Source organism: Beta vulgaris, chromosome 6 (genome assembly GCF_026745355.1).
Source record: "Beta vulgaris subsp. vulgaris cultivar EL10 chromosome 6, EL10.2, whole genome shotgun sequence".
Taxonomy (NCBI): domain Eukaryota; kingdom Viridiplantae; phylum Streptophyta; class Magnoliopsida; order Caryophyllales; family Amaranthaceae; genus Beta; species Beta vulgaris.
Window position 1 is genome coordinate 59,214,735 of NC_079207.1, and position 72,089 is coordinate 59,286,823.

Genomic DNA, 72,089 nt, shown 5'->3' on the forward strand with positions numbered 1-72,089 from the left:
AATCTAAAAAGTTGAACGAAATTATGTAGAACAAAAAATAAAAAGTAAAAAAATACAAGGGTATCCGATAGAAAAACCCTAAAAAAAATATCTTATCACCAAAAATTATTAGTAGGATTTTTGTAGCCAAACAAATAATTTATAATCTAATAGATAGAATATTTATTAGTAGGTGTAGCCAAAAAAAATCTAGACAAAAAAACAATTTATAATCTAGACAAAAAATATATATCTCAACTATTTGAAATATAAATGAATTCTATAGCATTCATTATCTCTTAATATATATTTATATATTATAGCAATTCAATTATACTTATATTTTACCATTTTAATAGCGTTCACCATTTCTATAGCAATTCATAAATTTGTTTTTACGCAAAAACAAATCTTAGAGATGTCCATCATTCAATTATTCGACATATATGAGATATATGATGTTTAAAACCTTATTTAAAGCGTCATAAAAAAATACAACCTTTTGTATTGCCTTCTTTTGAATATACAATTATTAGAAATTATTATGCATTAACAAAATATTGAATGTACACTTACATCTAATGATGTGATCATAGTCTCAATAAAACATAAGTATGGTTTGATCATAGCAAAAATGCACAAACATTTATATAACAAAATTTATTGAAATGCGAAATTTGCATAAAATCATGATAAAATTCGACTTTTATTAATCAATTTCTAAAATGACACTGTTCAAGTTTGAAGGTGCATCAATAATAACCATTAGATATACATAGAAATGTAATTTCACTGAACTTTTTTTTTTTTATAAAGGTACACAGAGTACATCAAGAAATGGCCTCGAGCAATCTACCATAGAACCGACATTGTGTAAATAGTAAGGATCACTGTCCTCTTCTCTTTTCATTGCAAAAATGGTTAGGACTCTACCTTAGAGGTCTTAAATATAGAACAAAATAACATAAGTATCTTCTTTCTTGGTATCACCGACTATGTCTGGAAAAAATCTTAACATTCATGTAGAATATAATGAGTGAAAAATCAAAGGCCTTTATTCTCAGCGTATTATAAGAATTGTTACTTGATAGTGTTAGAACTTAGAAGAATCTTAATTTCTAGTGAAAGTGAAGTTTCATCTAGAGATGGTAAGGAAATGGCTGAAATTGCATTTGTAGATTTCAGTATATAGTGAATGAAAAGAGAAAAGTGTATTTATTTCATTGATATATCAAGTATATATAGGAATTACAGTAGCATTACACGGCTAGTGCTTAGTAGAAGTTATAATTATGGACTATAATTAAGGAGAATCAAAGGCTAGAATCAAGAAAAATAATTCCTAGAATATATCTACATAATTATTTACAATAAGAGTATCAAAGATTGCCATAATCTTGGATTTCAAAAAAAAAAAGGATTGCCATGATCTTGGTCAACCCTTATCCTAAGCCCGTCCTTTGCGATCTCGAAGATTCTGTTTTGGTGCATGTTGTTGCTACACTACCTCATAGGTCCTGGATATAGAAAGAAACTAAGGTTGATTGGCAATTAACATAAATAATGAATGATTTATAAATTAATTTCATTACCATATTTGAATTAATATAGAAATCCGAAATGTAGTCAATATGGGAGTGAATGATTTTCGATCAAATTTAACTGAGGATTGGAGATCATGATATAACTTGCCATATTTATTCCATAATTTACGCAAATCAATTCCTAAAACAAAAAATTTTCGGATGCACTAAATCACAAATACACGTGGACAATCTATGTGATAACTTTGATTTGGTTGTGCTCTATATTTGCTTGGTGAATATGAGCTTGTCACATAGGATTTAGGATTTTACTTTAGATAATAATAGTATAGATTTAGATTGTATGTGTCAAAAGTATATGATTATGATAGATAGACTTGTTTGAAAGACGAACTCGATTTGATTATCGCATAATTGAATGTGTATAGTTTCAGTTTTATCGTCAATTTTCACGACAAATGATAACTTGAATTTATTCAACAACTTGAAACTTCCTAGATCGATATCAAATATACTCCCAATAACCCTAATTGGCTGGTCCACCAATTACATTCAAATACAATAAACAGACAAACACCAGATGTAATGAGTTATAATAAATGAATTATTATAACTCATTGAAAGAAATAAATAAGCATTATAAATAAAACTCACATGGGTAATATTCATCAAATAAAAAACCAATGAACTTTTTGCATTTCCTATCCTTAGAGTGCACGTAAATGGTAACGGACACTGCCTATGAACTTAGATTTTTCTTGCACATAGTGGTTGTTCTTAAACTTTTAGGTTGAAATTTATTCCATTTACATCCTTTCGAAGGACAATTAGCTAAATTTGAAATATTTTTTTTTGACTTTTTAAATCCAATATAATTCTGGAATCCTTTATCGTATAAAATACATATTCAACCAATTATACCAATTGTCATTATTTAAGTCATCATCCCTTACAACATCTTTGCAAACTTGGTAGAATTTTAAATGACATGAACAGAACAATGTTAACACCATACTTTCTTCATTAAAAAAAAATTGGAGTCTTCCACTTTAAGGTGCCAAATCTTTAAACGTGTAGGTGAAGATGATTCATCTTGAGAAATATATTCATCCTCCATTCAGCCAAAAAAATAAAGTGATCGATTTTAATGGATTGATTTGGTGTGTATGAAATAGGTTCTAGTACAATGAAATATATATAGGGTATTTATAGTGCTAGAATTAGGGTTTTAACAATATATGATTCAATTTCATAACATAATACTAAAAGAATCAATTATTACAATAACTTTTTGCAAGAATCACTCAATTACCTAAAATAAACATATTGTCATATATAACATTTTCCAATTACATAGTAACATGTTGCCATATATATTTAAAAAAAAATAGTCTGAATCCTATGAAAAGAATATTATTTTTTATATTTTAAAAAACGTAAAAGTAGTAACAATTTTTTAGTCGAATAATATATTGGGACAATAATTATATATTATGTCTAAAAGACGAAGAGTAACTAAAAAAATAGTAACAAACATATATTAAACACATATACATAAAAATAAACACACCATAATATATTAATAATAAGATGCACTTCATCAACATCAAAGACTACGAATTTGGAAAAAAGACTACAAAAATAAACAACTTGAACTAATAATAACTCCATCATCATAACCGATGACTAATACTAACGACGAACATAAGATTTTGTTAGCTACTTCTACATTAGAGTTTCCATACACTCAACCGTACTCTTTGCTTTTTTTGTGGCAACTTCAATATGGTTACGAAATTGAATAATCATAACAATGTAACCCATGATTTCCATCCTTTCTTCTAATTTATCTAAACCTTGAAGAGATTTGACAATCTTCTCATCAACCGTGGACCAATGGTCAAGGAATTCGATCATTACCTCATTGACATCTTTGACATGCTTGGCAATTCAATTTGAGGATCCATTAAATTGATTGCTCACTTTTGAGATTCTTAGATTGATAAGTATGGAACTTCAAGAGAGAAACTACTAAGAAGGAAGCCGAAATTTTTTTGTTGTGAACTGGTGGAATGAAAAAAAAAACAAGGAGCTAGACTATATATAAAGAAATGGACGTGTAGGTTAGCGAAAAATTTATTGTCATTTGGTGGGACTTTTGCATTTAATTTGGTAGGTCATTGTTAATATGAATTGATGGTGACAACTTTAAATGGGTCAAACTTGCTCAATATTATTATAAATGCATCATCAAAATCAATATATTGGTGAAAGAATTCATTTAGTAAATAATAATTGATGGTGAGAAAGCAAATAAATTAATAACTTGACAGTGACATGTGAGAAAAAAATAAGTACATTGATAAAAGGAATAAAGTAGTAGCTCAATATTATTTCATTATTCGATTTTATTAGACATTGAATATCCATAGAAATAAATAAATAAGGTGCTAGATAAAAAAAATGGTTATGACAACTACATTATTCGAATTTAAATATCATAAAAAACAATATCATGACTTTAATTACTACGTATCAATCACTTGATAGATATTCAACCAATACTTTGTTGTTAACAACACAATACTCCGTATTGTTTAAATCAATATCTTCAAAATACTCATCATCAATCTTGTAAGCTCTTGGTGGAATGCATTTTAGATCATATAACATCATACTCGAAAAATCAAAATATGGACGAAAATCATGTATTGTTGTCTTAGCGTATTCAACATAAGCCCAAACCTCATTGCTTCTATTGATATGATATGTGAACATAGTGGACACATTGTGGGAATAAAGATGGTCTCCACGAAAAAATGTTAAAACTATAGATTCAACATCTAGAAAATTCGAATATTCAACTTTAGGGGGCCTTTTTTGGTTGGATTATGTGCTTGTGTTATGTTTTGTGGAGAGCTTAATGTTGACTTAGAGATAGGGGTCAGGGGGAAGAAGTTGGCATCACTATGCAAATTGGAAAGACGAAAGTGAGTAGTGATCATCCAAGATAAAACTTCACCATTTACTTAAAAAAATGCTATGTTAAATTCGCATACTTCCTCTGTTTCGTTTTAAATGCAACAAATGAATATCTTATATCTCACAAATAATACCTATTTGTTGCATTTAAAATAAAACGGAGGAAGTATTTAGGTTAATTAGCTAATTAGTACCCAAAATTATGATTGATTAACAATTAACATAATTATTGATTGATTGATAAATTATTTTTTATTGCCATGTTTGAATTCGAAATGTAACCAATATAGGATTGATGAATGTTAAGAATTTCGGTACTATCAATTTAAATTAAATGATTGATTGGGAATTACCATTAACGGAGACAATAATTAAGATTAATTGATAATTTAAATTAATTGTCATTTTTAGTTGGTTATTAAAAATTTCGAACGTAAACAATATGTCAATTATAAATTGCGGCCGAAAGTATATGAATTTGAGATTTTAATTGCGTAATTGTAACCCTAATTAACATATAAATAGGATATGTTTGATTTCCGGAAATCTCATATGAGATAATGATATTAATTGCCTAATTTAAATACCACAGTAACATAAATCATGAATGAGTATCATTTTACAATGAGTTTTCGGCCACAATATATTGACATGTCACGTGGACACCAGATTTGAGAGTCTTTAGTTTGTGACTCTAGAATTGCTTGGTGAACATGAACTTGCCACATAAAATTAAATGATTTTACTTTAGATAATAATGTAGATATTTGATTGTATGTGTCAAAAAAAACCTGTATATACTCGTTTCGATTTCCCATATTATCAAAGAAAAAATGAATAAAAAAAAATCACAATATATTTCCATTTCTATCGAGATATCCAATGAAAACCGTCCTTCGGGTTCATACCATTTCTCCTCTTTGCAAATTCCAACATCATACATGAACATAATACATGCTCCTAACTTCTTTTTGGCTCCTCTTCAGTAATTCAGTAATTGCTCGGAATTCTCAGTTCAATTTTGTCTTCTTTTATTAACTACAAACGTTTACTTCTCTCATAATCACTAATCCCATCCTTTTCTATGCAAAATTGGCACAATCTAAACTCCCTAATTACAGTGTACACTAATGGCTTCTACTCAATTTCTTCACAGTTCAATTCTCTACAACTCTTTCAATTCAACGAAAAGAAGCAATTTTTCTACAATTAGAGTAAATGGGTCTCCTAATTACCAAAAAATTAATCTTGGAAGGCACCCATCTTTCAAACCCATGTCTTCTCTTGACCCACAACAATCTGGGGAAAGAAGAAAAATTGAGGTAATTTTATATTTATTTTTTGAATAATTTAATTTAACAATATTAATTCTCATTTCTAAATTTATTATAGTTTTTGTGGCTGTGTTGTTAGATTGTATATAACCCAGAAGAGAAACTGAACAAATTAGCAGATGAAGTAGATAAGGAAGCTGGTCTTTCTAGGCTCACTCTTTTCTCACCTTGTAAGGTGTAAAAATCTTCTCTTTTTCTTATGCTATAGCAAATTTAATTTATTTGTAATTTTAATTTTATGGTTTTATTGTAGTGGTGTTTAATTGCATATGTTATTCTGCTTTGATACTGTGAATTACAGGTGAATGTCTTTCTGAGAATAACTGGAAAGAGGGAGGATGGGTATCATGATTTGGCATCCCTATTCCATGTAAGTTCATTTATGGAGCTTTACAAATACAAATTCACATCATTACCAAAATTTAGTCACATATGTTACAACTTACAACGTTACTAATTTCATAAAGGACATTTCTAATTTGCTATACATTAGTAATTTTGTATAAAAATTTGTCATATACTTCACATATTTGCAGTATTACTCCTACATGGTATGAACATTGTTCGTTCCTTCTGGGTCGAAATTAGGAATTTCTCCAATTATGTATGGGTTTTAAGTAAAAATTATGCCTAACAAATCGTAGTATGTTGGTAATTTGAGTACATTTCGGACAGATTGTACAAACTTATCCGATATATGCACTATTTGCATATCATATTGTCGTTTTGGCAATTTCTATGAGAGTAACTTCTAGGACACTCCATTTTTGTAAGATACCCAAATTGCTGTGGACATTCTAAACTATTTGCATATATTTATAGGAGTATAAGTTTGTTTGCAAATATGGATTTTCTAGATGATAATTTATTGTTTATTGTGGTTTTTCTTAGGTAATCAGTTTGGGGGATAAAATTAAATTCTCTTTGTCACCTTCAAAGACCAAGGATAGTCTATCAACAAATGTGCCTGGAGTCCCCCTGGATGATAGAAATCTGGTAATTGTTGCAGTATATACTCTATAAAATATGTATGGTGCTACAGATAATTCTTTGACGGACTGGATTTTGAACTGTGGTCTTCAGATAATCAAAGCCCTAAAGTTGTATCGCCAGAAGACAGGCAGCGACAAGTATTTTTGGGTATTCTAGTGTTATCCTTCAGTAGGGAATTCAGATGTTTACTTCAGATAAGTTATCAGTATTTATCACTCTGAATGTCAATGAACAGATTCATCTTGATAAGAAGGTTCCCACAGGAGCCGGGCTTGGAGGAGGAAGTAGCAATGCTGCTACGGCTCTTTGGGCAGCTAATCAATTTAGCGGGGGTATTGCAACGGAGAAAGAACTTCAAGAATGGTCAAGTGAGATAGGGTCTGATATTCCTTTCTTCTTCTCTAATGGAGTAGCATATTGTACTGGCAGGGGTGAGGTATGTTATTAGGAAGAAAAAAGAAAAACAGATTTCATTCAATCCAATTTCTAGTCTGCTTACCAATTTTCTATTATGCGATTTAGGTGGTGCCTGTGAAAAAGTCCATTTTACTGGCTAATTTTGAATATATGACTAAGAGTGTAAAGTAAGAAAATTATAAACAGTCTTTGCAGCTAGGTGCAACAAAAAATGGACCTACAGCCTACTGACTGGTTTTCTTACCAGCATCTTATTTAAAAGTAATCTGAATGTTTGAATTTTGAGATATTAGAGCATCTCTTGGCATAAGTTGGGAGGACATATTTTCCTTCTATAATTTGGTCGGTACATATGTTTTGTCATAAACAAGTCCTTTTTGTAGTGACAACTCTAAGACAATCTATTTTGAAGTTGCTGCTTGGGTAAGTTTAATCCTATTATCTGAGAGAGTTACTTGAGCTATGTAAAGACATAATAATCTAAGATATAAGTGTTAAAAGTGTTAGGTATAAATCTTTTTAAGTTACTAATGAACTTAGCTCACTCTTCTATATATTTTTATGTCTCTGTATGATAATTGAGAATTATGTGTATATATATAGAGAGAAGGGGAGGGGGAGGATGGATGATCTCACTCTTTCGCTCATTCGCTGTTTCTCTTGTTTTAAAACTTAACTTAAAGCTTCATCACATATTATACAGTAATGTATTTGTTCGATATTTTTCTGCTGCTTAATTTGTTTCTATTATTTAGGAAGTTAAAGATGTTCCACCGCCAATACCTTTGGACACTCCAATGGTCCTAATAAAGCCCCCAGAAGCGTGCTCTACTGCCCAAGTTTACAAGGTAGGTAGTATCGGTGTAACACTTGCAGAGTGCTGTATATGCTGTAAGATCTTTTGCTTTTGAGTAATCTGTATCTGTAAGCATCTATTTCATTTTTGCAGTGCCTTCGTTTGGATCAAACTAGCAAGGTCGATCCATTGTCTTTGCTGGAGAAAATCTCAAGAGAGGGGATCTCTCAAGATATTTGTATCAATGATTTGGGTAGGTCTTGTATTCAGTTTATGGGGTCCTAGTGTCTAAAATACTGATATTTTTTCTGCCTGCAAAGTCAGGCAGCTTCAATGAAGAAGGGAACACATAGTTGTGACTTGTGAGAAGAGCCATTTTGATTTCAAAAGTACTAATCATGGTGATGATTATTTTGTAAGAAGAGTTTCTCATAGGATATGAATATATGATTTATTGCATTGGGTTGATGTTACACCTAACATATTGGAGTCCAACAAGATTTGGAAGATAAACATGAGTGTTTTTTTATTATACACAGTGATGGTGGTGATCACTGATCAGTCATTTTTTCTTTTTGCATCAAATATATATAGGATGTCATTACGACATTTTAGTGTCAAGTTAGCTCCATAGATTGCTATGAATCATATTATGGAGAGGGGTACATTGGGTTGTAGAATTTTTGTTATCTCGCTAGTAGCTTGAAGAATAAGATAGGTAGTATGTGAGAAGAGAAGCACTATATATAAGCATATTAGGGAGGGAGAAATCATGTTGAATGTTGATGAGTGTTTTGTTGAGCTTTGAGTTCATTGGGGCAAAAATTAAGCCTCTCACATGCTTGAATATCATTTACATTTGCTGCAATTTTTGTTACTAATCAAATCATCTTCTTCTTCCTTAATAATTTGTCAATTGGTGATGTCTAGATATGTTAATTCATAGCATAGATCTCTTGGATTATATTTTAATCGCAACATTTTCCAGAGCCTCCTGCATTTGAAGTTCTTCCAACTCTGAGAAGATTAAAACAAAGGATAATTGCAGCCAGTCGTGGGCAATATCATGCTGTTTTTATGTCTGGAAGGTAAGATTACAAAGTTTGCTAGTGAATCTAAATGAGGATTCTGCTCATTACCCTCAAAATCCCTATACAGGCAGTAGATTCTGACATTCTTGCGTGTGCGAATGGCTGAATATGTGCACGACCTACAATTGGAATGTAATTTTGACATTCGCCTTGTCACACACGCCATATAATTATGAACGTGAAGCCCCAATATAAGTACTATCTAAGTATCTACACGTTTAGACTATGTAAATGATATAAAACTTCAAAATATTGCTAAATTGTGTTAGTCAAGGAAACGAAATTCTTTCAACAACCCTCCATAGAGTAGATCATAATTTAAAATTGCAATGACTGATAGGATCTTCTATAATGCCTTAACTAATCTTTGGCATTATTTTTAATGCAGCGGGAGCACTATTGTTGGGATTGGTTCTCCAGATCCGCCACAATTTATCTATGATGAGGAAACATACAAGGATGTCTTCATATCTGGTATAGTTGAGACAGTCTGTCTTGTATATGTCTATTCTTAAAGGCTGAAATGAGAATATAATAATTTGCACCATCAAGTTACCTTAAACTCATACCTTCCACACTTCATGCGATCTGGATCTATTTTCGCATATAGCATCATCCTTTTATGCTGCAACTGATAGAGAGTATAATGTTCATGCAGAGGCTACCTTCATCACTCGAGAAGAGAACGAATGGTATTCAGAGCCTACTTCGGGCTGTTCTACTGGCTCAGTTGCTGAATTCTCGCGGCCACTGAGTGACGGAATTGCACAATAAAAATGATGGTAATTTCCGAATGATTCCATTTGCACCCTATTTTGCTGTCAATGCCTTGTAATAGTCTTACAGATAAAAAAATCAAACAAATCATTACCTTAAGTTGTCTGTCATTATTTTTCATTGTTTATTGATTTTGTTTTTGTGTTATTTATTACATAACTGAATAAATTCTGAGACATGCCTTTTTATCTGTCTCTCCTGCTTCAGTGTTGGAAGTACGTAATTTTGCGGTAAACTTTCAGATAGAACTTCATACCGTGTAGAGCAAATTTATCGCTACAACCGCTGAATGAAGGTTAGTATACACATATTGATCTTTCATTTGAGAGATAGTCTAAATTTTTGATGATAAGCTTTATCACTGTGGAACTTGTCGTCCCAGGCTCCCAGGTTCAGGTTACTGTTATAGAGTAGGGGAATTTCAAGGGATCCACTAATCTGAGAAAACCACAGTAGAAATTAGAAGAGGAGCTATGAGATCAAAGAGAAAATAGAATACAAATGGAGAAGATGTTAGGATCTATTGACAGCTTGAATCTAAAGTCACCATATGAAACTACTAGACACTCAAGTGGTCTAGTCCCTCCGTTTTACATTGAGATCATTCAATTTGTTGAATGACATTCTCTTTCCTCTGCTTTAATCTTTCTAGCAAAACTCCAGATTCTCTTTTTAACCCTGCTACTTCTACTTCTACTTCTTCCCGCCTCATCATTGTTTTGTTTTTACTCGGGATTCTTATTGCTGCTTTCCTTCCCCTTCTTACTTGGAGATTGATACACCTACACACTAAAAAAAAATTATTAACTTTGTTCGGCTAGACTCACTAATCATTAATGTCTATCTCTAGGGGGTTGATTGCTTTCATATATGAGCTTAATTGTGGGATCTAATTGGGCACATTTAACTCTTTGGATTATTAACTTGATACTTGTGCGTCAAGGCGACTCAAATTAAAATTAGATGGTCTTTTCAATTACTGGATTTGGATCATCTTACGATTCAAAGTTGCTCAAGCCCAAGTTTGTCACTTATTTTACATGAGAGTATGATTGATGCTTATTTGGAGATGCTTTCTGATCGCTACCTTAGAACATAGACGTCTGATGCATGGAGAAGATGACGTGTGTGTTTGGTAAAACATAAGTTCTATTTGGGCCTCTTTTATTTGCTTAAGTGTGCTTGATAATATTTTGTAATAAGGATTAGAGGAGTTAGTAGCTTCCTCATGATGGCTGTTTGTTTCGTGTGTGACTAGGAGAGTTTTAAGCTCATCTTTTGTTCATCATTTGCTGCACATAGCAGCTCCTTGATGATGCATTTATTAGAGGGCTTGAATTAATGAGATTGTATAACTCTTAAACCGTTACAATATGGACTGTTCTCCCTAGGGTTTTGCTTGCAGTCTTTTCATTATCTCGCAGCTCTCATTCACTATATATAGAGAGCTAATAGTAATAAGAAATCAGCTCTGAGTGATTATAAAAAAACCTTGTGTTTCTAGTTTGTGCTTTGACTCTTATCACTAGCTAGAACCCCAAACCATTGAGTTTGTCACCGTGATTTGGTAAGTATCCTAGTTTCGAGTGTTTCAAGTATTCTTGTGAGTATTCTTTTGTTCTTGAGTTTAGATTCATCATCTAACACTTTGGAGGGCGTCTTTAGACTTACATCATCTGGTATAAGAGCTTTGGCGGAGAGATTCGTCGAGAAAATCGAGTTTTGGAGAAGAATAAAACTGTTATTGGTCCCGACTTTGAAGGGTTTGGGTGATTCTTTTTCTGATTGTGTAACTTTTTGTCTAGAATACACAATATTTTAAAGATTTTTTTGAATTTTTTAGCTATTAAACTGGGCATGTTACTGCACCAAAAAGAAGTGCACTTAACTTCAAAGAAAAATTTCTCTTTCGTCCGGAAAGCTTTTAAGGAGTTTCTTTTTTTGAATCCGCTTATTTTTTCATCAATTTCCGAAAACTATAAGCCTTTGAGAGTCTTAAGGCCGTCCACGTTTTCGTTCTTTTGTTTGAACTTACGGGCATATTCCTCATTGTAACTGTAATAGTCTAGCAAAAAAATGAAATCATGGCGGATACTTAACTTGCTAGGATGTTACAAGTCATAACTCAAAAGTTAGCAGCATCATGCATTTAGGCGACTCAAAACATCAAAATCAGATGATCTTTTTCAATTATTAGATTTGGATCATCTTGATTCAAGGTTGCTCAAGCCCAGGTTTGTCACCTATTTTACGGGAGTATGATTGACGCCCATTTGGAGATGCTTTCTTGTCGCTACCTCAGGATGTTTGAAATAGGGAGAAGATGGCGTGTGTGTTTGTCAAAGCCTAAGTTCTATTTGGGCCTCTTTTTTTTTTTTTTTCTTTTTGCTTAATGTGTGCTTGATAATATTTTGAAATAAGGCTTCGAGGAGTTATTAGCTTCTTATGATGGTCTTTTGTTTTGTGTGTGATTAGGAGAGTTTTAAGCTCATCTTTTGCTGCACATAACAACTCATTGATGTCCGGACGAAGGAGTAATCTTCTTTTCGGGTGGAGTGCGCTGGATTTGCTTCTTTCTGGCGCTAAGTTTGATAGCTATAAATATATAAAAAAATCTGAAAAAAATTCATGAGTAACCTAGACAAAATTTTATCGAGATTCAAAAAAAGAAACACCCAAATTGGACTTCTGTAGCCAAAGAAATCGTCTCCAAAGTCAAGTGAAAAACTGGATGAATTCTAACCGTTTTGTTTTACCACCAAAACGCGATTTTTTCTGATGGATCTCTTCACTAAATCTCCGATACCAAATGATGTAAGTGTAAAAGACACCCTCCAAATTGTTGGATGATGAATCTAAACTCAAGGACCCAAAAGTACTCACAAGAACACTTGAAAACACTCGAAACTAAGATAGTTACCAAATCACAAGGACAAATTTAATGGTCTGGGGTTCTAAGCCAGAGATAAGACTCAAAACATAAACTAGAAACACAAGGTTTTTTTTTATTATAATCACTCAAAGCTGATTTCTTATTACTATTAACTCTCTATATAGTGAATGAGACCAACAAGATAATGAAAAGACTACTAACAAAACCCTAGGGAAAACCGTCCATATTGTAACGGCTTAGGAATTATACATAATCTCCATCTTGTAACGGTTTAGGAGTTATACAATGTCCTTAGTAGCTTTTAAGGAGTTTCTTTTTTGAATCTGCTTATCTTTCCTGAATTTTTATAATCTGTAAGCCTTTGAGAGTGCCAAGGCTGTTTTTACGTTTTCGCTCGGTTGTTTGAAGTTACGCGCAGATTCTTTATTGTAACTGTAATAGTCTAGCAATATAGTAAAATCATGGTGGATGCCGAACTTGCTAGGATGTTACAAGTCATAACTCAAAGGTTAGAGACCATGATACATGTGCATCAAGGCGACTCAAAACCTTAAAATTAGATGATATTTTCAGTTACTGGATTTGGATCATCTTAAGATTTAGGGTTGCTCAAGCCCAAGTTTGTCACTTAGTTTACGTAGGAGTATGATTGACGCCCATTTGGAGATGCTTTCTTGTCGCTACCTTAGAACATGGATGTCTGAAACATGGAGAAGATGGCGTGTGTTTGTTAATGCCTCTTTTATTTGCTAAGTGTGCTTGATAATATTTTGTAACAAGGCTTAGAGGAGTTAGTAGCTTCCTCATGAAGGCCGTTTGTTTTGTATGATTAAGAGAGTTTTAATCTCATATTTCGCTCATCATTTACCGCACATAACAACTTCTTGATGATGCGTTAGAGGGCTTGAATAAGGAGATTGTATAACTCCTTAACCGTTACAATATGGACGGTTTTTCCTAGGGTTTTGGTGACAGTCTTTTCATAATATTAGTGCTCTCATTTACTTTATATAGAGAGCTAATTGTAATAAGAAATCAACTTTGAGTGATTATAAAAAAAACCTTTTATACCCCAAACCATTGAGTTTGTCCTTATTGTTTGGTAACCATCCTAGTTCCGAGTGTTTTCCAGTGTTCTTGTATGTATTCTTGGGTCCTTGAGTTTAGATACATCATCCAACAATTTGGAGGGTGTCTTTAGACTTACATCATCTGGTATCGGAGATAAGATTCATCGTAAAAATCACATTTTGGTGGTAAAACAAAATGGTCAGAATTCATCCAGTTTTTCACCTGACTTTGGAGGAGGATTTCTTTGGCTAAAGGAGTTCAAATCGGGTGTTTCCTTTTTCAAATCTGAAGATTTTTTCTAGGTTACTCATAAATTTTTTCAGATTTTTTTAAATATATTTATAGCTATCAAACTGGGCGCATTTGTTCGGACCGCGACAAAACGGAAGGAAAACAACACACTGGATTTCAGACTAAGATTTGTCCTTCATTCGGACAGCTTTTAAGGAGTTTTTTTTTTCGACTTATTTTTCCCCGAATTCTAATAATATGTAAGCCTTTAAGAGTCTCAATGTTATTTTCAGTTTCGAGAACTTGTTAGAGGTAGACTCGGCATCTTGTTCACCTGCAAATCAGACTTATATTTTCTCGTGCCTCTCCCTGAGAGTCTCTTCTCGATGTGAGCCTTGAAAAAGGTTCTAAGTTTTGTTAGTTTTCATCACTTGTAATTGTAATATTTCTAGCAAAAAGTTGGAAAAAATGGCTGATGGAGGTCTTACTAGGTTATTGGTTATCACACAAAAATTAGAGAACTTGGAGAGAAAATTAGTGGATAATGAGGAGGATAAAAAAGACAAAACAAAAGATGAAATGCCATGGCTGAAATGGCTTTACAAGTACCAAGAAAACTGAATTTTCTAAAAAATGATGACACTCCAATCCGCAGACAATTTGAAGATATTTAATCTACTTTTTGTCAGATAAAAGAAGCCATGAAAACGTGTCAGCACCTAATTTTCAATACTTTCCTAGAACAAAAAATCACACATGAAAGTGTGGAGGATTTCAGATTCTGTAGAGCATCATATGGAAGAGAATATTGTTGTTAATCAAAGCTAAGAAACAACTAAAAACAAGGAGATCAAGGAAAATTTTGTGGTTCTCTCTTTGAGGGAAGATGTTGGTGCGGAGTCCTACAATAACTACTATTCAGGACTTACAAAAGAAGGTAGTTGTGAAACAATTTGATACCATTTTCGAATCCCCTCCAAATTCGTTTAATCATACTTTTGGGGTTGATGAGAGCATTGTTGATCATCACCATGATCACCAAGTCGCGGTTCAAGATGATCTTTCAATAACTTCTTTTATCATGGTTTCGTGGTGCAGCATACACTATTTGATAAGGTTTTTATTTCTTTTGATAAGTTTGTGCTTTTGAGAATCGACAAATTCGTGGTCGAATTTTTTTCAAAGGAAGAGCAATCAATGCATGTGCGCCAAGGCGACTCAAAACATTAAAATTAAATGATATTTTCAATCACTAGCTTTGGATCATTTTACAATTCAAGGTTGCTCAAGCCAAGTTTATCACTTATTTTACATGGGAGTATGATTGACGCCTTTTTGGAGATTCTTTATTGTCGCTACCTTAAAACTTGGACGTCTGAAGCAAGGAGAAGATGGCGTTTGTGTTTGTTAAAGCCTAAGTTCTATTTGGGCATCTTTTATTTGCTTGAATGTGCTTGATAATATTTTGTAATAAGGCTTAGAGGACTTAGTAGCTTTCTCATGATGACAGTTTGTTTTATGTGTGATTAGGAGAGCTTTAAGCTCATCTTTTGCTCATCATTTGCTGCACATAACATCTCCTTGATGGTGCATTTATTAGAGGCTTGAATTAAGGTGATTGTATAACTCCTAAACCATTACAATATGAACGGTTTTCCGTAGGGTTTGCTTGTAGTTTTTTTATTATCTTGCTGCTCTCATTCACTATATATATCATTTGTTTCTGTCTAGAAATTAAGGGTTCTGATTCCTTTGCTTAGGGAGTACCGGGTCAGATTCGAATGTCCTAAGTTCAAAGTCCGTACGCCGGAATCCTGCAAAAGTAACGGTTAGACTGCCCCGGGGTTGTTCCGGGATCGCCTCTCCGACGCTCAAGTCAGTGATCAAGCTTAGAGAGATAAAGTCTAGAGAGAGATGCTCTGGTTTGTTAGGTAAGAATTCAATACCTTCTCATTGATGAGGGGGTTGAGTATTTATAGTGCTGGGGATTTCCCAACTGTAGGCCAGCTGGGGGGCACTGACAGCTGGGATGCACCGTCACAGGTGGGGCCCACTGGAGGTTCTAAGGCCTTTATTGGGCTGGATTATCCTTGGTAAGCTTAAACCAGGAAATAAGCCCAAACAATTAGCCCCACGCCAGGAATGAGAAATATCGAGGCCTTGCTGAAATATTTCCAGTTCGTGGCGGAACCTAGACAGTTTGGAACCCAGGTTGCCCTGCTTCTTAGGCAGAAAAGGAGGGCACGTGCCGACCCAGTCTCCTCAAGGGGGAGGGGTGGCTAGAGTGCCGACCCGGTCTCCTCGAGGAGGAGGGTGGCTTGAGTGCCGACCCGGTCTCCTAAAGGAGAGGGGTGGCTTGAGTGCCGACCCGGTCTCCTAAAGGAGAGGGGTGGCTTGAGTGCCGACCCGGTCTCCTCAAGGAGAGGGGTGGCTTGAGAGCCGACCCGGTCTCCTCGAGGAGAAGGGATGGCCTCAGTGCCGACCCGGTCTCCCTTAGGAAAGGGGTGGCTTGAGTGCCGACCCGGTCTCTTCAAGGAGAGGGGTGTCGTGAGTGCCGACCCGGTCTCCCTTAGGAGAGGGGTGGCTTGAGTGCCGACCCGGTCTCTTCAAGGAGAGGGGTGGCGTGAGTGCCGACCCGGTCTCCCTTAGGAGAGGGGTGGCTTGAGTGCTGACCCGATCTCCTCAAGGAGAGGTGTGTTTGGTGTACGGCTCGGCCTAGGGACCAATGAGCCCCATGGTTGTCCGAGCCGGTATCCTCGTTCGCTTAGTCAGTCAAGGAGGGCCTACTAAGGCCGAGCCGGTTGGACGCGGCTCGGATGATGGGCCAATGAGCCCCATGCTTGTCCGAGCCGGTGCCCGCTCTCGCTAAGTCAATCTGGGACTTAGGAGACTTACTCAACCAAGGAGGAGTGCCTCCAAGGGCTGAGCTAGGTGACGCGGCTCGGATGAGGGGCCAATGAGCCCCATGCTTGTCCGAGCCGGTGCCCGCTCTCGCTAAGTCAATCTGGGACTTAGGAGACTTACTCAACCAAGGAGGAGTGCCTTCAAGGGCTGAGCTAGGTGGACGCGGCTCGGATGAGGGGCCAATGAGCCCCATGCTTGTCCGAGCCGGTGCCTGCTCTCGCTAAGTCAATCTGGGACTTAGGAGACTTACTCAACCAAGGAGGAGTGCCTCCAAGGGCTGAGCTAGGTGGACGCGGCTCGGATGAGGGGCCAATGAGCCCCATGCTTGTCCGAGCCGGTGCCTGCTCTCGCTAAGTCAATCTGGGACTTAGGGGACTTACTCAACCAAGGAGGAGTGCCTCCAAGGGCTGAGCTAGGTGGACGCGGCTCGGATGAGGGGCCAATGAGCCCCATGCTTGTCCGAGCCGGTGCCTGCTCTCGCTAAGTCAATCTGGGACTTAGGAGACTTACTCAACCAAGGAGGAGTGCCTCCAAGGGCTGAGCTAGGTGGACGCGGCTCGGATGAGGGGCCAATGAGCCCCATGCTTGTCCGAGCCGGTGCCTAAGGTTTTGGACCACTGGCTGAGGTGACCGAGTGGGTAACCTTGAGCTGATGAACTGGCAATATTGAGCTGGTGAACTTAATTGTTTCTTGGGAACCCAAATGCCACGTGGCAACGGTGGATTATTGGGGTGCTTGGAAACATGGTGGCGATTCAACTTCTGGTTGTTCATGACTTTTGTGACGATTGATATTCCGAGGGGTTGTGCCTATTGAACAGTTTTGGGCAGTTGGGAGGCCCATTAAGGTGCTGAAGACACAAGGCCCGGTCCAAGTTGTGACGTGGCACGCGGAATCGAGGATTCTGCCTATAAGTAGGAGAGAGGGGAGAGATTTTTGTCACTTTTACAATTCTCTCTCTCTCTAAATTTGAGTTTTCTGCTCTCTCTCTCTCTACTTTAGAGCATTTTCTCTCTCTAAGTCCGAGCCCCATCTTCTTCGTCCGACCAGGTACGCCTTTGTTTTGCTTTTTTACTAAGTTTTTCTTCTCTTTCTTTTAATAAAATCGGCCGACCCCCTTCTGTTGATAAATAATGGGGAGTTCGTCCGAGTCAGTGACACCCCCTCCCTCACCTCCTTATAATTTAGCCGAGGAAGTGAGGGGTATGGGAATGGTTTTGGTGTCAACTTTAATAAGTTGCCCGGATCCCTCGGCAGTGCCTGAGGCGCTTTCCCTCCCAAGTACTCCTTCGCAAGCCGAGGAGGAGGAGGCCGAGGGTACCATCCCCTACCCTGGGAGGTGTCCCTGGCCTATCCTTCTTCGAGGAGTTACTTAGACAAATATTTGTCTGATGGTGTAGTTAGGATAGCTATGCCAGGAGGGAAGGCGAAGCCTCTACATCGGGTCGGCTCGCGTATCCCGAGATCGACCCCAAAGGCGGTCCGGGCGCCAAATTTCCACTTCCATCTTTAATAAAGGCCTTATTGGAGGATGCCCGAGGCCAAGCAGCGAAGTTCCAAATAAAGGACCCCTACATACTGGTCCGTCCCGATGCTAGTCACACTATTCTGAGCCCACCCCCTGGATGTACCGCCTTTTACTACAAGGCCATGGAGATGGGCTTAAGATTCCCGCTGACCCCGTTCGAGAAGGAGATCTTGAATGCTTATAACCTATGCCTGGGTCAGCTTTCTCCAAACTCATGGGGAGGAATCTTGGCGGTTCAGGTAATATGTGACATCATCGGCGTTAGGCCGACCCTTACGCTCTGGCGCCATTTGTACAAGCTTTTTGAAATGCCAGCGGGGGATCACGGACCTGGGTGGTGGTGTTTCCAAGCTCGGCGAGGCTACCGAACCGTTCTTGACTTACCCACTTCTCAAAAGGGGTTTCGCCGGTGCTTTGCCTTCGTCTACTATGGGGGAGAATGGGGCATCCCGATCGTGCCTCCATCTGACGACCCAAATCACTGCCTCAATTTCAAAGTGCCCGAGTTGTCGGAAGACGAAGCCGTGGCTGCTATATACATGCAGTTAGAGGCTAAAATAGTGGACGGCGGCGAAGTTTTTGTAGCGGGGAACTGGCTCCCGAGCTGCAAGTTCTTTAAAGATGAGCACTTCCTGGCCGCGTTTGGTCTGAGCCCGGCTTTTCCCAAGGGTAATTCGGCAACAAGGGGGTCCGGTTGACTTGTTTTTGCTTTATTTGCTATATTTTGCTAACTGTTTGTCTTTTTACAGAGGCTTCTCTTGCTTACATAAAGGAAACAGACCCGGACATGGCCGAACGACTAACCTCCGCCGCTCTGAAGGCTGCTCGGATTAGGGCCGAGATGAAGGCGAATAAAATTTACAAGCCTTCTAAGCCAAAGGTAAGATACTTCTCTATCCGACCCGGTTTGGCTTTAGGTTTTTCAATTTCTCACCAACTTTTAATGTGCTTTGCAGGATCCTTCCAACCCTAAGCCGAGGAAGCGCAAGGAGCGCACTGAAGAGAGGGTGGAAATGACGGAGAAGGCCTTGGCGAAGGCCCGAGCCGAGAAGGAGGCCTCGGCCAAGAAGGCAAGGCAAGAGCCTTCTGTTGAGGTGAACAGCCCCCGCCCGGCTTCGGGGGACGAGGGGACACACATTTCCCTTCACCCAGAGGACTTCGAGCCGGTGCGAAGTCCGAGCCACGTACAGGGGACCTCGCACACCGAGCAGACCTTATCCGAGGCGCCGGTCCCCTTTACTCAAATGTCCAAGACGGACAAGAAAGAACGGATTGCCAGTGCCTTGGAGATACTGGTTACCCAAACCGACCGAGATCATATCAACGCGGTAAATGGGAGAAACGAATCGAGCGAACTTTTTCGCTCTTGGATGGATGTAAGTGCCCTAGCCTTATTCCTCCTTTTACTTTTTCATCTTCATTTTCTAACTTGTCTTTGTTTGGCTGTTTTCCATCCGGATGACCAAGGTAGCCGAGGACCGGCTCACGTTGGTGCAGGAGGTTCAGAGCCTGAAGGAGGCGGCTCGGAAGCACTTCGACGAGGTCTACCAGGCCAAGGAAGCTAAGCGCCTGGCCGAGCTCCGCTTGGAGGAAGCCAACAAAAAAATTGATGATGGCGAGGCGACCTGGAAACAAGAGAGGGAGGATTGGCAGGTCGAAAGGACCAACCTTACTCTTGCCAAGGACAACGCTGAGTCCGCCAAAGCTACGGCCGAGACCAAACAGGCTCAGGCCGAGAAGGACTTGGAAGAGGTCCGGCTCAAACTCTCCTCGGCCGAGGCTCAACTGAAGGAAGCCCAAGCGGCCGTTTCTCGTTCTCAGGCGGAATGGTTCAGCGCCTGGCAGAAGTCGGACGACTGTACCGACTTTTGCGCCGACGTGGGCCAGTCGTCCCATAAGATGGGCGAGGACGAGGCGCTTGCTAGGCTTAAGGTAGCCTTTGCTGATTCCTGTCCCGAGGCCGACTGGAATTCAGTCTGGTCTCGCTACCAGGAGTTGGCCGAGGCCGATGCAGCTGAGATCAAGGCCAAGATGGCTGAAGAGATGAGCTCGGATAGCGACTCCGATGGTGAAGAAGAAGAAGACGCTGGCAGCACCGAGCCACCTCCCCCAGAGCAACCTGCCGTCGGTCCCTCTGCTTAGCTTTCTTAGGATTTTCTTAGCTTTGGCCTTGTCGGCCTTTTAGCTTTTCTGCTTTCGACCCTATGCTTTTGTAAACTTTTGGTTGTATTTTACAACTTTTGATCAATTGGAATACAACTACTATTTTGCAACTTGTCATTTGTCGCATATTTTTCGTTATTTGCAATATTACAGCATTCGATAGACAATAAACTGGTTAAGTTTTGCTTGCCTTTTTGTTCAAAATAATTAGACTGGTTAGGTCTCTTTCATTTCTGGGGTATAAGACCGACTTGATACATGGACTGGTTAAGTCCGAGTTACAATTTGATTTGCTTGCTGACCCGACCAGGTACTGCTGGCCTTACATCATGCCCCTAGTGCAAGTAACGAAAAAAGGTTACACATAGAATCTTTTGAGATTATCTAGGTTCCAAGGGCGAGCCAGGGGGACCCCTTCGGGAGATTCGAGTCGGAATGTCCCTGGCTTGATGATTTCTGTAACCTTGTAAGGGCCGTCCCAATTTGCCCCCAACTTTCCTTTGAGATGGGAAAGTCCAGTGGCTTCGACCTTTCGGACGACCCAGTCGCCTAGACTGATTGGCCGAGGCTTTACTCGCCGGTTAAAATGCCTTGTGATTCTTTGCTTGTACCGGATGGCTTGTAGCAAAGCATTGCCTCGGGTTTCTGGCAATAGGTCTAAGTTGATGGGCTTTTCTTCTTCATTTTGGTCGAACTCGTAGAACGTCATCCGAGGGGAGGGGATTCCCACCTCGACCGGAAGGACAGCCTCGCTTCCATAGACCAAGCCGAAAGGAGAATGCCCCGTGGCTTCTTTAACCGTTGTTCGAGCCGACCAGAGTACTCCAGGAAGGTCGTCTACCCATGCCCCTTTAGCGGCATCAAGGGACTTCTTGATACCTTTCAAGACAATTTTATTAGCCGACTCGGCTTGCCCATTGGTCTGAGGGCGGGAGACCGCTGAAAACCTTGTTTGAATGCCGAACCGGGCACAATATTCTCGAGTCGGCCCACTGTTGAACTGTCGGCCATTGTCTGATACCAAGGCTCTCGGAATTCCGAACCGGGTAATGATGTTCCTCCATATGAACAACTGAACCTGCTTGTCAGTAATTGACGCCAGTGGCTCGGCTTCGGTCCACTTGGTGAAATAATCAATTGCCACAATTAGGAACTTCCTTTGCCCAGAAGCTGGGGGAAAAGGTCCGAGCAGGTCCATGCCCCACTTGTCGAAAGGCAGGACTGCTTGAATGGTGGTGAGGGGAGTGGCCGGCGCCCTCGGAATGTCCGAGTGGATCTGGCAGGAGGGACACCGTCGGACTAAATCCGATGCATCAGCCTTTAAGGTAGGCCAATAGTACCCTGCTCTTAGCGCCTTTCCGGCTATAGTCCGACCCCTTGATGGCTTCCGCAGGCTCCTTGGTGTATTTCCGGAGGACATAATTTCCTTCCTCGGGAGTTATACATTTGAGGAGGGGATGAGTGAAAGACTTTTTATAGAGCTGCCTTTCATGCCAAAGGAACCAACCAGACTTATGCTTAATCCGGTCGGCTTCTTTAGGATCACTGGGTAAGGTCCCGTCTCGCAAGTACTCCACAATTTCACCCATCCAGTTTGAGGATCGATTGAGTACGAGCTGCTCCTTAGCATTTATGCTAGGTTCCTTCAACACTTCCCAAGTAATGGTTCTGGGGGCCGACCCCTCAGCAGAACTAGCCATCCGAGCCAGTGCATCAGCCTGCTGATTTTCCGAGCGAGGAATGTGGGTGATCCGGAATCCGGACAACCTTGCAATGACAGCTCGGGCTTTGGCCAAGTACATCCTCATGTTATCCTCCTTGGCCTCATAGTCCCAAATCTGACCCACTATGAGTTGTGAGTCGGACTTGGCTAGGATTGAGGTTGCCCCAGCTAGGATGCATAGCTGATTCCGAGGATGAGAGCCTCATATCGGCTTCATTGTTAGATCCGAGAAATTCGAATTAACAGCATATTCAATTTTTTCTCCGACCGGGGTTTGATGACCAACCGGCTCCACAACCACTCTTTGTGGATGACCTCACAAGCAATTCCCACTCCTCTTGCGATCCGACCGGGGGTCGAGTTGCGCATTCAGTGATGAAGTCAGCGAGTGCTTGGGCCTTGATGGCTCTTCGGGGCTCGAACTCGAGCCCAAAATCTGCTAACTGGTCTGCCCAATCACTCATCCGACTCGAGTGATATTCTATAATAAGCTTCCGGAGCGGTTGTCCGGTTAGGACTTTGATGGGATGTGCTTGAAAATAGGGCTTGAGCTTCCGGCTCGCCATCACCAAGGCAAAGACCATTTTCTCAACATCGCTGTACTTCGCCTCGGCCCCCCTATAGGCGTGGCTGATGAAGTACACCGGATGTTGCTTTCCTTCTCGCTCGGCTATCAGGACGGCGCTAAGAGCGTAGTCCGAGACAGCCAAGTAGATAAACAGGGGTTCCCCCGGCAAGGGGGAGATCATTTGGGCAAAGATGCCAAGTGATTCTTGAGGTCGCGAAGGCTTGCTCGGCTTCGTCCCCATGCGAACTCTTTTCGCTTCAGGGCCTTGAAGAACAACAAGCTTTTATCGGCCGACCGGGAGAGGAACCGACCGAGTGCCGCTAAGCAGCCGGTTAGGCGCTGTACTTCCCGAACATTCCGAGGCGATTTCATTTCTAAGACCGCTTTGATTTTGTCCGGGTTGGCCTCTATACCTCTCTCATCCACCAGAAATCCGAGGCACTTTCCCCCTTTAACCCGAAGACGCATTTCTTAGGGTTGAGCATCATTCGGTACTTCCTTAGGGTGCTCAGCGTTTCTTTCAGATCTTCAGGATGATCCGACTGGGCCTTGCTTTTGACTATCATATCGTCAACGTATACCTCAATGTTCCGACCCAATTGGTCGCTGAAGATTTTGTTGACGGTACGCTGATATGTTGCCCCGGCATTTTTGAGGCCGAACGGCATCATTTTGTAGCAGTAGACACCCTGAGATGATGAAGCTGTATGAACCCTATCCTTCTCGGCCATGGAATTTGATGATAGCCGGCATTTGCATCCATGAAGCTGAGAAGGGCGTGCCCTGCCGTTGAATCGACCAGCCTATCGATCTTTGGCAGAGGGTGATTGTCTTTTGGGCAGGCTTTGTTAAGGTCGGTGAAGTCGACACACATTCGCCATGCCCCACTCGGCTTTTTGACCAAGACCACGTTGGCTAGCCATTCCGAGTATTGACACTCTTCTATGAAACCCGCCTCGAGCAGCTTCTTGACTTCTGCTGCTGCCGCGGCATTCTTTCGGGACCTTGGTGCCTGAGCTTCTGCTTGATAGGTCTGAACCCCTCTTTGATGTTAAGCTCATGGCACATGATTTTCGGGTCGAGCCCCGGCATTTCTGTGGCCTCATAGGCAAAGACATCTTGGTACTCCTGAGCACTTGGATGATATCTTGCCTTGTTTGCGGGTCCATGGCCTTGCCTACCCTGACAGTCCGACCGGGGTCCTGGCCGATCGCGACTTCTTCGTCCTCTTCGGCTGGTTGAGGACGTTCATAGCTTGGGGTTTTCAGTTATGTACACCCCGAGGCTCGTTGAGGGCTGACCCCCTTCATACTTTTCTTTTTTTCGAGTCCTTTTGGACGTCGTTGTCCGAGTCCTTTTGGACGTCGGTATTTTTGAGGCTATTCACATAGCACTCTCTTGCGGCCTGTTGGTCGCCTTGAATTTTTCCTACCTTCCCGTCATCAGTCTCAAACTGCAAGAGGAGCTGGTAGGTGGAGATGGCGGCCTTGGCCTTGTTTAGCATGGGCCTCCCCATTATTATGTTGTAAGGCAAAGGGATGTCTACCACCAAGAAGTCGATCGGTAGGCTTCTCCCCTTACCCTTTTCACCCATCCGAGTGGGTAATTTTATTGATCCGACCGGGTGAACAGAGTTGCCCCCGAAGCCTATGAGTGGCTGAGCCATGGGGGTAACATCCCGTTCGGTGTACTTCAGCTTTTTGAGCAGTCAAGGGTGATTATATCAGCGATGAGCCGCTATCCACCAATACCCTCTTTACCTTTGTATTCGCCACCTTGAGCTCGATGACAAGGGGGTCGTCGTGCGGAACATGCAACGTCCGACTAGGTTCCCCAAATGTCATGACGGGGCAGCTTGCTCGGGGGAGCTGAACATCAAGCACCTGATGTTTAAGGTTCTGGAGGTGAGCCTTGCGCGCTCGGCCGTTAGGCCTCCCGACGCAAATCCTCCAGCGATGACACCAATGAAGCCTTCGGTGTCCCACTGTTCGACTGACCCACCTTTGCTTCCCTTTTCCTCGCTCGAACGCTTGAGGTAGTGGTTGAGCTTGCCCTGGTCGGCCAGACCGTTCAAGGATTTCTTGAGCTCCCGACAGTCATTGGTGGTGTGACCACAGTCTTTGTGGTAGTCACACCACAAACTTTTGTCCCTCCGAGACGATGACGTCCGGATGGGCGTTGGCCTGGGAAGCCAATTTTTGTCCCGGATGCCAAAGTAGATTTCCTTCCGGTTTTTATTGAATCGGGGGTCGTTGCCATTGTCAGTGAGCCGTTCCCCTCGGCCCCCTGTTCTTTGATGCTTAGGCTGACCCCAGACTCCCTTCATCCTTCCTTTTTGCCACCTCGTCAAGTAACGGCAGATATCCGTTGCTTGGATGAACCTCTGGGCCCGAGCCATGGCTTCCGAGTAGGTCTTGACTTCATTCTCGGCCAATGACCATCTGAGCCGACCCGGTTGGAGGCCGGACATGAGGGCGGCGAAGGCTACAGCGTCCTGTAGGTCGGTTATTTTGAGAGACTCTTCGTTGAACCTCTTGATAGAGTCCGACAAGGATTCATTCTTGTCTTGCTTCACCCCCATGAGGTGAAGGCTGGTTTTTCTTTGTCTCTTTCCCGCTACGAATTGATGGATGAAGAGGTGCTCCAATATGGCGAAGTCAGTGATGACTCCCGCCGGCAGCTCTTGGAACCAATTCAGAGCCAACCCTCTGAGGGTGGTAGGGAAGAAGCGGCACCAAGTTGCCTCGCAGCTTGTCTGCACGCTCATTTGAGCCTTGTAACTAGCCATATGATCATCTGGGTCGGTTAGGCCCTTGAATGGCTCGATCAGGGGAGTTTTAATTTTACCCGTAGGCTGAGTCCCTAGGATTTCCTGACTGAAGGGGATCAGGAACTTGAGCCCTCCTCCAGCTAGCTTAGGAGGCTGAAAATGAGCCGAGTCTCCTTGACCCTCTCGGTCGTTTGCCTTCTTCCTGAGGAAGTCCCGAGCGTCATAGCCTTGGCTGAGGCGCTTCTTGTTGTTGAGGAAATCTCGAGCGTCTTGGGGTTTCCGACCCGCTCCCCCCCTTGGGGATTTAGATACGTGAGTCTCTGCATGCTGACGGGCCGACCCCTGTCGCGCGGACTTTTCCCTTTCCCGGTGGCTCGGGTCTCTCGCATCGGACCGTGGCCGGCTAGGCTGCGGGTCTCGATTAGAACGAGAGTTGTCCCTCTGAGAGCGGACGACCGTGCGCTCCCTGGGTTCATGCTGGTTGAGCGGGACGACTTGTTGTGGTTGCCTCTGCTGAAGCATGGCCATCATGTCCATCATACCCTTTTGGAATGTCTCCTGGAGCTGAGCCGTGATGAGGGCCAGGTCAGACGCGAAGAGCGGCTGAGGCTCCACGTGCTGGATGTGCTGGGACACTGACCGAGGGTCCAGAGTTTGGACGGTAGGTGACCTCCGAGCTGGTGAGGGAGTCCGCTCGGCCTCTCGGTTATGCGCAGGCGAATGGCCTCGCTCCGGTCGGGGGATTGGGGGATCCCGATTATGTGCGGGCGAGTGGCCCCTCTCTGGCCGAGAGACCTGCTCGGAGGCTGGCTTGCCGCGAGTGTTTTTGGTTGGTGCCATGGTCAATTGGCGTTCTGAGCTGAGTAGCTGGATGAATAAATCTGAGTGAGTGGTGGCGAAGTAACTTTTTGTACTATCCCCACAGACGGCGCCAAACTGTTTCTGTCTAGAAATTAAGGGTTCTGATTCCTTTGCTTAGGGAGTACCGGGTCAGATTCGAATGTCCTGAGTTCAAATCCGTACGCCGGAATCCTGCAAAAGTAACGGTTAGACTGCCCCGGGGGTTGTTCCGGGATCGCCTCTCCGACGCTCAAGTCAGTGATCAAGCTTAGAGAGATAAAGTCTAGAGAGAGATGCTCTGGTTTGTTAGGTAAGAATTCAATACCTTCTCATTGATGAGGGGGTTGAGTATTTATAGTGCTGGGGATTTCCCAACTGTAGGCCAGCTGGGGGGCACTGACAGCTGGGATGCACCGTCACAGGTGGGGCCCACTGGAGGTTCTAAGGCCTTTATTGGGCTGGATTATCCTTGGTAAGCTTAAACCAGGAAATAAGCCCAAACATCATTCACTATATATAGAGAGCTAGTAGTAATAATAAACTAGCTTTGAGTGATTATAAAAAAAACCTTGTATTTCTAGTTTATGCATTGAGTTTTATCTTTGGCGTGTAAATTTATTCTTGTGATTTGGTAACTATCCTAGTTTCGAGTGTTTTCAAGTGTTCTAGTGAGTATTCTTGGATTCTTGAGTTTAGATTTATCATCCAACACTTTGGAGGGTGTCGTTACACTTACATCATAATTATTATGGCTTCTATAAGTTACCTATCAAATTATTGGTTATTATGGCCTCTACATTTTATTAGTAGAGAAATAAATATTTATCTGTCTGGCTTTGAAGTTTGATAGATTCTATGTAATTTTGCAGACACTATATATTGTGTGCTAGAATACATGCTATGAGCTTTGGAGATTTACTTGAAACTTTATGAAGAATGTTTATTAAGTATACATCTCCAAATGATTACATACACGGTGCACTTGAAGCTAACCAAATAAGTGTGCTAAGCTAACAGAACATGCCTCTCTCAGAGAAGACAATAAAAGAAAGAGATGACAAACAAATATAACAGGCATTATTATGTATTATTGTAGTTACTGTGCATGCGTTGCGTACCACTTGTTTTAAGATACTGGCATCATCCATATTCATGGACATCCATTTGCTAAGTTCAAATTTTAGGTGCTCGTGCTCAATGAAATCCTCAGCTTCAGCGTCGACATCCTCTTGATTCTCTTGAGCACCAATCTCATGTTTTCTCTGTATGAACTTTTCAGCTTCAGCATCGATTTGGTCTCCATATGTATGGTGCCCACTTTTCCGCTCTTTACTTGGATCATCTGGATGGTCTTTGTGCTTCTTGGACATTGAGAACAGATGAGAGAAATATAAATCATTTTCATTCCAGATACTCATTTTGGTACGTATTGAGATCCTGCCTTTTCTATTTTAAGGCTCTGATTGTAGATGAATATTTGAGCCACAAAACTTGTAGTTATATAGAATTATGATTGGCAAATTCGCACCGGAATAGAATCCGTCGTATGCGACTTTTGACATCTCTTTCAAAATGATAAAAAGAGGGAATCTTATTCCTCTCTACCCTTTTTCTTTTGGGATGTACATCCGAGCTTGAATGCTGAAAGCATCTCTGATACAGGTGTTACTTGGGAAGTTCAAAGAATTGATTGTTATATGAGGAATCTTTAGTGTAAACCTTAATGTGTAATTTTTCTAAATGAGGAATGTAAAGAATATTTTGCTTTTTCTTTGTTCCTTATTGATCAACGTTTGTACAACCAGTTGACGTATTTGAAATATTAGAGGTGATCACGGGCAGGATCGGGTCTCAAAAAATCTGCTTGAGGCATCTGGTTTGTGATCTAGCATTCGCTTCAGCCCAAAATTAGGTCAGACGTACAATAGAATGTGAGGTTCTGGATACGGCATCTTTCCTTAAAGATAGACCCCGAACATATGGATTGGGCATTTGTCACATGTTGAGGTTTGAACAGCTCATAAGTTGAATTCATTCATCAATCTGCTAATCGTATCTAGGTGGATGATCAATCTTTCATGTTTACTCATCCTTTTTGTTTTTGTTTTGATTTGACTTTTACGTATTCCAAGTTCCAACGTAGCTGTGGTCATTAATATTTTCTAAGTCTAAGTAAAGTCACAAGTTTATATTTTGAAACGTACTTTGCCGCATTTGATTTAGTTGCATTATGGAGGGAGATACATTAATTAGATGAGGACAAAAATAAAATTGAGATAAAATGTGATCCTATGTGAAGAGGAGAAAGATAGAGATAAAGGATATTCAGAATATATAATGTTGCATTTGTGTAAATTGAAACACCTAAAGATAAGAAGTGTTGCCCCCTTAAAAAAAGAGTGTTGTAATTAATATAAAAGGAAGTAAATTGAGATAAATCCAATAGTATTTCACATAATAATTCAGTGACTTGCTAGAATAATTAATAGAGTAGTCAGAGTAATACTTGTAAGGAACGAAGAAGTAATTGTTCTTGGTTGTTTACAAGAATTAATCACACTAGTATTTGTGTTTTTGCTTGGTCTAAAGAACAAGAAATTAATGCAAAAACCTGATTCTCATACATATGGCACAAAGTCTAAACGTATGCTGTTTTGCATTAATGCAAAACTGTGGTCTTGTTTGGTAAAGAAAGAGTTGGAGTAAAATTAGAGGTTTAAACAGATATTAGAGGATTTGACTAGTCAATCATCTAATTAAAGTGTTTGATAAAGAGAGGTTTCAATTCGCTGATTGTGCTTAAATTTTTTTTGAAACAGATAAAGGGAAGAGCTTTTGAACATTAGAGGTTTGGGATAAATGGGCCGATTACATTTATGTCCTAAAGTTAATGAAAATTACATTAGTAAACAATAAAAGACACAACAATAGATTATCCACATGTCCTTACTGGTCATTTTCGACAATTATATAACAATAAGCTATCAGCTACTTACCACACACTTTTATACAAACAATTAGTCACATCAACTTCAACTAAGGGCCTGTTCTCTTCGGCATAAAACAACTGAACTGAATTAAATTGAACTAAATTGAACTAAATTGAATTGAATTAAATTGAATGTAATAAATATACAAATAATATTTAAACAATAATAATATGAAAATTAAACAATTGTTATAATGATAAGTAATAATAATGATAATTAATAATGAATAATAATAGTAATAATAATAGTATTTTGGATATTTTTAAATGATAGTTATAAATAAATAATATTAGTATAATAAATTAATAATAATAATTAATGATATTAATGATAATTAATAATTATTATTTTATATTATTTGTATTAATATATTAATACTTGATTGATTATAGAATAACAATAATATCTAAGAAGTAAATTAATATTACTATTTTAATAATTAGATTTAATAATATAATAATATTTAGTAATAAAATAATGATTGGGTCGGACCACGCAGAATTGCATCATAAACCGTTTTGATGCGATTTGTTTGGTTTATGGGCTAAAAAACGTGGGTTTATTGGTGCTTTTGACCTAAACCATGTTCCTCCTAATAATAATAGTAATAATAACGAGTAAAGCTATAGTAAACAAAATAATATATAGAAATAATAATAATAGTTAATAATGATGATATAAAAATAAATCATAATAATAATAATAATAATAATAATAATAATAATAATAATAATAATAATAATAATAAGAGTAATTAATAAAATAAATTAGACCAACATAATAATAATATTTAACAAAATGGTTGTAAAAGAATGGAGCTGAACTGGACTAAAAATAAACTGGGGAAAACAGGCCCTAATACAATAGGCTATTAGCTAATATAATCAATTAATAATTAACACTAATAACTATCCGTTAATTGCAAACAGGGCCTTGATCTTATAAAGAAATGCTATGTAGAGGATTGATATATATATCAACAATCAGAAAACATGTTGCATAGGAAAGGGCAAGAAAAAATAAGCAAAAAATACGTTGTTTCGTAATTTGCCCTTCTGGGTGCGGCATATCACAAGAATATGATAAAAATTAAAGTTTCAAGTTTCCAACTTAGCCGTGCAAGCTAAGCAAATGCTCAAAGCAAACTGAAATTGGGCAATTACCAAATTTGCAAGCTAAGCAGATTTAGCATTTGCCAGGGTAAATCTGCCTGATTGGGTAATTACCGATCTCACATTATATGCTCATACATGGTCCTCAACACTAAAGGAATCTCATAACCGCTCTGTAATTTTTTTATCTTTCCTATTTTGACTTTGTATGTTTTCGAATGTACTTATTCTACATTAAATGTCTTTCATTACATATTAGTAAAAATTATAATAATTGAACATTAATAAAGTATTCATTGAGACGAATCAAACATGACCCCACGTGACTATATTTTTTTCTTATATTTTGAGAAAAATCTAAAAAATTCTCTCTAATTGTGAATAGTGACAAGATTCTAAGTGAAAAAAATAAAAAAAAATACAGGGGAAGTACTATGCATAACAAAGGCATTTAACCATATATTCCAATGAATGATCGCATCCAGTTTGAAGTAATAAAAACTAAAAAGGTACAATTATTTACGTTAATAAGTGTACATAAATTATACATGTAACATATGTAAACAATAATAATAAGGTTTCATCCATAATAGGTGTCTTCGTTCAAAGTTGATTTCAATGCGCTTAGCTCAAACTTCTGATGTTTCTTCTTTATGAACTTCTCTGCTTCAGCATCAACATTTGCATACTCTTTCTCATTGTTTTTCCTTACACCATTCTGTTGGTGGTGCGGCTTTGCCACGCTCGTAGACTCAGCAATCGGCTTCTTCACCTTCTTGAAAGGCGATAACACATGAGAGAAATAGATGTTATATTCATCTAACAAACTCTCTGTGCGTACTGCCTTGCTCCATTTTGCAGACGACATTTTAAGTGATTTTGAGTGAGTTGTAGTTACTATTATTGCAAGTTTTGTGAAGGATGAGAAAATAAGAAGATTTCTAAGGCATATTTATAAGTGTGTTTTTGGTTAAATATTTACTCAATTTTTGTTCAACACGTTTTCTTTTTCTAGATTGTTTATAATGAATTCTAAAACAATTAACTCAGTCCCTTTTTGACATCTACCAATTTCTAAGACATATAGGCACTTTTATATGTATATACTCTTCAGAATCTTTAAAAGCATATGCATTGTTAATGGTTATATACATTTCAATTCTAGTTCAACCGAATTCCAATAACATAGCTTCTTTTGTAAACTAGATGAGGCATTGGAAGCTAGTCTTGGGAAAATACTAGAAAATGTAAAAGCACCGGCCGTTTTCTCTGAATTTTGCTCTGAGAAGATGCTTTGTTGAAGTTTTAGCGGCAGCTAACAGTTCCACTTTGTTGGCTAATTTCCAACTGGTTTGTCAACGTAACCATAATACACTTATCGAAATAATGTACAAAGCATTTGATACAGTAGGAGTTCCAAGATAATCCGTTGAGGGGGTTAGCAGTGATATCGCTTTACTTCTCATATCCCTAAGTTATAGTCCTAACTCCTAAGTATAGGGATCACACTTTATAAAACTCATTTGAGGAATTCTTCTTATTCCCCTCAAGTAAGCCCCATTTACATTACCTTTTTTCTTTTAAAAAAAATTCCAAGATAATCCTTGTAGCTAACCCCTATGCAATCGTTGTATATCGCATGCGGTGCAACCGAATAAGCTATTAATATCAATCAAAAGATTTAGAATCAATTTAAGTCAATTCCTCTAATAATATCTTCATTTTTCGGACGTTGTGTGATGGTTCGATTGCCACATGGCTTAACTTGCAATCTCTTACTTCCTCCATCTATACTAATATATTAAAAAGTGTTCCCAAACAAAAAAATGTGCCATGTGGCATTTTCCCTTATAGTGTTTGCTTTATGTACACCGTAAATAATAAAAAATTAGAAAATGCATAGGATAAGATTTGATCCAATGCATGATTTCAAGCTTGTACACTAAAATTTTTTAACCACTAAAACAAGTGAATTGTTTGGTGTTATAATTTTAAAGTAAAACATTAATATATGAAAATTATAATTACCCGGTGCATATTTTCGGCCTAAAAACTAGTTCTTTTTCAAAATCCGTCTTAGATGTCACATGTTAAACCACAAATTATTGTATAACAAGAGCTAACATGTACACAAAAATTATGCTACAATTTCGGGATTAGGATCCTACTTTAGATCATAGGGGTTGGTAGGATCGAATTGATGGGAACGGGATCGTAAGATCCTACAATTTCGTAAAATAGAGATAATTATGCTAGAATATGGTGAGAAACTTAGGTTAAAAATTTACACAAATTAATAATGACTCATGGAGAAAAAATGCCTCCCCTTGGAAATTTTAAGGGTGCTTCTCTAATAAAATTACATGTTAAAATTCATTTCCATACCGCAATTTATTAACGACTACCAAACGGGCCGTGAGTGTTGTGAGTACTACAACAACTTATAACAGTGTAATACTGTATGAGTAGAATGTGAGTAAGGTTGCAGAACAAAAACTCCAGAGTATTGCTATACTATGTTTTTTTTATGGGTGATAAAGAGTATTTACTTTCCATCTACATATATTTTATGTTAATCCTTCTACATAAATATATCCCGAAATATCTTACATATGGTTCCTCCCCACTATTTATTATATTCTTTATCCATCCATTTTATAATTTCAATCAAACATGCACAATACATACAAGTTTCCTGTATGAGATGCATTAACGGAAGTTGAAGGCCGTACACGTAAGGGAGAGTGAAGGTGGTGGAAGTGAAGTATGAGCGACTCCCTATTTTCTGCTTTGCGTGTGTTCGAATTGGGCATATGGAGAGGGATTGTGAGTATTCAGTCGAAGATGACAGAGAAGGAGAGAAGCAGTGGGGCACTTGGCTTAAAGCGTCGCCACGTAAGGGAGGCTTGAAAAGTTGGAGGAAGCGAAACATTTTCTATCCTGCTGAAGGGCCCTGAATTTTTCTCGACACGGAAGCAGTGGGGTTTCGACGAGTTTGGAGGCGGAGGTGTTAGGGGCTAGACAAGGTGAGGTGCGGAAGAGGACTGGAGGGCAAGCTTGGGAGGTGATGTCGACATGGACAGGAGGTTTGAAGGAGGGGGGACAGAGTGTCTCGCAGACAGTGGGGGGTGAGTTTCACTTTATCGATACAAGCTTCACATGTGTGGAGGGCTGTGGGGAAGGAAAAGGAAATGAAAGGGAGGTATGCAAGTCTGGTTGTGAGCACGAGTTGCTGAGGTCAGAGGAGGGGCCGGTGGAAGAAAAGGAGAAGGAGGCTGAAGTGGATGCAGGTGAGAAGAACAATATGGGAACTGGGGGAGAATTCCCCACCTTTTCACTTGGGAGCAATGTGAGTGTGGCTCGAAAGCTCGACAAAGGGGGGTGAAAATCAAACGGCTAAGGCGTAAAAACTGGTAAAGAGGAGGGGGGGGGGAGTATGGCGAAGGATCCTACAGAGATTTTAATGCCTATTTATGATACTTCAAAATATAGTAGCATGCATGGAGGAAAACGAAAGTGTACAATGGGAGACGAGAAGGGTATGGATGGGGATGATGTGGATATGCGGGAAGTGTACGATGCTGGAAAGCGTTTGAAAACAAGTAATGGTGATGATGGGGGATTGTAATTCCTTGACAGTAGCAGAGGTTTGTAGAGTCCAACCCTGCGAAGGACAATGAAAATTTTAAGCTGGAACCGACATGGTTTAGGCAACCCTAGGACATTTAAGGCTCTCCAGTCATGGTGCTGGAGAGAAAGGCCTAATCTAGTCTTCGTAATAAAGACTATGGTTACGTTGACACAAAAAAACTTCAGTTGGTTAGAGATAAGTGTGGGTTTAATAAGGGTGTTTGTTTTAATAGCATGGGTTTGTTAAGTGGGCTAGGATTGTGGTGGCAGGATCTTAATGTTCATGTGGCATCTTACTCACCTCATCATATAATAGCAGAGGTTCGTTGGAAGGATGAGACTACCAAGTGGGTGGCGGTGGGAATTTATGGTTGGCCAGGTGGGTGTAATAAGCATCTAAACGTGGGCTCTGAAGAAGGATATTAGGGGAGTTCATACATGTCCGGTGGTGTTTTTTGGTGACTTTAATGAGATCCTCAGTGTTTCAGAGAAGGATGGTGGTGCGGTGCGCAAAGAACGTTTTATTGATGACTTTAAAGCAACAGTAGAGTTATGTGGGGTGTATGATTTAGGTTTCAAGGGGAGCAGGTTCACGTGGAAGAGGGGGAATGATGAGATCACTGTGATTAGAGAAAGACTTGACCGATTTCTCGCAAGTGATGATTAGAGCTCGTTGTTTCCGCATGCATGGGTGAGAAATTTTCCAATTTATAAAAGTGATCATGCCCCAATATTATTAAGCACGAATGCAGGTTTGCATGGAAGAGGTGGACGCAAACACTTTCACTTTGAAGCGATGTGGCTCTCAAACTCCGAATTCCAAGAAGTTATCAAGGAGGCGTGAGGAGCGGAGGCAGGGTGAGATGTATCAGTGAAAGTGGGAAGTTGTGCGGCAGCTTTAAGTAGGTGGGGGAAAGTAACTTTTGGTGATGTGAAGAAGAGGGTAAAGTTGAAGGAGGAAGAATTGCAAGTGTGGCAGGACAAAGCCCCTGATGGGTTGATGATTGCAAGATGCAAAGAGATAGCTGCGGAGTTAGATGACTTACAGCGGCTTCACGAGTCTTATTGGCACGCGAGGGCTCGCGCTAATGAATTGAGAGATGGCGATAAGAATACGAGATATTTCCACCATAAAGCAAGCCAAAGAAAAATCCAGAACACTACCATACACAAGCTTCGAAACAAGGATGTGGAGTGGCCCGTCGAAACTGATGAAATGACGCAGATAATCTCGGAATATTTCTCTGATATATTTGTGTATTCTCTACCATCGGAGTTGGATGCGGCAGTGGCTGGTATTGAGGTAAAATTGCCGGAGTCTGCAAATGCAACGCTAATAGCCGAGCCTTCAGCTGATGAAATTTGAGAAGCATTATTTCAGATGCACCCGAACAAAGCCCCAGGGCTTGGTGGTATGCATGCTTTATTTTATCAAAATTTTTGGCATATTGGGGCTGATGATATTGTGGTATACATTAAAGATTGGTGGAAGGCGGTACTGGTATGATGATTTGAACAGAACAAAGCCTCCCCTCTTCGTTTCAGACCAATAAGCCTGTGTAATGTGTTATATAAGATCTTGACCAAGATGATGGCTAATAGACTCAAGTTATTTCTTTCGGAACTTATTTCCAAAGAACAAAGTGCTTTTGTGCCGGAAAGACTTATTACAGACAATGCTATGGTGGCTTTTGAGATTTTTCATGGACTGAAACGAAGAGGGGAGGGGAGATTTAGGTCTATGGCTCTTAAAATGGACGTGAGTAAGGTTTATGATAGGGTGAAATGGTCTTTTTTGGCGAAGGTAATGTCAAAGATGGGTTTCTGTGATGCTTGGATTGACAAGATTATGCTCTGCTTATCTACTGTGTCTTATGCTTTTAAGCTGAATGGTAGTGTGAAGGGGAATATTATACCATCGAGGTGGCTTCGGCAGGGAGATCCGTTGTCCCCTTATCTCTTTCTCCTATGTTCTGAAGCTTTCTCAATGTTGCTGTCAAAAGCGCCAAATAGTGGACTAATTCATGGGGCCCGGGTATGTCGTCCAGCTCCCCGTATCTCTCATTTATTTTTTGCTGATGATAGCCTATTATTTACTCGAGCGATAATTCAAGAATGTTATGTGGTGGCTGATATTCTCAGTACATATGAAAGGTCATCTGGTCAGAAAATCAATTTCAATAAATTTGAAGTGTCATATAGTAAAAATGTGGATGGGATGCGAAGGGAGGATTATACGAGCTATGTTTGGAGTTAGGGAGGTTGTTAGACATGAGAAATATTTGGGGATCCCTACAGTTATCAAAAGATTAAAGAAAATGGTGTTTACAGTGTTGAAAGAGCGAGTATGGAAAAAGTTACAAGGGTGGAAGGAGAAGCTGTTATCTCGCGCAGGTAAAGAGGTCCTACTAAAAGCTATTGTTCAATATATCCGTACATATATGATGAGTCTTTTTGGGATTCCTTCGGGTTTACTTGATGAAATTAATGCTTTGTGTGCTCGATTCTGGTGGGGGGTGAGAGGTAAGGACCGTAAGATGCATTGGATTAGTTGGGAGAAAATGTATCGCGCTAAATCACATGGAGGGTTGGGCTTTCGAGATCTTAAGGTGTTCAATCAAGCGTTCCTCACAAAGCAAGGATGGCGCCTACTCTGCAACCAAGACTCACTTGTTCATCAGGTAATGAGCGCAAAGTATTATGTGAGGTCGTCTTTTTTGGAGGCTGGAAGGGGTTTGGATCCTAGTTTCATCTGGAGAAGTATATGGGGGGAAAAAGCTCTATTGCTTGAAGGACTTAAATGGAGAATGGGTGATGGGACACAGATTAGTGTGGAGGATGCTTGGCTCCTGGGGGATTCCGCGGTTGTGGTTCCAACGCCAAATTTAGAATGCTCGGCCAATCTTTGAGTGTCGGACTTATTAATGGATGAAGGGGGTGGAATGAAAATGCTCTCATGGGTCACCTACCGAGTAGGATGCACGGTTGGTGCGCGAAATCCCTATTAGCTCGAGGCGTCCGCATGATCTACTGTATTGGTGGCCCAGTTTTGATGGGGTGTTCACCACAACGTCCGGATATTGGTTGGGCCGTCTCAGCCATGTTAGAGGCTGGGCTGCTCGTTTTGGTGGTAAAAGGGGCTGACTTGTGGAAGACGGTGTGGAACTTGGGGGAGGGGGCCCTCCGAAGCTTAGTCGTTTTATTTAGAGGGCGGCTACGGGTTCCCTTGCTACCAAAGACCGCCTTCGAGAGCGACACATTGTGGAAGACGGGGGCTGTGAACGGTGCCATGGGATCCAAGAGACAATCCTTCATTCACTCTTTCATTGTGCTTTGGTTCTACCCATCTGGGAACATTCTCCTTTCTTTCAACACATAGCTGATGGCTCTAATTCTTCTTTCATGGAGATGTTGGTATGGCTGAAGTCGAAGCTGGATAGGCAAGGTTTATTGGCGTGTTTGACTCTCGTGTAGGCTGCATGATCTTTTCGTGTAACTCGGTCGCGCATGGCGAACTGTGGAATAATATCGAGGTTGGGGCTGCGGGGTTTTTGAAACTGGCCCATGACTATACGGGTTATATCGCAAAGGTCCGCGCTAGGGAGGCGCTAGGTCTGGTACTATCGAGATCGAGCTGGGAGTGTCCGGTGTCATGGAGCTTCAAGGTGAATTCTGATGCAGCTATGATAGGTGAGAATATGGTGGGGGTGGGGGCTGTCATTCGTGATTCACTAGCGAAGGTGCTCGCGGCGGTGGGGCGTTATAAGGCTCGTTGGTCCGTGGCTTTAGCTTAAGCTATGGCAGCAAGATTTGGTGTGGGATTGGCATTGCAACAAGGATATACTCAAGTGGAGCTTGAATGCGATGATTATAATCTTGCAAAGGCTCTCTCTCTCTCAAGAAGGTGGGGCACTCCCGTCTTGATTTGGTGGTAGAAGATATTAGTGGTTTAAGGTTTTGTTTTTCTGATTTTTATGTCTCTCATGTTAAGCGGGGAGGGAACACGGTAGCTCATTTACTTGCTAGACAATACCCCTTCAATGGGATGGAACAATTGTACGTGGATGATGTCCCGCAAAGTATCCTAATAACCTTGACGGAGTTTGATGTTGCTTAATAATATTGATTGCTACTTCTCCTCAAAAAAAAAAAAAAAAAGTTCAAGGCCGTACATCGGTACATGAGCATTGAACTCAGTTTTATAAAGATCGTAGTCTCATAATTTTAGGCAAGCATTTCATTTAGAAGGAATTCATAATATTCGGCAAGCTACAAGATCGCCAAAGTCGCCTACCATGTAAGAAAAAGGTTTTATTTTAAATTAGTTAGAAGTCACATCGGATATACTCTAGTTAGTATCATGGGAGAATTCAAAGAAAGAATATAGCCTATTCGCTCTTTTTTGCCTAAAATTTGTTCCTTGTTCTTCAAGAGATTCATTCAACTACTTAGTTTACCTTCAATATCAACAATTTTTCCTCGTCAAAAAAAAAATATCAACAACTTTTCCAATGGCCTTCTTTCGGCCTGAAATTTTATCAATTCCCATGTAGAAACGAAAGGTGAAAGTGCATCAGATTCCCTCTTATCATTCATCAACTCCTCCAGAACCACATAGCCATACTACAAATATATGCCATAATGTTAGTTACTCTTTCCGGTCTTTATTAGTTTATCCGTATTTCTTTTTGGGATGTTCCTTATTCGTTTACCCCTTTCTTTTGTTTCTATTTTTGAAATGAGACCACTAACTTTTCATCATACAAACATTCAACTTTAATATAAAATAATAGTTTCTCTTTTTTTTCCATGACCCACTTTATTATTTCTCCTAAAACTCTATACAAAAGAAAGAGGTAAACTAATAAAGACCGGAGGGAGTACTTCATACTTCTTTCCTCGTTTTATAGATGCTACATTTCCTTCAAATGAAAATATCATAATAGAGGCTACACACTATAAATGATCTCTTTTTACCATAAAAATCTTAAAATACTATTAAAAAATTGGTAGTCCCCATCATTTTCTTTAAAATACCCATATTTTTTCCTTAACAGATTTTTTTTTATTCAAATTCTCTCTCACCTTTCTTTAAAAAACTTCCACTTTCTCCATGTAATATAGAAAAACAGAGGAAGTATCTTTGTGAAACTTTTGAGCGTTTAAACACAACGGAGAAACAAAAAGAAAGATCGTATTGATTGATCGAGTGAGGGCGAGCGAGCAGAGTGAAATAGCGCAGCCAAAATCCAGCATCAACATCAACAATAATATTTATAGCCTAGATGAACGTCAGAGTTACTTCTGTTACATATTATCGCCTTACAGAAACCACCACCACACACAAAAAATCACCCAACCGCAAGGTGGATAACGTAATGAAGTATGGTGATTATAAGAAATGCGAAAGAGACAAACTGTGACTCTGTGAGGCCAATATCTTTGTTCGACAGAAGCTCAGGAAGCTGGAGCATAGCAAAGTACTTGATTATTGAATAATAGTATCGCACATAATCATCTACATATGATGTGCATTACCACTATGATACGTGTGTTATAGAGGCTATATGTGACTCGAGATGTCTTAATTAGGCACCTTTTTTGTTCAAGAAATTGAAGCTTACTTAATTTGCTTCTTATGCTACTATAGTAAGGGCCTATTCTATTCGGCATAGAATAACTGAACTGAATTGAACTGAACTGAATTGAACTGAAATGGACTGAACTGAATTGAACTGAAATGAATAGTGATATGTGAGAGTAAAAGTATTGTCTAGAGCTGAACTGAACTGAACTGAATTGAACTGAACCGAACTGAACTGAATTGAAAATAAATTGGGGAGAACAGGCCCTAAGTCTGGCGGAATATTCTTGTATTTCATGAAATTTTGGCCTTAAGCCTCATGTGAAAATGATTTCACTTATGGACTCGTAAATCTAATAATTTATCGTGCTATCAAGATAAGTTACGTTGTTCTTAATTTTCAATAGTGAACTCATTTTATGTATTTTAACTGCTTAATATATACACATATAATAAGGTACTCAATTAAGTAAAAAATGTATTTTGTGGTGTAACATGTTATATAATAACTTATTGTGTAACATGTATAAAAACATAGAATTTAACAAGAATGACATAGACAATGTAAAAAAGGACATGAATCTCATGTGATTTTGTCATTCATCTAATGTAATTTGAGTTCTTTTTACAAATAAAGTGGTGGTTTGTGGGGGTTCTTTAACATTATAAATTATGTTGTAATAGTTACACCCAAGAATTGTGCTAAATAAAAATATATGATTGTTTGGCAGTTACACTAATGTTGGTGTTCCGGTTGTAGAACGGTTAGCTGTCTAGAGAAATGTCTGCCAAAGAGTGGAGTTGGCGTCCGCTGGTGAATAACTGCAAGGAAAGTAAATATAACTACCCTCGGGGGATGCGAGGGAACCCCTTCCAATGCTGAAGTCAATACGTGTCCACGAAAATTTTTAGAGAGAGAAAGGAAAAAGAGAGAGATAAGCTATATTATGTGAGAGAGCATGTACATGCAGAATAGTGTTAGCGGGCTAATTATAAAAGTACTATTCCTCTAACAGGAGGAAAGATTCCTCTATTTTGTCTTGTTAGACGACCGCCAACGCTGTTGTCGGACCAACTGAGCGTATTAACTTTATAAGCTAGGGATGTCATTGACTTGTTCACATCCTATATGACGTTCGCGGACCCACTTTAGACACCCGCTAACGTACTTGGGTTATACCCATTCTACTAACCCTCCAACATCTTTTGGGGCTTGACCGCTAATGATTTTTTCTGGACGCCAGTAATATTGTCATTATTAATTTTTTGGAGTAATGGAATTGTTGGATGCCACGTGTCACTTCGGGGAGTTGAATGATTTCGAAAAGTTAATGATTACCTTTTTTCGAAAATCCGTCAACTATTTTAATCGGGTTCAGATGTGTTTTGACACTTGGTAGAAATCTAGAGAGGGAGTTGCGACGTTTTTAATCCCGGCCTTGTATTAACCACACATATAGAACTAACCGTCCTTTTTCTTTTTTGTTGCCACATTTTCAAACTTCCTCTTCTTCTTCTCCAATTTTCTTTCAAACAAACCTCCACATTTGAAGCTTGCTCCGCCCAAAAATCGGCCCTTTTGTGCTCAAATTACTCTGAAAAGTAGTAAAAAAATCTCCTTTTCTCTTTCCAATACTGGTGCACTAAGAATTTCGTCTTTTCTTGACGATTTTTTTCTAGGTCTTTCTGACGGTGTTCGTTCTTCATTTTCGGTGGTTTTCCGGTCAAAGTTTGGACTTTTTCTTGGTTTTCTTGCTCAGGGGACCTTGTCCTTCCCTTTCCGGTGATTGTTGCTTCTTGTTTTCATTTTTTCAGGTGAGTCTTTATTTCCAGGTTTTGCTTCAATTTTCTTCTCTTTCCCTCATGTTTCTTTGCATTTCATTATGTTGGACCAGTTTGATAGCTAAAATAATCAAAATGATGCTTTTATGACCGAGAGTGAACCTTCCCCCCTTTGTCCGCGTATAAGAGTCCATCTTCTTTTAACACTAGCTTAAGTGAGAGAAGGACTAGGTTATTGGCGGACATTTCGCTTGCTTTAGAGACGCAAAGAGAACATAGATATAAGTTCCTTAACGACCCCTTAACCTTTGAAGAACATGATTTGACTATGAGGTACTTTGTTGCCAGCCAGAGTGGTGATAAGCAAATTAAACACTCCGAGAATTAATTAAGGCATCAGATTCTTGCTAGAAGGACCGTTAGGCACCCTCCATCCGATGCTGTTCTCGGCTATGTACCTCATCTTAGGGAACATGCTTGGTTAGATAGTTTGGCGGATGCTAGGGTTTAAGTGACTGTTGATGTTTATGACCGTTTACATGAGTCTGTAGCCCCCACTCATCCACTTGTTATTCCCGTAGGTGCCAAAAATGACTATTGCGACTGCCATGGCCAATCAAGAGTCCATTTAACAACGTCGATCCACCCCTCCAGCCCAATTGCTCGCGTCACTAATGATGCGAATGATACAATGAACGCGAACATTGACACTAGTATGCCTTTGTCTAAATGTTTGATTGGGGAAAGTTCCCATGCTGGTTAGAGGCGGGTCGACATCTCTAACGCCATGGAGGAGGAATATGGTGTTGACGGTCGTGGTTTTGAAGCACTATGGCTACTAGAGGACGATTGTACTGGCCCCTTGAGTGTGGAGATTGATCTACCTTGGCATCAGGATGCTCTTGACCTTAACTATCCCAAGGTCGCTGACACACAATACCAGCTTCCTGATGGTTATCAGTTAGTAGTTCCTCCAGAGGGCTCTATTGTGATGGAATGCCCTCCCGGTCATGTGGCCGTTTATATTTATCTCTTTGAATTTGGGCTTCTCTTCCCACTAGATTCTTTTTTGATGAAGATCTTGAATGCCTTCCATTTTTGATTTGCCCAACTACCCTCCCTTAGCGGTTCACAATTTGGTTCCTTATGTTTGGACTATCCGCTTTTTGGGATTTTCGAAAACTTTAAACCTATTCAAACATCTTCGTTGGCTAAAGAGGAATTCCTCTTCTCAGCAAGCGGGGTGGTGATCGCTAACTAATGCCGACAAGAAAATGACAGTTCAATTGAAGGTTAGCGGTATGAACGATTGGCATAATGCCCTCTTCTAGATATAGGTGCCTGAAGGTTTCCTAGTACGTCGTCATTTCACTTGACCGCGTACTCGCATGGAGCACTCGCCTTCAGTGCCATTAACGAAAGATTAGTTAGCGGCCTATGACTATTTTGATACGGTGGATTACCAAGATACATTTGAGGACTTAAGGACATCTACACTGAAGGAACCCAAATGGTAATTTGTTATCGGAGTGGTCTGACTGTTGATGTTCTCTGTCTATGTTTATTAACTGTTTGTTTTGCTATTTGCCGACTTTTCTAATCTTGATCTAGAATCTCTTTGCATCAACGAGAATCTAGAGCTGACGACACACATGTAGCCTATTCCTGAATAAAATTATGAGACCATGCATGTGGTCTCTAATGGTCAACGAGGGGGAAATTGTAACGGTCCCTAAAATGTTCGTCGTGTTTTTTGCGGTGGCAGGAACACGATCTGCACTCGGGCCGAGGTGTGCCCTATGGCGGCTTTAATGCTGCTGCCGCTAGCTCTACGGGCTTCAATGCGACTGCCACTGAGTCTTGGGCCCCTGTATCACGCTCTACTGTCGTCGGGGAGGAGGTACGAGGACAAGGGGCTGCGAGCAAGTTACGACGGATAATTCTGTCAACTAGAGGCCGACGATTGAGCATCCTTCTACCTCTACTCCTACTAGGGAATTTGTCCAAGTTGATGACTTGGACGTTAATGCCCCCCTTGAGGTCCATCAAGAGCAAGTTGTTTCGACCTATTAACCAACTAGAAACTGGTAGTTGGCTTTTTGGCTCGTGTTCTTCAACCCGTAAAAAATTGTGAGAGATGGTCACGACCCTAATTTTTTTTATCAAGTCTTTCGCCTGGCATCTTCTTCTGTTTCAATGAATGGATGGAGAAAAAGGAGGTGTATTGAGTGCAGCAGTGACAACCTCCTTCCGCCGCCGGCCTATCGTCCCTAGCCAGGTTTATCACCTTGACTGGGACGTCCGAGAAGACAATTCACTTTATGCTGACGTCGCAGAGAATGATGGCATCCTCACTTACTTGATCCTGAAGGGCTTGCAATTGTTGCTGGATAGGCCGATATGTTCCTTAATGACTCCTGCTGCTAGGCTGGTTGTAGTTATGCCCACTGGTGCGGGCTGCGCGAGCTAGGCTGAGATTTCATAGCCCAGGATCGAACCGTGAAATTCATGGGTTAGGCGGGCTGGTCCGCGGGTCGAAAAAACTTGGCCCACACCGGTCTGTTACTGGTTTTACGGTTCGGGAAGCGCTTCAGGCGGTTCCTGGGTCTAGTGGACTGGAGCAGGCTGGCGGGCCGGCATGATAATATCTTTTTAAAATAAATTATTTAATCATTTAAATTATTCATTATTGTTACGTAAAATCTTTTAAATGAATTAAAATATATACAATTATTAATATTTTAATGAATAATTTCATTATTTTAATTTGATTGAATTATAATATATGCAATTTGATTAAAATATATATAATTTAATTAAAATATACACAATCCGGTTCAATAATTACTTGGACCGGGCTAAAAGGTTTCATGGTCCGGGCTGGGCGGTTTTAGTAGCGGGGTTCAGTGGGCTGGGCTCAAGAAATCTGGCCCACGACCCACCCACCAATTTCACGGTTCGAGCAGTGCTGGACCGGGCTTTTTGTGGGCCCGACCCACACGACCCACGAGGTGGGCTGGGCAGCTGGATTGGATGCACTGTTGGCCATCTCTAGGTGGCTGTAATTCCCCGCAAATTTATGAATTTTATAATTATATTTTAATGTATATTTAAATAGAATTAAGTATATTTTAGTATTTAAATGTTTTATTCCTTCAAAGGTTGACTCTTTGAAAGTCAAAGGAATTATTTTAATGATTTAAAGAAGTTATACATTATTTTTTTGGTAAAATGTAAGTTGTTATATATCAAAAAACCAAATAAGTGCCATCATACAACCTAACAACAAGCATCTAGCTAAATACAACCCCTCACTGCAATCAAACAAAACAATTAAGCCAGACAACAATACAACCTATCTAGCAACTATACATAGATTATCAAACCATTCTATATCAGAAGTACTCCATCTGGCATTAGTTCTTGCTCTTACTCTAATACAGATATCAGCTTGAATCTGCTTTATCAAGATATATGGTCTTAGAACCACACCATTCTAGTATGATTGGTTCCTAATCTTCCAAATGTAATACACAGTAGCTGCTAAGCTAGCATAACAGACCATCTGTTGTTTTTTAGATTTATACCTTCTGCCCCACTTCTTCCGTGTATAAACTCTCCTGAAGATGACATTTGATGCACAACCATTGCATTATGCCTTTGCATACCTGGCCTCCATATATGCATCTAAAAAACAGGTGACACATGAATCTTCACCCTGGATACATAATAGACAACCAGTATCATTATAGAGCCCAGCAAGGTACATTCTCTGTCTTGTTTTCAATCTCCCATGAGTTGCAAGCCAAGATATAAATGAATGCTTAAGGATGTTGGCCTTTCTCAACACCCAGTGACTCCATTCAACATTTGCTTGATCCCCTACAAGCCACTTATACCTTGCTGCAATGGTGTATGCCTTTTGCCCCCCAAGCCATTTATTATGACTATAAGAAGCTTTGCATGTTTTCTTCATCCTACAAATCATTTTCCATGACCAACTAGCAGTTCTAGGAGGAGTATACCCCCACTAATCTGAGTTCTTAATTTATACACTATAAACCCATTTAATCCACAAAATATCTTCCTTCTGTGCATTTTTCCATACAAACTTCCCTATGACAGTTTTGTTCCATATGTGGCAGTTCCTTAGCCATAACCCCCTTTTTTTCTTAGGCTTACAAACCCAATCCCATGATACAGCATGTGGACAATGCAAGAAAGAATTGCCTTCCCATAGAAAAGCTCTACATGTCTGGATGATCTTGTCCATCACCTTCTTAGGCATGAGAAATATCTGAGCCCACTATGTGTGAACACTTAACAACACAAGATTCACCAATACATTCCTTGCAGCATAAGATAAGTGCCTTAATGACCAACAAGTGATTTTCTTCACTATTTTTATCTACCATAATATCACAATCAACACTTGTCAGCTTTCTAGCCAATATTGGGATTCCCAAGTATCTAAAAGGATATTCTCCCTTTACAAACCCTGACAACTGAAGAATTATGTGCTAAACATCATCATTGACATTCCCAAAGTACACAACAGATTTTTCTTTATTAGCATACAGGCGTGAGGCCTCAGAAAAAGCTTTTAAGGCCCTTATTAGCAGCATAGCAGAGCCCACATTCCTTTTGCATTACATCTAAGATCATCAGCAAAAAGATTTTTGTCTAGTTATACATTTTGTCTAATTATGCTTTTAAAAAAATATTTGAAAAGTTTTAAACACTTTTGGGTTGTGAAAAGTATTTCTAATTGGTTATGAGGAACCCAAACGCTCAATTCATCAATCATTAAACTCTAGTTTGACCCAATCACCTTTTCCTAAGCCTACATGGGGAACCTATAAAAACCCTCAAAACCCCAAATATTTCCCATCCAACTTTATTTCTTCTCTCCTTCTTCCAAAACTTTCGGCCCTCATCCTCTTCTTTCTTCTCTCTCTCATTTTCTCTTTCTCTCTCTTCCCTGGCGACCGCCGACCTCCTCCTCGCCGGCGCTTCCTCGCCGCCGCCGACTATGCACCGCCACCCTCCTCTCGCCGACGTCTCTCTCTCCTCCTTTCCTTTGTTTGCTTATCTTTCCTTCGCCTCAAGTTTTTATTTTAATGCAAATATTATATTTTTAGGGTTTGTTTTAATATGATTATGTTTAGAAGTTATAGTTTGATGATTTAATTATGAATCTAAGATTATATAGTTTGTGTATTAAAGAAATAAAAATTCAGATTTACCTATTATGTTTAATTTGGATTTTTAATGATGAAAGCATGAATTTTTAAGGTTTTATAGTTGGAAAATCATAATAGTTTATTATAGTTTATGAAATTAAGTATTAATATAATTTTCAATTATATTTAAGTATGTTTAAGAAGAGTTTTAATATGTTATATGTTGCTGAAAATTTGAAAAAAGTATTGTTAAGCGAGCACTTATGAATAGGGATGGCAATTGGGCGGGGCAGGTGCGGAGGATGGTACCCCCACACCCGCACCTGCATTAAATTCTCATCCCCATCCCCGCCCTACCATCCATTGCGGGGAAAGATTTCATCCCCATCCCCGCCCCACCACCCATTGCGGGGGAATTCTAGACCCACCCCCGCCCCACCCCCGCACCCGCACCCACGTCATACCCACTTCATCCCCGCAAAAAATCCACCAAAAAATCTGCTATAAGCCCATTATAGTTGTCTACTTCACAAAATTACAATATAATATAGTAAAAGAAAAGTTAAAATACATTAACAAAGGCAAATGTTTTATTACATTTCAAAAGTGTCTTCAAATACGTTAGTAATATATGTATATAAATAGAATTTTAGTAATAAATATGCGGGGCGGGGTTGGAACGGGCTGGGGTGGGGCAGGGCGGGTCGGGCGAGGATGAGGCGGGTATAACATAAAATCCACACCCGCTCCACCACCCATTGCGGGTACAATTTTAATCCCCGTCCCCGCCCCATCCCCACCAAACCTAGACCCATCCCCGCCCCAATTGGGCGGGGATGGGGCGGGTATCCTACTTGACCCTCCCCACTGCCATCCCTACTTATGAGTTAAACATGAGTTTTGAGAGTTTTTAACAACTAGTGTAGTAGTACTAGACTAGGAGGTTTTAATAATCAAGTTTAAATGATGGGTAAGGTTTTTAGACCCTCTTAAAAGGGGTTTACAATATTTTATTATTACTATAATTTTATAAGCGATTGTTTATCGATTTATATTGGTTGTTTTAGGCGGAGAATTCTCTAGAGGCGACTTTTAAGGTTGTGAAAGTGGTCTCTTATTTTGTCTACACAAGGTACATACATACATATGTGTTGATTTGATTAGTATCATGATTGTAAAGATGAGAATTATTGTAGTATCATGTATAGGGAACTATATTTAGTTCATATGTGATTTCTATTAAAGGTTGGATTTGCATGTTTTATGCCTTTGCGTAAAACATGTTGGTTGTGATTTTATATTATGTTTGTATGGAAGATTGATGCAAGCATAAGAGATGTGAGAAATTTATTTTATTAATTCACATGATAGATTAATATATATGTTGGTTTGGATCATAATTGAGTCATGTTGTCCCCTTTTTATTATTTAATTATTTCATGAGGACCGAGATCCTTATTTGGTAAGTGGATTATCATACCTATGCAAGGTTGGTTGGTTGTTAACTTGGTTCAACAAATAAAGGAAGGTTATGGATATAAGTTGGAACCAATCTTTGGCTGTTAAGTTGTTGTTGATCACCTTATCTAATCCTAAGATAAAAATGAAAGTGGATGATTGCTTGATGATTATATTATTTGTGCTACTTGTGAGTCTTAACAAGTGAATAAATTATTAATGATGTAAAGTGAAATGTGGATAGCAATAGCTTTAGACTTCTGCACGTGTTGGACAAGTATGAGTTGGAGTACATGGAGGTAGCCTATGGCTTTTCTTGGGACCGGATTGATCAATGTGTCTATTTTTCTTTTAAAGGTTCCTCGATATCGTAGCTCAGGGGATCAGAATACAGAGTCGCGCCCGTATTTCGTCTTCTAAAGGGAAAACTTGTTTTGGTTTAGACAACTTGTTTCATTGACTATTTCATCTAAATTAATTAATTGGTTGTAAAGTTTAGTTCAGTGAAAGTAGTCCGTAAGGTTTTTGTGTTATTTATTTAATCTTGCTTATTATTTATTATTATCATGTTAGGATCGTTTATTTACTATGTAGTACTCATCGTTGTGGATTACGTCCTTTGTGTGTGTATGTTGATCATAGCTATCCCTTATTGATCTTGCATTGAACCATTTGGTGAGCAGTCTCTAGGGATCAATAATGCATTGTCCATTTGCAGGTTTGTAGATGATGCATCATGGGTTCGGAATTGGAGAGCTTGTACAGATTATTTATCATACTTTGACTTATGTAGTTGACTTTGACTATTGCCGTTGACTATTGTCACTGACATTGACTTTTGTTGGTTTGACTTTTAGAGTTGACTTTTTTGGTTGACTAAGTTTTGTTTCTAAAGTTTATTGATTATGTTTTCCGCTGCAAAATTCTAAATAATCCGATACATTATTACACGGGCGATAATGCTTTGATAATTTTCTGTGTTTTATATTGAAAAGGTATTTTGGAAAGTAGAGAATTATCGGGGTGTTTCAAAGTGGTATCTTGAGCTTTAGGTTTTATTGAGTAGTATGTTGAGTACTAGAAGTTGGCGGATAATTACAAGCAGTCTCTTGAGGTCTGTCAGGACCTTTTGAAGAAGACTAAAGAGGATTTCGCGGCAAAACTGCAGCTCAAAACCTTTGGAGGATGAGCTGATAACTTTACGGTTGCGGGATACTCTAATAGAGGAGACTGAGGACAATATTCAGGCGTTGACCAAGGCTCTGGATGTTGCCGTGGCTGAGAAGGATATTAACGTTACTGAGGTTAAGATTGAAGCTGAGGCTCGGGGGAAGGCAATGGCTGAATTGAAGAGTTCTAAGGAGTTCGTGCCGGCCCTTCACAAGAGGTATGACGGTGGATGGGATGCTGCCATGAGATGTGTGTGCAAGTAGGATCCTTAGTTTGACTGGAATGTCATTGAGGCAGCTCACGCTGAAGGCCAACATCTCACACCCTTTGAAGGATATTCACTTTTTGCCGACAGGATGAACTCCCCCCCTCTTGATGTTTTCTGCAGTCATCTATTAGCTCTTGCTTTTCTTCTAATAGTTTGTATGTTATAATTGGAATATTCTTGAATCTTATATTCGGCCCACGTTGGCATCTGTAAACAATGGTTATGACTTTTTCCTTTTATACAGCAAGCAGTTTATTCCAACCTTGAAAGCCTTTTTTGTTGGTTTTCATCTTATTTTTTTGCTGTAGTTGGCCGCCAAGTTGGTAACTTTTAATATGCGGAAATAAAGTTATTTTGTGGTTATGGATGTTTTTCGTACATTAATGCTTTAATTACTCCCAAAAATGTGGGTCTGCTATATGACCGTGAATATATGTAGCCTGTTATGTGGCTTTTGCATGTGTGAGGTCTGTTATGTGACCGTTAGCGCACTTGGCCTATTATATGGTTTTGATTTTTGCGAGGTCTGTTATTGGTCGTTAATGATCATGGCCTGTTATATGGCTCTTATTTTTGTACTAGGCCTGTTATATGGCCGTTAGCGTACTTTGCATGTTATATGGCTTTTTTTTTTTTTTTTTTTTGTATTAGGCTTGTTATATGGTCGTTATTTAAATATATTCATAAATTCGATATATTAAAATTAGTATTTTTAATAACAATAATCCTAAAGTAATAAATAGTAGGTTTTTGAAATTTCTAACTTTCAACGTTTTTTTCTTTTAACTTTTTTTAGTAAAAAAACATTTTTTTACTAAAATAATAGAAATTCCGGTCGAATCGGTCTGCACCGGAATTTTTCGAGTTTGGGCTGGACTGGACCAAAAAGCCGGAAATTCGGAATCGGGAATTTTTGTGGACCGAGGACGGGACCGAAATCCCGTCCAAATTCCGACCCGGTTCGGTCTGAATTTCGGTCCATGGCGGTTTGTGACTCCTTGAGTGCATGATTATTTTTCTTGAGGTTTTGGTACTTGATCTGATAAGAGGGCAGACCCACCTCTACCGATAGCACTGCTTCTATACCGAAAGCTTCTTTCTTGGTCATTCTGTTTTCCTACAGCACGACTGGTACCATGTCAACCCATCCTCCTTTAAACTCGTCTAGCTTTTTCTTTAAAGCATTCAAGTTTTGTTTAATAGCGGCTTCTACTTGTCCGTTGTTGTAAGGATGGCAGACCACTGAGTAAGCAAACATCACCTGAAAATCCGTCAAGAAAGCTTGTATGGGACAACACTGAAAACTGGATGCCATGGTCGAAGACAAAAGCCATGGGGATCCCAAAACTTGTCATAATATTATGCCAAATGAACTTCTTGACTTTATTTGCCCTTAATTTTTGTTGTCGGTTATACCTCTATCCACTTCGTAAAGTAGTCAATCCCTACTATCAGAAACCTTCTCCCCCTCATTGCTGTTGTGAACGATCCCAAGATATCCATTTTCCATTGAGCTAATGGTATCGGACACAGGATGGGTTGCGAATCATTAGCAGGCATGTTGATGACGTGAGCAAATTTCTAGCATGTATCGCAAATTTTCACATAACCATGAACATATGCCAACATACTTGGTTAGTAAAACCCTACACTCAATGCCTTTAGTGCTCAATCTTTCCACCAATATGTTTACCACAAATACCTTCATGGATCTCTTCTAGTATCTTGGCGGACTCCCAACTGTTGCACATTTTAACAATGGTAGACTGAAAGATTTCTTGGATAGCTCATCTTGATATATGATATACCGATTCGCTTACCATGTAACTTTTTAGCGGTCATGGGGTCTCCATGGAGTACCCCTGTTAGCTTTTATGCCACCAATTCACTGAACTGTTCATCTTGTTGGTTGATACTATTAACGGTCACAATTTTTTTTTCTGTGATGCTCTTCCCCATCAAGACATCTACTGTGACTGTTCTCTCAATATTGAATGAGTCAGAGATGGCTAGCTTACATAATGCGCCCGCTTTCATATTCTCAGTATTGGAAATTGCTTGTATTTCAAACTGATCCAACTTACTAAGCTTATTTGTAGTAGATTGAGAAGTGTGTTACCTGATATAATTGTTGAGAACCAAGGGGTTTTGTTCATGGAAGATATATTACTCACAATATAATGGTGGTTCAGGATATGGTTAAGCACTATGGTAGGAAGTATGCTAAATCTAGCTGTTTAATTAAGCTTGATCTCCAAAAAGCTTATGGCATAGTTGATTAGTGTTTTTACATGAAATGCTTTTTACTCACCTAGGCTTTCTTACTGAATTCATGGTGATGATAATGGAAGGTGTTATTACTCCTAGATTTTCCATGATGATTAATGGTTCAATGAAAGGGTATTTCAAGTCTACTAGAGGGTTGAGGCTGGGAAATCCTATGTCTACCCTTCTCTTTGTAATCTACATGGAATACCTTTCTAAAGTACTTGGGCTGATGAGTTCCATGGATCAATTTGACTTTCATCTAAAATGTCAATCCCTCAAGCTTGCACATCTGTGTTTGGCGGATGACTTGATATTAGGTTGTAAGGGTGAATTTTCTTGTGTGTATTTGCTCTTACAAGCTTTCAATTTGTTTTTGACTCCTCTAGGCATAAAGCAAATTAATGTTAGCAAGTCATACATTTAATGTTGTTGTGCTAGGAATGAAGATGAGGTGCAAAGGACAGTTTATGTGTCTGGCTTGCACAGAATTCAGTTACCATTTAGGTACCTAGGTGTGCCAATCTGTTCCAAAAGATTTTCTAGTGCTCAGTGTTAATTTAGAAAATGGCTACGAGAATTAATATTTAGAGCTTAAGACACTTGTCCTACACAGCTAGGGTCCAATTAATCAATTATGTGCTTATGAGCTTGCATATGTATTGGGCTCGAGTTTATGTGTTGTCTAAGCAAGTGTTACAAGGTGTTGAGAAGATATGTAGAGCTTTTCTTTGGTGTGAAAATGTGTATACAACTAAATCAAGCAACATTGCTTGGGAAAAGTTATGTTATGGAAAAACTTATGGTGGCTTAGGCTTTAGATATGTTCAGGTCTGGAATGTTGCAAGCATGGATAAGTATGTGTGGGCTCTTGATGCAAATTAAGAGAATTTCTGGGTTAAGTGGATCAATGTTGTATACTTGTAGACTAGTGGGATTATACTCCAAGGACTAGTGGCATCTGGTATTGGGAAAAAAAATTTGTGAAACAAAGCATGTGTTGCAGTCAACAAAATTACAACAAGGAGGAATTGTATGTTATGACTGAATAATCAATCAAGCAAGTGTATCATAAGTCGTTGCTTGGTGATATGGAGCGTATGCACTGGGATCACATGGTGTGGAATAGAATGAACACACCAAAATAAACATAGAATTACAACAAGGAGGAATTTTATGTTATGACTGAATAATCAATCAAGCAAGTGTATCGTAAGTTGCTTGGTGATATGGAGTATATGCACTGGGATCACATGGTGTGGAAATGAACACACCAAAACATAGAATTACAACAAGAAGGAATTATATGTTATGACTGAATAATCAATCAAGCAAGTGTATCATAAGTTGCTTGGTGATATGGAGCATATGCACTGGGGTCACATGGTGTGGAATAGAATGAGCACACCAAAACATAGATTTATTGCTTGGTTGGTTGTGCAATCTAGGCTTCACACAACTGCAACTTTAGCTAGGTTTGGTGTGGCTCTTTCAGGCTTATGTGTTATTTGTAGTGAATTTTCAAAAACTCATGAGAATTTGTTTTTCAAATAATTCTTCAGTAAAAGATTGTTGCAAGTTGTTAAAGGGTAGCTAGGTATCACAACTACTACTGGTGATCTAGCTCGCCTGATGCAATTAGTGAGGCACAACAGGAAGACTAAATTCAAGAGAAGTGTGTGGTTTGCTAGTGTTGTTGTTGTGATGTACGTTGCCTGGCAATGTAGGAACACTGGTTATTGCGATCAGCATGTTCTTACTCATAGTCATATGTTTAAGAAGTGGCGGATCTTGAAAGATTTGCTACAAGGGGCCAAAATTTTCCACAATAACATATTATGATGTCGTATAACTTGTTTTTGTATATTGGGTTTTGGGCTCTAAATTATAAGTCTTAATTTAAAAAAGGAAAAAACCTACGGGGGGCCAGGCCCGGGCCTGCCCCAATGAAGATCCGCCATTGCGTTTAAGCATCTAAAACAGGTTTCTAAGCTTATAATTGTGTTGTTCCTTGTTTGCTCTTTTTGGATTTGGAGTTCAACCTAGTTGGTTTGCTATTGGTTGTAAGCTTATCTATGGTGCAATAAAAATCTCTATCTTACTTAGAAAAAAAAAACAATTGTGGAAAATGGGAACTAATATAAGGAACTTGTGTTTCTAGATGAACTTAACTACTTATGGCCCTTTGAGATTAATAGGTTTTAAATGGGTATTTGTTATAGTGGAGTGAGTATAAAATCCTTCTAAGTCGAGGTTTATCCATTCAATATGAGCCGATTAAAAAGGTTTTTCTATTAAAATCTATTGCGTTGATATCCTAAGCTCCTATGACATTTATTTCCGCAAAGAGTTATCACCAAGTTCCACTTACTATTCACCACATATTTTTTTTATCCATATGAGCCACAAAGACAGTAAATACGGGAGGTAGGATTTGAACCTGTGACCTATCAGTTACAACACTTCAATTTTCACCACTCGTCGAAAACATTTTTTATATTCATCCATACTATTGGACGTTCATCTTTTTTTTGAGGGAACTATTAGGCATTCATCTAAAAGCTAACATATTACATTAACTATTGGAAGGCCGCTTGTTAGGCGAGCTTTGAACTCATTAGTTGTATTAAGATTTTCGTCTGATTATTTTAGGCAATCGTTTCCCCTAGAAGGAAACATAATTTTAGGTCAGCTAAAATGCCGTCAAATTCGCCAACCATGTAAGAAAAATCTTTTAAAATTAGTTAGATGTCACATCGCATATACTCTAGCTTGTAACATGGTAGAATTCAATTACAAAGAATATATCTTTTTGTGCCTAAAATATATTCCTTGTTCTTCAAGACTCAAGAGATTCATTCCACTAGCTAGCCTAGCTTACCTTACGTAGCAACTCTTTTTCCAATTGCCTTCTTTCAGGGTGAAATTTTTCAATGCCCACGTTAAAAGCCAAAGTGCTTTAGATTCCCTCCTATCATTCACCAATTCCTCAAGAACCAGTGCGGATAGCCATACTATATATATATGCCATTATCTGAATTTATTTTCATGTGAAAAATACTTGAGCGATTTACGCACAAGGGAAAAACAAAAACAAAGATTGTATTGATCGATCGAGTGAGAGCTAGCGAGAGAGCAGAGCCAAATGACGCAGCCAAAATCCAATATCAACATCAATAATAATATTCAAAGCCTAGATGAACGTGAGAGTTACTTCTCTTACATATTGTCGCCTTACAAAAACCACCTCCACAAAAAGAAAACACTCAACCATAAGGTCGAGAACGTAATGAAGCATGGTGATTATACGAAATGCGAAGGGGACATCAACTGTGAGGCCGAGATCTTTATTCGAAAGAAGCACATGAAGTTGGAGCGTAGCTAGCATTGTCCTTAATTATTGAATGACAGCTCCATGTTGTTTCAGTGACATGAATATTGAATGTATTAAGAAATCAACTTTGAGTGATTATAAAAAAAACCTTTTATTTCCAGTTTATGCTTTGAGTCTTATCTTTGGCCTATAACCCCAAACCATTGAGTTTGTCCTTGTTGTTTGGTAACTATCCTAGTTCCGAGTGTTTTCAAGTGTTCTTGTGAGTATTCTTGGGTTCTTGAGTTTAGATACATCATCCAACAATTTGGAGGGTGTCTTTAGACTTACTTCATCTGGTATCGAAGATTTGGTGCAGAAATTCATTGGAAAAATCGCATTTTGGTGGTAAAACAAATGGTCAGAATTCATCCAGTTTTTCACCTGACTTTGGAGGAGCATTTCTATGGCTAAATAAGTCCAAATCGGGTGTTTCTTTTTTTAAATCTGGATAAGATTTTGTCTACGTTACTCATAAATTTTTTCAGATTTTTTTTAATATATTTATAGCTATCAAACCGGGCGCAATTGTTTGGACCCCGACAAAATGGAAGGAAAACAACACACTGGATTTCAGACTAAGATTTTTCCTTCATTCGGACAGCTTTTAAGGAGTTTTTTTTTCGACTTATTTTTTCCCGAATTCACATAATATGTAAGCCTTTAAGAGTCTCAATGTTATTTCGAGTTTCATTAAGAACTTGTTAGAGGTAGACTCGGCATCTCGTTCACCTGCAAATCAGACTTATATTCTCGTGCCTCTCCCTGAGAGTCTCTTCTCGATGTGAGCCTTGAAAAAGGTTCTACGTTTTGTCAGTTTTCATCACTTGTAATTGTAATATTTCTAGCAAAATAGTTGGAAAAACATGGCTGATGGGGATCTTACTATGATGTTATTGGTTATCGCACAAAAATTAGAGAACTTGGAGAGAAAATCAGTGGACAATGAGGAGGATAAAAAAGACAAAACACAAGATGAAATGCCATGGCCGAAATGGCATTGCAAGTACCTAGAAAACTGAATTTTCTAAAAAATGATGACAATCCAATCCGCAGGCTATTTGAAGATATTTGATCTACTTTTTGTGAGATAAAAGAAGCCATGAAAACGTGTCAACACCTAATTTGCAATACTTTCCTAGAACAAAAATCACACATGAAAGCGTGGAGGATTCAGATTTTGTAGAGCATCATATGGAAGAGAATATTGTTGTTGATCAAAGCTAAGAAACAACTAAAAACAAGGAGATCAAGGAAAATTTTATAATTCTCTCTTTAAGGGAAGATGTTGGTGCGAAGTCATACAATTACTCTACTATTCAAGACTTACAAAAGAAGGTAGTTGTGAAACAATTTGATATCATTTTCGAATCCCCTCCGAATTGGTTTAATCATACTTTTGGGGTTGATGAGAGCATTGTTGATCATCACCATGATCACCAAGTCGCAGTTCAAGATGATGTTTCAATAACTTCTTTTATCATGGTTTCGTGGTGCAGCATACACTATTTGATAAGGTTTTTATTTCTTTTGATAAGTTTGTGCTTTTGAGAATCGACAAATTCGTGGTCGAATTTTTTTCAAAGGAAGAGCAAATAATGCATGTGCGTCAAGGCGACTCAAAACATTAAAATTAAATGATCTTTTCATATACTAGCTTTGGATCATTTTACAATTCAAGGTTGCTCAAGCCAAGTTTATCACATATTTTACATGGGAGTATGATTGACGCCTTTTCGGAGATTCTTTATTGTAGCTACCTTAAAACTTGGACGTCTGACGCAAGGAGAAGATGGTGTTTGTGTTTGTTAAAGCCTAAGTTCTATTTGGGCATCTTTGATTTGCTTGAATGTGCTTGATAATATTTTGTAACAAGGCTTAGAGGACTTAGTAGCTTTCTCATGTGACAGTTTGTTTTATGTGTGATTAGGAGAGCTTTAAGCTCATCTTTTGCTCATCATTTGCTGCACATAACATCTCCTTGATGGTGCATTTATTAGAGGCTTGAATTAAGGTGATTGTATAACTCCTAAACCATTACAATATGGACGGTTTTCCGTAGGGTTTGCTTGTAGTTTTTTTTATTATCTTGCTGCTCTCATTCACTATATATATCATTCACTATATATAGAGAGCTAGTAGTAATAATAAACTAGCTTTGAGTGATTATAAAAACAAGCTTGTATTTCTAGTTTATGCTTCGAGTTTTATCTTTGGCCTGTAAATTTGTTCTTGTGATTTGGTAACTATCCTAGTTTCGAGTGTTTTTAAGTGTTCTAGTGAGTATTCTTGGATTCTTGAGTTTAGATTTATCATCCAACACTTTGGAGGGTGTCGTTACACTTACATCATAATTATTATGGCTTCTATAAGTTACCTATCAAATTATTGGTTATTATGGCCTCTACATTTTAGAAGTAGAGAAATAAATATTTATCTGTCTGGCTTTGAAGTTTGATAGATTCTATGTAATTTTGCAGACACTATATATTGTGTGCTAGAATACATGCTATGAGCTTTGGAGATTTACTTGAAACTTTATGAAGAATGTTTATTAAGTATACATCTCCAAATGATTACATACACGGTGCACTTAAAGCTAAACAAATAAGTGTGCTAAGCTAACAGAACATGCCTCTCTCAGAGAAGACAATAAAAGAAAGAGATGACAAACAAATATAACAGGCATTATTATGTATTATTGTAGTTACTGTGCATGCGTTGCGTACCACTTGTTTTAAGATACTGGCATCATCCCATATTCATGGACATCCATTTGCTAAGTTCAAATTTTAGGTGCTCGTGCTCAATGAAATCCTCAGCTTCAGCGTCGACATCCTCTTGATTCTCTTGAGCACCAATCTCATGTTTTCTCTGTATGAACTTTTCAGCTTCAGCATCAATTTGGTCTCCATATGTATGGTGCCCACTTTTCCGCTCTTTACTTGGATCATCTGGATGGTCTTTGTGCTTCTTGGACATTGAGAACAGATGAGAGAAATATAAATCATTTTCATTCAAGATACTCATTTTGGTACGTATTGAGATCCTGCTTTTTCTATTTTAAGGCTCTGATTGTAGATGATATATTTGAGCCACAAACTTGTAGTTATATAGAATTATGATTGGCAAAATTCGCACCGGAATAGAATCCGTCGTATGCGACTTTTGACATCTCTTTCAAAATGATAAAAAGAGGGAATCTTATTCCTCTCTACCCTTTTTCTTTTGGGATGTACATCCGAGCTTGAATGCTGAAAGCATCTCTGATACAGGTGTTACTTCGGAAGTTCAAAGAATTGATTGTTATATGAGGAATCTTTAGTGTAAACCTTAATGTGTAATTTTTCTAAATGAGGAATGTAAAGAATATTTTGCTTTTTCTTTGTTCCTTATTGATCAACGTTTGTACAGCCACTTGACGTATTTAAAATAGAGGATTGTTAAACATCGTCCATAAAATACTTAAAATCGCCCAAACTCTCAAATGAATATCCAAAATACCCTTACTTATATTTTCTGATTTTTTTACTCTCTTCTCTCTCATCTTCTTTTTCCCTAAACCACCACCCTTCACATCCTACCACCACCACCACTACCACCACCCTTCACATCTACCACCACCACCCTTCATTGGTTTTTCCATTTTCCACCACTGATAGCTACTACTTTCTCCACTATGGAGTAACCTTTGCTCAATTGCTCCATCACCAATCACCATAACTAGGTCCCGTTCCTCTTTCTACCCTAAAAGTCTTCAATCTACACTAATCACTACTTAAACTTATAATCAAATTTGTAGAACCAAATTTATCTACCCAGAAAAAAACTCAGACACCCAGAAAAGAAAATGGAACAAAATCAATTATTATTAACAAAAACATTCATCTTCTTCACTCTCAACTTCTTCTTCACATTTTCATCTTTTACAGATTTACCAGTAAGGTCCACTCTTTCAGCTTCAAACTCAACTCAAAAATGGTCTTTTACAATTAATCACATTCGAGGTGAATTTTTTTTAGAAAGGGCGAACGTCCGGCCAGGACGATCGTCCCATGGCACGAACGTCCGGCCATGGGTGGAACGTCCTGGCCGGACGATCGCCCCATGGCCGGAACGTCCTGGCCGGATGTTCGTGCCATGGGGCGATCGTCTTGGCCGGACGTTCGCCTTTTCTAAAAAAATTTCTGTTGGTGGTGGGGTGACGTGAAGGTGGTGGTGTTGGGGAGGTAGGGGATGGCAGGGGTGGCCGGGGCTAGCCGGGGTCGCAGGTGGTGGTGAGGATGGTGGGTGGTGTGAAAAAAAAGAGGGTAAAATTGTCTAAAAAATAATTTTTGGGCGATTTTAAGTAATTTTGGGGGCGATAAATAGAAGTTGAGTTAAAGTATTAGAGGTGATCAAGGACAGGATCGGGCCTCAAAAAATCTGCTTGAGGCATCTGGTTTGTGATCGAGCATTCGCTTCAGCCCAATATTAGGTCAGACGTACAATAGAATATGAGGTTCTGGATAGGGGATCTTTCCTTGAAGATAGACCCCGAACATATGGATTGGGCATTTTTCACATGTTGAAGTTTGAACAGCTCGTAAGTTGAATTCATTCATCAATCTGCTAATTGTATCTAGGTGGATGATCAATCTTTCATGTTTACTTATCCTTATTGTTTTTGTTTCGATTTGACTTTTACGTTTATTCCAACATAGCTGTGGTCATTAATATTTTCTAAGTCTAAGTAAAGTCATAAGTTTATATTTTGAAACATACTTTGCCTCATTTGATTTAGTTGCATTATGGAGGGAGATACATTAATTAGATGAGGACAAAAATAAAATTGAGATAAAATGTGATTCATGTGAAGAGGAGAAAGATGAGATAAAGAATATCCAGAATATATAATGTTGCATTTTTTTGTAAATTGAAACACCCAAAGATAAGAAGTGTTGCCCCCTAAAAAAAAAGTGTTGTAATTAAAATAAAAGGAAGTAAATTGAGATAAATCCAATAGTATTTCACATAATAATTCAGTGACTTGCTAGAATAATTAATAGAGTAGTCACAGTAGTACTTGTAAGGAACGAAGAAGTAATTGTTCTTGGTTGTTTACAAGAATTAATCACACTAGTATTTGTGTTTTTGCTTGGTCTAAAGAACAAGAAATTAATGCAAAAACCTGATTCTCATACATATGGCACATACTCTAAACGTATGTTGTTTTGCATTAATGCAAAACTGTGGTCTTATTTGGTAAAGAAAGAGTTGGAGTAAAATCAGAGGTTTAAACACATATTAGAGGATTTGACTAGTCAATTATCTAATTAAAGTGTTTGATAAAGAGAGGTTTCAATTCGCTGATTGTGCTTAAATTTTTTTTGAAACAGATAAAGGGAAGAGCTTTTGAACATTAGAGGTTTGGGATAAATGGGTCGGTTACATTTATGTCCTAAAGTTAATGAAAATTACATTAGTAAACAATAAACGACATAACAATAGATTATCCACATGTCCTTGTTAGTCATTTTCCACAATTATGTAACAATAAGCTATCAGCTACTTACCAAACACTTTTATACAAACAATTAGTCAAATCAACTTAAACTAAGGGCATTTTCTCTTCAGCATAAAACAACTGAACTGAATTAAATTGAATTGAATTAAATTGAATGTAATAAATATACAAATAATATTTAAACAATAATAATATGAATATTAAACAATTATTATAATGATAAGTAATAATAATGATAATTAATAATGAATAATAATAATAATAGTATTTTTGATATTTTAAAATGATAGTTATAAATAAATAATATTAATATAACAAATTAATAATAATAATTAATGATATTAATGATAATTAATGATAATTATTTTATATTATTTGTATTAATATATTAATACTTGATGATGATTATAGAATAACAATAATATCTAATAAGTAAATTAATATTACTATTTTAATAATTAGATTTAATAATATAATAATATTTAGTAATAAAATAATGATTGGGTCGGACTGCGTAGAATTGCATCATAAACCGTTTTGACGCGATTTGTTTGGTTTATGGGCTAAAAAACGTGGGTTTATTTGTGCTTTTGACCTAAACCATGTTCCTCCTAATAATAATAGTAATAATAACGAGTAAAGCTATAGTAAACAAAATATTGTATAGAAATAATAATAATAATAGTTAATAATAATGATATAAAAATAAATCATAATAGTAATAATAATAATAATAATAATAATAATAATAATAATAATAATAATAATAATAATAATAATAATGATAATAATAAGAGTAATTAGTAAAATAAATTAGACCAACATAATAATATTTAACAAAATGATTATAAAAGAATGGAGCTGAGGTGAACTAAAAATAAACCGGGGAGAACAGACCCTAATACAATAGGCTATCAGCTAATATAATCAATTAATAATTAACACTAAATCACTAACGGCCCGTTTGGTAGTTGGTTATAAATGGTGGTAATGGGAATGAATTTGTATGTAAATTTGTGAAAAATATCATTGTCCATTCCCATGGTAATGCAATTTTATCCTAAAATGTCCACTTTCCTTCTTGAATTTTCATTCCCATCCAAAACCACATTGTAGATGGTAATGAGTGGTAATGAAAATTGCTTCCCCTTTGAGACAAAAACACAAGTTTAGGGGTGAAATTGCTTGCCCATGGAGAAAAAATGTCTCCCCATGGAGATTTTAAGCGTGCTTCCCTAATAAAATTATACTTCAAATCTATTCCCATTACCGCAATTTATTAACGACTACCATACAGGCCGTAATAACTATCCGTTAATTGCAAACAGGGCCTTGATCTTATAAAGAAATGCTATGTAGAGGATTGAAATATATCAACAATCCTAAAACATGTTGCATAGGAAAGGGCAAGAAAAAATAAGCAAAAAATACATTGTTTCGTAATTTACCCTCCCGGGTGCGGCATATCACAAGAATATGATAAAAATTAAAGTTTCAAGTTTCCAACTTAGCCGTGCAAGCTAAGCAAATGCTCAAAGCAAACAAAAATTGGGCAATTACCAAATTTGCAAGCTAAGCAGATTTAGCATTTGCCAGGGTAAATCTGCCTGATTGGGTAATTACCGATCTCACATTATATGCTCATACATGGTCCTCAACACTAAAGGAATCTCATAACCGCTCTGTAATTTTTTTATCTTTCCTATTTTGACTTTGTATGTTTTCGAATGTACTTATTCTACATTAAATGTCTTTCATTACATATTAGTAAAAATTATAATAATTGGACATTAATAAAGTATTCATTGAGACGAATCAAACATGACCCCACGTGACTATATTTTTTTCTTATATTTTGAGAAAAATCTAAAAAATTCTCTCTAATTGTGAATAGTGACAAGATTCTAAGTGAAAAAAATAAAAAAAATACAGGGGAAGTACTATGCATAACAAAGGCATTTAACCATATATTCCAATGAATGATCGCATCCAGTTTGAAGTAATAAAAACTAAAAAGGTACAATTATTTACGTTAATAAGTGTACATAAATTATACATGTAACATATGTAAACAATAATAATAAGGTTTCATCCATAATAGGTGTCTTCGTTCAAAGTTGATTTCAATGCGCTTAGCTCAAACTTCTGATGTTTCTTCTTTATGAACTTCTCTGCTTCAGCATCAACATTTGCATACTCTTTCTCATTGTTTTTCCTTACACCATTCTGTTGGTGGTGCGGCTTTGCCACGCTCGTAGACTCAGCAATCGGCTTCTTCACCTTCTTGAAAGGCGATAACACATGAGAGAAATAGATGTTATATTCATCTAACAAACTCTCTGTGCGTACTGCCTTGCTCCATTTTGCAGACGACATTTTAAGTGATTTTGAGTGAGTTGTAGTTACTATTATTGCAAGTTTTGTGAAGGATGAGAAAATAAGAAGATTTCTAAGGCATATTTATAAGTGTGTTTTTGGTTAAATATTTACTCAATTTTTGTTCAACACGTTTTCTTTTTCTAGATTGTTTATAATGAATTCTAAAACAATTAACTCAGTCCCTTTTTGACATCTACCAATTTCTAAGACATATAGGCACTTTTATATGTATATACTCTTCAGAATCTTTAAAAGCATATGCATTGTTAATGGTTATATACATTTCAATTCTAGTTCAACCGAATTCCAATAACATAGCTTTCTTTTGTAAACTAGATGAGGCATGGAAGCTAGTCTTGGGAAAATACTAGAAAATGTAAAAGCACCGGCCGTTTTCTCTGAATTTTGCTCTGAGAAGATGCTTTGTTGAAGTTTTAGCGGCAGCTAACAGTTCCACTTTGTTGGCTAATTTCCAACTGGTTTGTCAACGTAACCATAATACACTTATCGAAATAATGTACAAAGCATTTGATACAGTAGGAGTTCCAAGATAATCCGTTGAGGGGGTTAGCACTTAGCAGTGGTATCGCTTTACTTCTCATATCCCTAAGTTACAGCTCTAAGTATAGGAAACAACCTTTATAAAAGTCATTTGAGGAATTCTTCTTATTCCCCTCAAGTAAGCCCCATTCATATTACCTTTTTTTTTTAAAAAAAATTCCAAGATAATTGTTTCGGTATCGAAAACGATGTCGGACTTTTAGGGATTGTCCGGCAAGGGAGTGAATGTCCGCGATGGATGATCTGCAAAGACAACAAACGTGAGCTACCCTCGGGGGTGTTTCAAGGAAACCCCCTCCGACGCTCAAGTCAGCTAAATGCCCAGACGAATCTTAGAGAGAGAGAGAGAGAGAGAGAGCTTAGAGAGAGAGAGATAGGCTATTTTTAGTATGAGAGAATGTACCTGCAGGAATAGTACTGATTGGCTATTTATAGGCGTACTATTCACCTGACAGGGCGTGTAATCTTGTGACACTTGTACTGCTGTGATTAATCTGTCAGAGGGAAGATTCCCTTTACTTTGTCGTTATCTGAGGCCGCGACGGCTCTCTCGGTCAATAATCAGAAGGTATGCGCTTTGTCTTTTTGTGAGTCCACGTCTTCGTAGTTTGCTTTCGGCCCAAATATGTGTCCGCCAGCAAACTTTGGTATGACCCATACAACTAGCCCCCCAGCATTTATGATGGTCGGGACCGTCATGGATGTGGTGCTGAAGTGGACAAATTTGACATGCTCTCTGGCTGGGCTTCTATTGCCTCCACGTGTCAAGCCGGGGGAAGTCCTTGATTTTCGAAAAGTGTAATCATTAGTTTACTCTGGAATCCCGCTCGTTTTTTCTCATGCTTTTTAGGGTATGCTGTGAAGGTGACACTTGTCATCAATCTGCAAGGGTAGTTGGTTCGTTTTTTAATCTCCACCTCTCGTTTTAGCATTTAAAAGAGAAATCCCTTTTTTCTTCTCACTTTTTCACAACTTCTTCTCCTTCCTTCCGACTTTTCTCTGGTTTTCTTCACTTTCTTACGAACTTCGGACTCACTATTTCCTGGCTCCAGATTGTTTCTTTTGCTTCAAAATTACCAAAGCTTGTTACCTTTCTTCGTCCTCTTCACAATTTCCGAAAAAGTTCTCTCGTCCTTTGTCGCTGTTTCTGGGTTTGCTCTTGGAAGTTTCTTCGGCATTGTTGCGACATTTTTTCCGGCGAGCGTTTGCTTGAGAAGTGCTTTTTGGGGAACTTTTTTCGGGGTTCTTAACTTTCGCGTGTGTCTCTGTTCAGGTACCCTTTCTCATACCCTTTAGTTTTTCTTTTCATTTTTATTTTTCTTTTCTTCCTTGAGATCATGTCAGACCAGTCAGATAATCAAAACTCTCTAGGCACTAACTTCATGACTGAGAGTGAACCTTCCTCCCGTTCACATCATGGCGGACCCAGTTCGTCAGATTCTAGCCCCTCAGATGGGAGAACTCGCTTTTTAGCTGATCTTCCTCTTACTGCTGACCGGGATAGAGAACTTAGATATAAGTTTTTAAATGACCGTTCTTCCCCTGAACTAGCCAACTTGACTACTCAGTTTTTGAGCGCTAGGATGAGTGGGGATAATCAGACACTTAAAGAATTGAGACACCAAATTCTGGCCCGTAGGACCCTTAGGCATCCTCCCCTTGATGCTGTTCCTGGTCTGGATGTTCAACCCTTGAGGGAGCATGCCTGGTTGGAGAGTTTAGCTGATGCTGGGGTCGTGACTGATCCTAGTGTTTTTGATCGTCTTGGCTGAGATTCAACTCCTTCTCATCCCTCTCACCCTCCTGTTGTCAATTTAGGTTCTGATAGTGACTCTGTCGCCAGCATGGAGACTGATGCTTCTCCTTCATTTTCTGGCCGTGACCATGATTCCCGTCCCCGTCAGTTTGACATAGGCGAGAGTTCTGCCATGCCTTCTTCCCCTCGGCCCGAGGTAATCACGGCCCGAACTGATGCTCTCCATTCTGGGAGGTGGTTGCCTTTGGACTATAGTGACGGCCCCAAGAAAACCGTCATCTGCAAAAATTGGCGGGCAGCAGCCTTGGAGCTGAATTATTGTGAGGTTGCTTGGAAATTATACGGCTTTCCGCCCGAGTATAGTCTAGTGGTTCCGGCTGAAGGAGCAAAAGTGATTGATTGCCCTGCCGGTCATGTTGCTGTGTATGCTCACCACTTTGAGTATGGACTGCGGTTTCCGCTAGACCTGGTATTAGCGAAGATTCTTCAGGCCTTCAATGTCTGCCTTGCCCAGCTAACACCTTTGGCCGTGAGGAACGTAGTTGCTTACGTCTGGGTTTGCCGTTACTTGGGCTTTCCCGAGACTTTGAACTTGTTCCGACGATTGCATTGGCTGAGACGGAACGGCTCCGCCGAGAAGGGTTGGTGGTCTCTGATGACATCTAAGGATAAAATGACAGTTTATCCGAAGATGAGTGGTCTGAAGAGCTGGCAGGGAGCTTTCTATTGGCTTAAGGTCCCAGACGATTTTCCTCTCCGTCGCCACTTAACCAAACCATACCCACGGATGGAGGACATTCCTAAATATGACTTGACTGAGGCCGAGAAGAAGGCTTTTGAATACTTTGACTCTGTGGACGTGGCCATTGAGGGGGAAGAGACTGAGATGAAAATTCCTCGTACTTGGCTTCCTCATGCCAATTACATCCTTGGTAATGAGCCTTTGTCTGCCGTTGAGGGGGAAGAGACTGAGATTCATCCAGAAGGTGTGTAACATAAATTCTGGTTCGACAAGATCTTTTTGGACTTTATGTATGTTTATAAGTATATGTTTTCTTACCGTACTGACGTATTAACTGACCTGTGCTTCAATTGTGATTTTCTTTCAGGTGACGTCAACTTGGATTTGGAAGAGTTGGGCTTAGACGATCAACTGCGCCCCATGGCTCAAAATCCCGAGGAGCCTCTTATTGATTACGACACCATCCATGGGCTTACTGGCGTCCCCCGTGGGAATGACAGGAATCTCGATCGCGGTGGCCGAGCTGGGAGAACGGTTCGTTGTGCCGGACGAACTCAAGGTCGCGCTCCCGGTCGGGGGGAGCCAACTCCTGCTCGCTCTACCATCCAGGTCCCTATAAACAGGGGTGGTGGTAGAACTTCTCGTAGGCGTCCGAGGGACCCTGAGGCTGAGACCCCTCCTTCTAGCGCCGATTGTTTCGGTATCGAAAACGATGTCGGACTTTTAGGGATTGTCCGGCAAGGGAGTGAATGTCCGCGATGGATGATCTGCAAAGACAACAAACGTGAGCTACCCTCGGGGGTGTTTCGAGGAAACCCCCTCCGACGTTCAAGTCAGCTAAATGCCCAGGCGAATCTTAGAGAGAGAGAGAGAGAGCTTAGAGAGAGAGAGATAGACTATTTTTAGTATGAGAGAATGTACCTGCAGGAATAGTACTGATTGGCTATTTATAGGCGTACTATTCACATGACAGGGCGTGTAATCTTGTGACACTTGTACTGCTGTGATTAATCTGTCAGAGGGAAGATTCCCTTTACTTTGTCGTTATCTGAGGCCGCGACGGCTCTCTCGGTCAATAATCAGAAGGATATGCGCTTTGTCTTTTTGTGAGTCCACGTCTTCGTAGTTTGCTTTCGGCCCAAATATGTGTCCGCCAGCAAACTTTGGTATGACCCATACAATAATCCTTGTAGCTAACCCCTATGCAATCGTTGTATATCGCATGCGATGCAACCGAATTAGCTATTAATGTCAATCAAACGATTTAGAATCAATTTAAGTCAATTCCTCTACTATCTTCATTTTTCGGACGTTGTGTGATGGTTCGATTGCCACATGGTTTAACTTGCAATCTCTTACTTCCTCCATCTATACTAATATATTAAAAAGTGTTCGTAAACAAGAAAATGTGCCACGTAATATTCTCTCTTATAGTGTTTGCTTTATGTACACCACAAATAATAAAAAATTAGAAAATACATAGGATAAGATTTGATCCAATGCATCACTTCAGGCTTGTACACTAAATTTTAAACCTATAAAATAAATGAATTGTTTGGTGTTATAATTTTAAAGTAAAACATTAATATATGAAAATTATAATTACGCGGTGCATATTTCCGGCCTAAAAACTAGTTCTTTTTCAAAATCCGTCTTGGATGTCACATGTTAAACCACAAATTTTTGTATAACAAGAGATAACATGTACACAAATGATATAATTATTTCATGTCATTACAAAACTCGTTCAAGTCATTTTGATGTGTTTTATATCATTTTGGAATTGTTTCATTTTATTTTAAAATTTGTTTCATTTCATTGTTGTCTTTTTTGCCATTTCATTTGTTTTATGTTTGTATTATTTGTTACATGTTATGTCATTTTGAGCAGAGTGTATGTCATTTATGCTTATTCTTATGTCATCTTACCATAAACTTATGCATCATTAACAAAAATTATATCAATCTTAACCAATGTTATCAGGATTAGGATCCTACTTTGGATCATAGGGGTTGGTAGGATCGAATCGATGGGAACGGGATCGTAAGATCCTACAATTTCGTAAAATAGAGATAATTATGCTAGAATATGGTGAGAAACTCAGGTTAAAAATTTACACAAATTAATAATGACTCATGGAGAAAAAATGCCTCCCCATGGAGATTTTAAGGGTGTTTCTCTAATAAAATTATACTTAAAATTCATTTCCATTACCGCAATTTATTAACGACTACCAAATGGGTCGTGAGTGTTGTGAGTACTACAACAACTTATAACAGTGTATTACTGTACGAGTAGAATGTAAGTAAGGTTGCCAAACAAAAACTCCAGAGTATTGCTATACTATGTTTTTGTTTATGGGTGATAAAGAGTATTAACTTTCCATCTACATATTTTTTTTAATCCTTCTACATAAATATACCCCGAAATATCTTACATATGGTTCCTCACCACTATTTATTTTATTCTTTATCCATCCATTTTATAATTTCAATCAAACATGCACAATACATACAAGTTTCCTGTCTGAGATGCATTATTAACGGAAGTTGAAGGCCGTACATGTAAGGGAGAGTGAAGGTGGTGGAAGTGAAGTATGAGCAACTCCCTATTTTCTGCTTTGCGTGTGTTCGAATTGGGCATATGGAGAGGGATTGTGAGTATTCAGTCGAAGATGACAGAGAGGGAGAGAAGCAGTGGGGCACTTGGCTTAAAGCGTCGCCACGTAAGGGAGGCTTGAAAAAGTTGGAGGAAGCGAAACAATTTCTATCCTGCTGAAGGGCCCTGAATTTTTCTCGACACGGAAACAATGGGGTTTCGACGAGTCTAGAGGCGGAGGTGTTGGGGGCTAGACAAGGTGAGGTGCGGAAGGGGACTGGAGGGCAAGCTTGGGAGGTGATGTCGACATGGACAAGAGGTTTGAAGGAGGGGGGACAGAGTGTCTCGCAGGCAGTGGGGGGTGAGTTTCACTTTATCGATACAAGCTTGGGAGGCTTCTCTTCCCACTGGATTCTTTTTTGGTGCTGAATGCTTCCCATGTCTGGTTGGCCCAACTACCTCCCTTACCGGTTCACAATTTGATTCCTTATATTTGGACTACCGCTTTTTGGACTTTTCGAAAACTTTAAACCTATTCAAACATCTTCGTTGGCTAAATAGGAATTTCTCTTCTCGGCAAGCGGGGTGGTGATTGCTGACTACCGCCAACAAGAAAATGACAGTTTAATTGAAGGTTAGCAGTATGAACGGTTGGCATAATGCCTTATTCTAGATATAGGTGCCTGAAGGTTTCCAGTACGTTGTCATTTCACTTACCCGCGTCCTCGCATGGAGCACTTGCCTTCAGTGCTGTTAACAAAAGGTTAGTTAGCGGCCTATGACTATTTTGATACGGTGGATTACCAGGATATTTTTGAGGACTGGAGGACATCTATATTGAAGGAACCCAAATATTGGCTCCCTCAAACTTAGTATATTCTCGGGAACCAGCCCTTGTCGGCTTGGTTACTTTGCCATACTCATGAAAATGGTAATTTGTTATCGAAGTGGTCCGACTATTGATGTTCTCTGTCTATGTTTATTAACTGCTTGTTTTGGTATTTGCAGGCTTTTCTAATCTTGATCTAGAATCTCTTTGCATCAACGAGCATTTAGAGCCGACGAGACAAATACATGCAGCCTATTCCTGAATAAAATTATGAGACCATGCATAGGGTCTCTAATGGTCAACGAGGGGGAAATCGTAACAGCCCCTAAAATGTTCGTCGTGTTTTTCGCGGGGGCAGGAACACGATCCGCACTCAGGCCGAGGTGTGCCCTGTGGCAGCTCTAATGCTGCGGCCGCTAGCTCTACTGGCTTCAATGCGACCGCCACTGAGTCTTGGGCCCCTGTATCACGCTCTATTGTCGTCGGGGAGAAGGTACCAGGAGAAGGGGCCGCGAGCAAGTTGTGGCGGATAATTCTGCGAACAAGACGCCAACGATTGAGCATCCTTCTACCTCTACTCCTACCAGGGAATTTGTCCAAGTCGATGACGTGGACGTTAATGCCCCCCTTGAGGTCCATCAAGAGCAAGTTGTGGATGTTCGCCCTATTAACCAACCGGGGACTGGTAGTTGGCTTTTTGGCTTGTGTTCTTCAACCCGTAAAAAATTACGAGAGATGGTCACGACCCCAAGTTTTTTTATCAAGTCTTTCTCATGGCATCTTCTTCTGTTTCCATGAATGGATCGAGAAAAAGGAGGTGGTATTGAGTAAAGTGGTGACAACCTCCTTCCGCCGCCGACCTATCGTCCCTAGCAAGGTTTATCACCCTGACTAGGACTTCTGAGAAGACAATTCACTTTATGCTGACGTCGTAGAGAATGATGGCATCCTCACTTACTTGATCCTGAAGGGTTGCAATTGATGCTAGATAGGCCGATAGGATCCTTATTGACTCCTGCTGCTAGGCTGGCTGTAGTACTGCCTAATGGTGCGGGCTGGGCGAGCCGGACCGTGGGCAATAGTGAGCTGGGCTGAGATTTCACAACCTAGGACCGGATAGTGAAATTTATGGGTTAGGCGGGCTGGTCTGCGGGTTGAAAAATCTTGGCTCACACCGGTCTGTTACTGGTTTTCACGGTTCGGGAAGCGGTTCATGCGGTTCGTGGGTCTAGTTGGCTGGATCGGGAAATTTTTTTTTTTTTGAAAATTATTTAATCATTGAAATTATTCATTATTATTACATAAAATCTTTAAATGAATTAAAATATATGCAATTATTAGTATTACTGAATAATTTCATTATTTTAAATTTTGATTGAATTATTATATATGCAATTTGATTGAAATATATAAAATTTGATTAAAATATACACAATCTGGTTCAATATTTACTTGGACCGGGCTAGACTGGTTTCGTGGTCGAGGCTGGGCGGTTTTAGTAGCTGGGTTTAGTGGGCTTGCTCAAGAAATTTGGCCTACGACCCACCTACCAATTTGACGGTTTGAGCTGTGCTGGACCGGGCTTTTTGCAGCCCGACCCACACGACCTACGAGGTGGGCTGGGCTGGATTGGCACACATTGTTGGCCATCTCTAGCTGGCTGTAATCCCCCGCAAATTTATGAATTTTATAATTATATTTTAAAGTATATTTAAATATAATAAAGTATATTTTAGTATTTAAATGTTTTATTTCTTAAAAGGTTGATTTTTTGAAAGTCAAAGGAATTATTTTAATGATTTAAAGAAGCTATACATTTTGTCTAGTTATGCTTTAAAAAAAAATATTTTAAAAGTTTAAAACACTTTTTTTGGATTGTGAAAAGGATTTCTAATTGGTTATGAGGAACCCAAATACTCAATTCATCATTCATTAAACTCTAGTTTAAGCCCAATCACTTTTCTTAAGCCTACATGGGGAACCTATAAAAACCCTCAAAACCCCAAATATATCCCACACAACTTTATTTCTTCTCTCCTTCTTCCAAAACTTTCGGCCCTCCTCCTCTTCTTTCTTCTCTCTCTCATTTTCTCTTTCTCTCTCTCTTCCCTGACGACCGCCGACCGCCGACCTCCCCCTCGCCGGTACCTCCTCGCCGCCGCCGACTGTGCACCGCCACCCTCCTCTCGCCGGCGTCTCTCTCTCCTCCTTTGATTATCTTTCTTCCTCCTCAAATTTTTATTTTAGTGCAAATATTATATTTTTAGGGTTTGTTTTAATATGATTATGTTTAGAAGT

The 72,089-nt window shown here is 39.1% G+C and overlaps 3 protein-coding genes across 6 annotated transcripts; 2 read left to right on the forward strand and 1 right to left on the reverse strand.

Annotated features, from left to right (window-relative positions):
- The first annotated feature begins 5,341 nt into the window (after positions 1-5,341).
- Positions 5,342-58,802, forward strand: LOC104897135 (4-diphosphocytidyl-2-C-methyl-D-erythritol kinase, chloroplastic). Of its 4 annotated transcripts, none has more exons than XM_048647417.2 (13): positions 5,342-5,827; positions 5,919-6,014; positions 6,141-6,209; positions 6,731-6,835; positions 6,923-6,979; positions 7,068-7,268; positions 8,005-8,097; positions 8,199-8,298; positions 9,034-9,133; positions 9,525-9,610; positions 9,795-9,918; positions 10,121-10,208; positions 58,312-58,802. In XM_048647417.2, exons 1-11 carry the CDS (start codon positions 5,636-5,638, stop codon positions 9,908-9,910), a joined length of 1,215 nt encoding a protein of 404 aa, XP_048503374.1. In that variant the 5' UTR covers positions 5,342-5,635; the 3' UTR covers positions 9,911-9,918; positions 10,121-10,208; positions 58,312-58,802. The 4 variants fall into 4 exon arrangements, with proteins under 4 accessions (XP_048503374.1, XP_010682260.2, XP_010682264.2 ...); XM_010683958.4 differs by lacking the exon at positions 58,312-58,802 and adding an exon at positions 27,885-28,024; XM_010683962.4 differs by lacking the exon at positions 58,312-58,802 and adding an exon at positions 27,790-27,811.
- Positions 10,388-28,023, reverse strand: LOC130592029 (uncharacterized). The gene is made up of 2 exons (XM_057396065.1): positions 27,724-28,023; positions 10,388-10,702 (listed from the first exon to the last, which is right to left on the reverse strand). Exons 1-2 carry the CDS (start codon positions 28,021-28,023, stop codon positions 10,676-10,678), a joined length of 327 nt encoding a protein of 108 aa, XP_057252048.1. The 3' UTR covers positions 10,388-10,675.
- Positions 36,656-37,246, forward strand: LOC125498528 (uncharacterized mitochondrial protein AtMg00310-like). Its single transcript, XM_048646752.1, has one exon. The coding sequence runs from the start codon at positions 36,656-36,658 to the stop codon at positions 37,244-37,246; it is 591 nt and encodes a 196-aa protein (XP_048502709.1).
- Positions 58,803-72,089: the final 13,287 nt, after the last annotated feature.

Excerpts from the sequence above, each read along its gene's own strand:
- LOC104897135 (XM_048647417.2), top strand. The coding sequence starts at position 5,636 with ATGGCTTCTACTCAATTTCTTCACAGTTCAATTCTCTACAACTCTTTC. Across the intron at positions 6,836-6,922 it reads CCCTGGATGATAGAAATCTG|ATAATCAAAGCCCTAAAGTT; the intron begins GTAATTGTTGCA and ends TGTGGTCTTCAG. Across the intron at positions 6,980-7,067 it reads GCAGCGACAAGTATTTTTGG|ATTCATCTTGATAAGAAGGT; the intron begins GTATTCTAGTGT and ends GTCAATGAACAG.
- LOC130592029 (XM_057396065.1), bottom strand. The coding sequence starts at position 28,023 with ATGAGTATCTGGAATGAAAATGATTTATATTTCTCTCATCTGTTCTCA. Across the intron at positions 10,703-27,723 it reads CCAGTATCTTAAAACAAGTG|TGTGTAGGTGTATCAATCTC; the intron begins GTACGCAACGCA and ends ATTTTTTTTTAG.
- LOC125498528 (XM_048646752.1), top strand. The coding sequence starts at position 36,656 with ATGGTGTTTACAGTGTTGAAAGAGCGAGTATGGAAAAAGTTACAAGGG.